This window comes from Triplophysa rosa, linkage group LG15 (genome assembly GCF_024868665.1).
Source record: "Triplophysa rosa linkage group LG15, Trosa_1v2, whole genome shotgun sequence".
Taxonomy (NCBI): Eukaryota; Metazoa; Chordata; class Actinopteri; order Cypriniformes; family Nemacheilidae; genus Triplophysa; species Triplophysa rosa.
In genome coordinates this window covers 15349333-15421421 of record NC_079904.1, presented here as the reverse complement: position 1 = coordinate 15421421, position 72089 = coordinate 15349333, and the positions used below count along the sequence as shown (strand labels likewise).

General features: G+C 38.7%; 4 protein-coding genes and 1 long non-coding RNA gene across 8 annotated transcripts in view; 4 read left to right on the top strand and 1 right to left on the bottom strand.

Moving 5' to 3' along the window:
• The window catches only part of LOC130566227 (uncharacterized), a 48494-nt gene extending 43556 nt beyond the window's left edge, over positions 1-4938 (top strand). The window contains exons 3-4 of one of the 2 annotated variants that reach the window (XR_008964443.1): positions 3096-3220; positions 4699-4938. This is a non-coding gene — a long non-coding RNA (uncharacterized LOC130566227). Of the gene's footprint in view, positions 1-3095; positions 3221-3338; positions 3393-4698 lie in introns of those variants that run through there. The other variant, XR_008964444.1, reaches the window with a different exon arrangement.
• A 6673-nt stretch (positions 4939-11611) lies between these two features.
• aqp4 (aquaporin 4) lies at positions 11612-18875 on the top strand. 2 transcript variants are annotated; one of them, XM_057353530.1, is made up of 5 exons: positions 11612-11818; positions 13613-14033; positions 15013-15177; positions 15806-15886; positions 17693-18875. In XM_057353530.1, the coding sequence occupies exons 1-5, from the start codon at positions 11787-11789 to the stop codon at positions 17960-17962; spliced, it is 969 nt and encodes a 322-aa protein (XP_057209513.1). In that variant the 5' UTR covers positions 11612-11786; the 3' UTR covers positions 17963-18875. The 2 variants fall into 2 exon arrangements, with proteins under 2 accessions (XP_057209513.1, XP_057209512.1); XM_057353529.1 differs by lacking the exon at positions 11612-11818 and adding an exon at positions 12009-12503.
• Positions 18876-29023: 10148 nt separating this feature from the next.
• kctd1 (potassium channel tetramerization domain containing 1) lies at positions 29024-44150 on the top strand. Of its 2 annotated transcripts, none has more exons than XM_057353798.1 (5): positions 29024-31143; positions 37720-37910; positions 40438-40582; positions 41903-42208; positions 42392-43263. In XM_057353798.1, the coding sequence occupies exons 1-5, from the start codon at positions 29593-29595 to the stop codon at positions 42518-42520; spliced, it is 2322 nt and encodes a 773-aa protein (XP_057209781.1). In that variant the 5' UTR covers positions 29024-29592; the 3' UTR covers positions 42521-43263. The 2 variants fall into 2 exon arrangements, with proteins under 2 accessions (XP_057209781.1, XP_057209780.1); XM_057353797.1 differs by having other exon boundaries at positions 29028-31143; positions 43146-44150.
• A 252-nt stretch (positions 44151-44402) lies between these two features.
• Positions 44403-64676, top strand: taf4b (TAF4B RNA polymerase II, TATA box binding protein (TBP)-associated factor). Its single transcript, XM_057353302.1, has 15 exons — positions 44403-45095; positions 45238-45371; positions 46483-46797; positions 46983-47093; positions 47178-47300; positions 47394-47483; positions 48680-48844; positions 56517-56643; positions 56850-56955; positions 57736-57905; positions 61508-61638; positions 62244-62369; positions 62446-62502; positions 63036-63152; positions 64267-64676. The coding sequence occupies exons 1-15, from the start codon at positions 44549-44551 to the stop codon at positions 64399-64401; spliced, it is 2454 nt and encodes an 817-aa protein (XP_057209285.1). The 5' UTR covers positions 44403-44548; the 3' UTR covers positions 64402-64676.
• A 1396-nt stretch (positions 64677-66072) lies between these two features.
• Positions 66073-71590, bottom strand: psma8 (proteasome 20S subunit alpha 8). The gene is made up of 7 exons (XM_057352847.1): positions 71396-71590; positions 70497-70623; positions 69757-69881; positions 68340-68462; positions 68126-68245; positions 67361-67423; positions 66073-66531 (listed from the first exon to the last, which is right to left on the bottom strand). Exons 1-7 carry the CDS (start codon positions 71495-71497, stop codon positions 66436-66438), a joined length of 756 nt encoding a protein of 251 aa, XP_057208830.1. The 5' UTR covers positions 71498-71590; the 3' UTR covers positions 66073-66435.
• Between the last annotated feature and the right edge of the window lie 499 nt (positions 71591-72089).

Sequence of the window (72089 nt, the reverse complement as noted above, 5' to 3'; positions counted from 1 at the left end):
TTTTCGGTCCAATAAGTAAAACTTCTGTATTGTCCGAGTTCAGTAATAAAAAATTGTTACTCATCCAGTTTTTTATATCGACTATGCATTCCATTATTCGATGGAACTGCTGTGTTTCATGAGGCTTCGAGGAAATATAAAGTTGAGTATCATCAGCATAACAGTGAAAGCTTTCACTTACTGTGAAATTTAGCCAAATTTTACTAAACAAACCATATGTTGTGTTATTGAGATATATATACAGTATATATAAAATGAATGTCAAATGCCAAATTATCCAACATATAAGATGAGTGCAGTAAAAAGTCAAAGGTCAATTGTAGCCTGTGGGACCATTTTGAGAACAACCTTGTGAGGTGTGTGATGGCAAATCATAACACTTATCAATGTTGAAACACATGCACTCGTACCACCTTCATTTATTGGATGGGCATAGGTGTAGCCAAAACATCTGCTGTTCTTAAGGATACTAAAATTCGAAATAAAAAAAACATAATAAATAAACACTATTTAGAATTATGTAAAGACGCTTCAACCAAGATTAGAGCCCCAGACTACAGCACGCTAGTCAAGAACACTAACCACTCCCCCACACTCTCAATCAAGCTCACTCACGAACATACAGATTCTAATGCGTCAGTGATTGTCTTAGCCATTGTTATATAAGTGTCTTAGCGCAACACGCGCAAATGACCACTAGGTGTCACCGTGGAGACAGGTGTCGGAATGTTTCGAACCCTCGACACGATACTGCACATTTGATTCAACTGTTTCATTGTTTCACGAAGCCTCGCTCTGCCCATAACTACTTACAGGACACACCGCAGGAACAGGACATGAAGTCTTTGCAGACACGGAACAAAACGAACTGGCACAGGAAAGAAAACACCAGGGCATAATAAAGGGAACCAAATCAAGAGGGGAACAGGTGTGGGGTATGAAATCATTAACAATCAATAATGAGGAAACGAGAGGGGTGGGGACATAGACAAGACCAGAGAGAGCGCATTTTATGTCAGAACCAACAATAACATGTCTCTCTCCACACAAAACATGAGGCTCTGTGACAAGACAAAGCAAAAATACACATTAAAAATCATTTGCAGTGTGGTAAAGAAATATGAGGACAGGATAGTGAGGGGAAATTATAAAAGAAAATTGAACAGACGGATGATGATGCAAGTATATTCTAGTGTGGACAATATTCAAGCATGCGTACTGTGGCTTTTTATGGACGGAGAGTGGCATAAATGAGAGGAGATGAGTATTGTTATGCTTGGAGTTGTCTCTGTTTAAGGACTGAGCTCACTCACAGAGCCCCTGGGAGATTTATACACGCACACACGCAATTTATTTTACATTGACAGATTGGGCTGAAATATGAAATCGTTCTGGACATGGGCTGCACTGTTGGCAGGAGCCCTGTACGTGTGTATGTGTGCGTATCTGAGTGTTGATTTTGGAGAGAAGGAGAGCGGATTGAAGAGGAAAGGATAAAAACAATGAGAGCGAGCCGTTTGGAGAAAGCAGGTGAAAGAAAGAACAAATAATTGAACAAAACCAAACAGCAGACTACAAAAATATACTGAGAACAGAAAAATGATAAAAGGTCATTCAGATTTGCAACTGTTAGGGGGTTTTGGCACAGATTAAAAACTATTGACCCAACACATATTCTTAGATTGAGATCTAAATAAATAAAATAAACATAAATCAGCTAAACAAATGTTTATTTTAGTCATCGGGCAAGCATCACATGCCAGAAGAACCTGTGCTTGTGTGGGAGAAGACATCCTGCCTGCAGATGGTGATATGGATGCGATGCCAAAGGTTACTGATATACTGATAACAAAGCAAGAAAGCAAACTAAGAAAAAAGCGAGAAAGTGAGAGATTTCAAACAAACTAAATCACGGTGGCTGATAATGCCCAAGCACTTGTCATTCTGTCAAAAACATGTCACTTTTATTTTGCTCATGCTCAATTGGTAGAGCATGATGCCATAGCAACATCACGGTCATGGGCTCGATTCACAGTAAACACACTGATGGGATGAATATTCTGTACATTAAATGCATGTTAAGACACAACCCATTCATCACTTGAGGTCACATTCTGTATTATGTAACCCGTGATGCATGCAGGGTAACGTTGACTCCCATTAAGCCTCATACGGGGACCGCTCACTGTTCGCGTAGACACCAGTGAGACCCGTGGCTTCTCATTAGGTCTCTTAATGTCTCCCTATATTTCATTTTGCTCCCTTTCACATTAGACATCTTTCATTTATGTGTAAAATGCAGGCAGGGTGCCCTTGTATCAGCTCCGGCTTACTGTTTCTCCTTCCTTTTATCTCCATCCACCCACTCTTCTTATCCCTTCTCTATAGATGCCTGTCGCTTTTGCTTAAAGTCATTATAGTACAGTCACAATATATCTCTCTCTCTTTCTCTCTCTCGCTCTCTCTCGTTATCTCTGGCCCTCCTACAGACTTCCTCTTCCTTTCCTATTAGTGTCGCTCTGTAACCTAGCAACGGACAGGCTGTTTAATCAACAGACAGATTCAGTGATGATGAAACTCTGAAATAGGACATCTGCCTGAAAAGTATCTTTGACAGCGTATGGATACGGGTGCACTTTCTTTAGTTCTAGTAAAACATTTATACACACGTTATAATGTGAGTGTCAAAAGAGCAGAGGACAGCGTGACGGGCGTGATGGAAAGCAATCTTATAAACTGAACATATTTCCTAGAGGTAAAAAAACAAATGAGACCTGTTTGATTGTGGCACATTCATGTAGATACAAGCTTGTTGCAAAAAAATGTAGTGTTTATCTGCAGTTGTTGTGTGTGTGGTTTTTTCGTCTGTGCTGTTTTGTATAGCTTCAATTTATGTTGTTCTGGAAAATAAACCCCTGCGCATATTTTCCTTGAATGAGATTTACACGTAAATGCCTACTGCCTGTTCTCTGCTTTACCTCTCTCTCTCTCTCTCTCTCTCTCTCTCGCCTACTCGCTCAGTCAAGGAAAGCTCAAGAGTAAATGGTTATCATTTAATTGAGGCTGTTTCTCTTTCTTTTCCCTCCCCTCTCCAGCTCTCTATCGTACTTTGTGTCCTCTGTCTGCCAGACTGCGAGAAATCAGGCTAGACTAGAAGAGCAGCATGACGCCTGCCCTGACACACGCATGAATCCCACATAAACAGAAATGTGCTCTGCAGGTGGGCAAACATTTAACATTTTAAACATTTAAAAATGAACTCTATTTAAATATGTGAGTTAGAACTGTAAATTTGAACCGGGATGTCCATCCCTCCACTGTTTATCTCCGGGTTACAGGGAGTGCTGGGGGCTTCCCAAAGCATGTTGATTTGGAAATGAAATTGAAACGACAAGAAGAATTTACTGTAAGTTCAGAACAGTCACAAAACTGAGAAGTTAAAAAAAATCTTTTTCACAAATGATGATTCTTTTGTAAATCAGTATATAAATCGATTTCCTTTTGACTGTTAAGGCATATTTCTCTGAATTTAATAGTATTATACTGTCAAAAGAATTAACAGCTGTCAGAACAGATTTTTAACTTTTCCATTTGGCTCCACTTAAGACATTCTTAAACACTGTTTCAACTCAGTTTGACATTTCAAATGTGTTCGCACAATCCTGTTGAACCAACCACCACCCTCATGTCATCTTGTTATGTTTGTTGCTTTGTTCTTCTTTTACTTTGACAGATGTATTGGGTGAGAGGAAGGTGTGTGCATTACGGGGTTGCTTTATGTCTATATTTAACACACAGAAGAATAAAACATCTCCTTGCAACCCAGAGGACATACATCTTATTTATGTACCTTTCCACTATCTCTGCAGAATACAAACACAAATGCAAACTCGGAGACACCAAGCCGTCTTCTATAATTTATTGTGGCATTCGTTTATTATTCAGAGTTTGGTCTTGACTCTGAAATGTTTTAGCCCTTATCTCTAAAGGTCCCCGAAACGTTTGAGCAATGTCCACAATGAGAGCTCTGTGTGTATCTGTGTCTGTCAGCGTGTTTGTTTGTGCTCAGAAATGTGTGCGCGTCTCTGTCTGTGTGTGTTTTAACAGGGTTTTCTCTTGGTTTTGTAGTGTACTGCTGCTCTCTGGAGGTTGCTTTGAGCAATTCTTTCTGAGGGCATTATACTAAAAACGCGTTATACGGTGTTGTCGCTAGAGGTCAGTGTAGAGCATCAAAAAAACGTTGAGGGGGTTTACTCTGATTTGTTTGGGGGGAGTCTATCACTTGATATGACATGTTCAGAAGTATTTTTTTCATTGTTTTAAAGTATACTGTACTTTCCTATGTGGCATTTTATTTCCTGAGGAGAGGTTTCCGTCCGTCACTTTCTGCACATGCGTGAAAACACAAGCACACATCCAACACATTTTGTGTCAGCAACCCTCTTCTGAACTGAGTTTCATCACTTGAACCTCAGAGTCTCGATTTTGATAAATCAAATATATCCGTGAGCATCTTATATCCAAGATAGCATAATGTATCAGACCCAGCTCTGGCTGACTCCTGATCACTGACATATTCTGTTTAGTACTGGAAAAACTGGTGCTAAAATATAAATGCAAATTAAATCAGGGCATCATCCAATGATACATGTAAATGATGTATCCTAACCCTGCGATCTGTTCTGATGTCTTATTTAGATATATGTAAAAGGAACACAAAGAGAGTGAGATGATTCAGTGGCTCCGATGAGCGGTGGGTGCCAGTTAGCTGGGATGCAGTTAGAGGACACCCCCTGCGGAGCGACAACCTACAGGCCTAACATTAATGATCCTGCTGATGAAAAGTTGATCTTGACATCAGAGAGGTTAAAAATACACTCGTGACAGAGGTGAAGAGTCCTGCATGCGTTCCTGTGGCTTACAAAGTAGAGCAAGATGCCAGCCAGTGAGTGCATAAACCGATCAAATACCTTTACCTTTTAGTTTTTTTAACAATTAAATACAATTTTGAATTTACCAAGTTCTTACAAAGAGTAAGATAAGAAATAAAAAATAACACAATGTCACACTTGATTTATTGTTGCGTGTATGTAATGAGAATGCGATATGGTGAAATTACAAATTATGTGCCATCTCAGCCATTTAAATACCTAAACAGGCATTTAATTCTGACTAACATAAAATATCATGTGTTGGAGGCCCACATTATTTCCTTATAATTAGTGTACAATTCACCCCACAATTCAGCCCACTGCCATGGGATCAAAGGCAGTTTCCTCCATTTCCCTTAAGGCAAGCAGGATCTGCTGCCAACCTGAGCTGGTGTCTTTGGGATTCAAGCGTGAGATCTCAACAATGGGTTACACTACATTGCTTCATAGAGCACCAGCCAAGTGTCCATTACATTGCTAAGGTCTACAGCAGATCTGACATGATGTTTTAGGAGCGTACTGTAAAAACGCACACCCTGGGCAGATGATTGTTCTGTTGCTACTCTGGGACATTGGGAGCATGTAACCAAAACATATTGTGTAGGACTATACTAGAAATCTATGAAAATAAAATGTGGTCCCACTTTGTATTGGGTGTCTTTAATTACTATGTACCTTATAGTTAACTAAATCTAAAACTATTAAATCATTTCTGTATGAAATCGCATGAAATAAAGGCTTAAATATTATTTGAAAAACTTCAACAAAACAAAAATGAGAAATGTTGCCTTAGCAATAAAGTGAAATAAATTTGAGTTGAGGCACTAAAATTATTACCTGCAAAAATAAACTTAAGTTAAACTTAAACTACAATGAAAATAAATGTAACATAATATAAATAAATAATAAAATGACAAAAAAACAGAACAAAATGGTTAATATGAAAACTAAACATATAAAAATAAAGGTCCGTTCAAAATATTAATAGACCTACAATAAAACTAAAGAAAAGTTAAATAACCGTGTATATGTTATACATACATAAGAAAAATGATTTACTTTATACAGGTATATACAGTGGGGCCTAAAATGCTCTCTACAACCGCAATTGAACCTAAAATTCTATGAATTTACAGACATTCAACAGTGTTTATCTGTAGACATTACCATTAAAAATATTTCCACATTGTTGTACCTTTTGCATGGTGTATTGTATTTATTTTTGCATGATCTGGTGCTCCAAATGACACCATTATTTAACAATGAAATGCCATGCATTCCTGTGTATAATCATGGGTTTTTGCATACATAGAATTTAGAAAACATGTAACACATATCTCCCACTTTCATTATCCCTCTAAAGTCCATTACAAATTCCTTCATAATTGTTCTCCCCACAAAAAGAGCAATCTTGATGCAATGATTGCTCAATAGTGCATAATTCCTTCCTGCTTTGTTTATGCATTTCATATAGATTAGTGGAGTTGCAATTGGGATTACTGGTATTTATGCATCTGCGTTAGTTTTCTTGTTTATCAGACGTAAAAAAATCAGGCATGACTTTTAATGATGTATTAATGCATCTGTTAAAAAGTAAGAGGGCATGCTTTAATAGTTCAGAGAGAGAGAGAGAGAGAGAGAGAGAGAGAGAGATGTGGAACAGTGACAGAACAGTTAGTTAATTGTTCATCATTACTGCAGGACAAACATGGATACTGGCAGAACCTGTATGGAAATTGTGTTTACACTTCGTGCACAAACACACAATGAGGAATTGTTTTTAGTCTCCTACTAATGAGGACATCAAGAGTTGAGATTAGATAACACGTTCACGCTGCCAGTAAAATACATAAATAATATTTTATTATTTACTAAACGGCATCCTAATGAATGTTTGGGAGGCACGTGTTCATTTAATTCTGCCAATCACAAAGAAGATACAGCATACAGTGGCAGAAAAAATTAAGAGACCATTTCAGGGACTGTTTTTCTGATTTTAAAATGTACTATTTAGGTATGTGTTTAGGTAAAATTATCATTTTTGTTTCATTCTGTGAACTACTAGCTACTTTCAAATAAAAATATTGTTTCTATTTGCATTTATTTGCAGAAAATGAAAACTGGAGAAACAGTCAAAATAACAGAAAAGATGCTCTGTACTTTTTCAGACCTCAAAAACTGCAAAGTAAACAAGTTCTATTATTCAACTCTAAGCAATACAACAGTAATATTTGAACATGTATTTGGGAAAGTTCAAAAATATTTTTTTATGTGATAACCTCGATTTTATCTTAGTTTTCATGTGTCTTGTCATGCTGTAAGTCTTTTACATTGCTGTTGGATGATTTTATGTCACTCCTGATGTTTTTTTTATTATTATTTAACAGACACTGGACTGGAATGGCCACAATACTTCTAGAAATGCTGATTAAATGAAAATTTGGAATGGTCTCTAAAGTTTTTCCGTGGCTGTATAAACAGCTGTTTTCCACACTGACAATTCTTCTGGAATCCCCCAACAGTTCAAATCTGACTTTTCTCAAGTAGACCTAGGAAATCTGATTGATTCTGACAGACATTGCAAAGCCCTGCAAAGGAACGGCAACTATTTAAAAAACAAACACCACTGCTTTATAGTCAGACAGTCCATTAAATGAGATCAACATGCTTAAAAGAAACATTCATACTGTGAGGACTGGACTGCTTTTATTATATCATATTTAAGGAGTGATACTGATAATACTGTATATTTTGTCAATACCTGGAGCAGCCCACACATTGTTTTTGATACTTCTGTTGTAATTATGTTAACATGAAATATGCGCAATGTAGACGCTTAGTGCAAATAATACTCACTTCCAACATCCAGCAAACAGAAATAAGTAACAAGTAGTGATGAATCATTTAAATGATAAATAATACAATTAGTCATAAATGAGCAAAGTACATAGCGTACCAGCATTTGTATGACAGCAAGCCTGTCATTTTACACTTGTTATTGTGATTTTAGTAAATGTTATAAATATTTCCTATCTGCAAATATTGTTTCAAAACATGTTGATTGTGATGTGATGAAAACATCAGAATTGCCTTCTAGAGGAAACAATTTAGAAGGTGTGATGACACAGTAAACTAATGATACAGCCAATATGGATTCATTCATTAAAAAGCAGAAAATAACTTTTTTTATTCATTCATATAACATGACTGCATTGATTTCACTGCAAAATTTACATTACAATATTTTATTGTAAAACAGATTTTTAAAAATGCAACACATTAAAGCAAGTCATGGGTTTAAATACTGTATATTTAGTGCCCTGCATATCCTGCATGCAAAACATGAATTATACTTGTAGAATTCCAGAGTCTAAAGCACTGAGGCAGTGTTTAATAATGTTAATTTATTTGACAGCCTTCTAGCTGTTTGACCTTTGACAGTATTTCACATTAAATGAAACTTTGAATATGATTAATAGGCATACAAGTACAATTCATTAGCCGATAAAGATAGAAATTGATCTTACGCTGCAAGAAGTCAAGCAAGCTAGGCAGATGGACAAGCACTCAATGATCCTTAAGAGATGTCTTAAGAGTAACACTTTGTACTGTTACTTATGCAACACGTTGCACATTACACTCATCATGTTTGCACATCCTGTAGCCTACACTTGAACTCCACACGGCTGCCTCAACATTTATGAAGATGACTGATGAAAATATTCTGTTTATGCTGTTTACACTCTGTTTCACGTTCTGTCTACACTTTTAGATTCCCTGTGTTTTTTAAATGTGCTGTGTGTGTGATATTTAGGAGGATCTATTGACAGAAATGCACTTTATTGTCTTCAGAGGTGTATAAAGACCTAACATAATGAAACATTATGTTTTTATAACCTTAGAATGGGCTATTTCTATCTACACAGTAGCCCAAAATGGTCAAACTCTACAGGGCACGTTTCGTAAATATGTTATCTCCTTCGGCAAAGAAGCGAAAACGTCACAGCATCTCTGTCCTGGGTGCTGGAATAGTACTTCGAAAGGGAGATGGAGAAGTGGAGTCGTTGGTTGCAATTCACAATCTCACCGCTAGATGCAGCTAAATTCCTCAAATTGCACTTCAATTCCTGTTTTTATTCAAAATTGCTATTTTTGATTTAGATTTCCACTTTTACACCGTGTCTTCACCGGACGTGACCGGCACGACGCGACATGACACACGGCTTGTTCTAACACTTCGTTCACACCAAATGCGAATTAAGCGTTTTGCGTGAGTAAATTACATACAAAGTCAATGCAAAGACGCGTTCAGACGTGAACTCGCAGCAGGCGGTGCGAATCGGGCGGCGCGATTGCCGCGAACGAACGCGCGTCAATCTCGTCTTCGCGAAGGTTGAAAATATTTGTCAGATCGCGTCACACACGCGAAAATAACGAACTTTTCCCGCGAGTAATAAAGAGCGTGGACGTTTGGTGTGAACCCAGCATTAGGCCCGATTCACATTTCGCGTGTCTAAACCCGCGTGGAAAACGCGAGCTGCACTGCGTTCTCCTTTTTTTCCAAAGCACCTGGACTATGCGCTCTCCTGGCGTCTGCCGTCTGTCTGTCTAAGCAACCATGAGCCACGATAGCCGTTGAGACGAGGAGGTATAAACAAAGGATATATGGATTATATGCACTGAAAATACCCTGCAATAACTCTGCTACTTGATATAGTTATGGTGTGATCATCTGTGTCTCCATCTTCATTGAGCTTGTCTATATTGGCTGGTTGGTTCATGTCACATGACCTGCGGTGCGCTTGCGGCTTTCTGAAAAGTTGAGATTTTTTCTTCTCGATGCCGCGCCGACGCGCCTGAAAAAAAGAGCGCCCCCTATTTGCGCGCGCCTGCCGCGCGTCTACATTTAAAATAACGAATATGCGCTCGGAAAAGGCGCGAAATGTGAATCGGGCCCTCTGCATCCAGTGTGGACAAAATTTAAAATTATAATGGGTTCTAAGGGGCGATTCACATTTCATGTCGAAAACGCTAGCCGCGCCGCTTTCTCTCTTCAAATGACCCGTGGTGCGCGCGCGGCACTCCGAATAGTTTAACTATTTACATCTCGATGCGGCGCCGACGCGCTTAGAAAAATGTGCGAACAGCAACGCGCTGCTATTTTCAAAGAGTCACCAAAAGAGCAGCGCGGCGCCCCTCGCGTTTTCGAACATGAAAAGCGCGTTCTGTCTGATCGTACCCTTAGTTTTCTTTCTTTGTTTATACAGTAGTACTTCATCTTTGAAAGTTACAGTACAAAGTTCCAGGGCTGCAATGATGATGAAAAAATAAAGAATAAAAATAATTTCAACACATCAACAAAAGTATAGTGAGGGTTCTAGTCCTCCCTCTCTCTTGCAATTGGCCACAAGTTCTCATCAACATCACATCTGATGTCTTCTCTGGCCATGCATCATGGAAAATACCGTCTGGAATGTCTACTTCAGTTACAGTATCATCAAAGGATGCTTGTCTCACCTGTTGTTTTGTCGGAAGATTTGTATTATTGATGCAACTGTTGAACGCAGCAGATTTGGTTGCACCCTTAGCCTCTCTCAAAGCGAGACCATGATTTACTACATGCTCAATAATCTCATCAGAGATTACGGCTCTTGGTCTTGGTCTTCCTCTACTTTGTCTTCCATGCACTCTCCCTCTCTGAACCACTCTTCTTTGATCCATATTTCCTAACATCCCCTTTATAAATACAGTAAATCATGGTAATGAGACTAAAGCAGATCACCTGAGTAGGATTTCAGCTAAAATTGTCTATACTTTAAGTAAAATAAGGACTGCAGAAATGCATAGCATTAGTCATCATTCTGTTTTAAAAGTGTTTTTAACCATTTTGAAAGCTGTGCGTTAGCAATTGAAAAATGTGCTGTAAATTCATAGTGTTTTGCAGGTTGTGGACTATGAAAGTGTTTGTGAATTTTGAAAAATGTGATCACTGAATCAGTGTTGGGTGTAACTAGTTACTAAGTAATTAGTTACTGTAATTAAATTACTTTTCCCTTGAAAAAGTAAAGTAAGGGATTACTCTTATTGTTTCTGTAATTTAATTACAGTTACTTCTGATGTAATTAAACTAAATACTTTGTGTAATATGTGTGTGTGCAGAAGAGGAATTTACATCAAAATTCAAAGTCTAACTTTAAAATCCGTGCTTTAATGTATAATTCTCACATTTGTAATTAATAATACTACTTTATGTAGTTTATATTATTTATTTGAATGAATTAAAAGTGCCGTTTCATGTCTATCCTTGAATCACTTAACTCATCAAGGTTGATGTAGGATATAGAAAGTAATTAGTAATAAGTAATTAAATACTTTTTGAAGAGAGTAACTTGTACAGTAATCTAATTACATTATCGAATGTGTAATTAGTAACTAGTAATTAATTACTTTTTCAGAGTAACTTACCCAACACTGCACTGAATGCATTTTGTCTGAAAGCAATGAAAAATGAGTCACAGTTTGGTCTGCACAGACTTCTGTTTTGCAGACAGTGTGAAGAGTTTTGAAAATGTGGCTTCAGTATTGAACAATGCTTGTTAGTTGAAAAAAACTGTAACTGTATATGTGACGAATAAACAAACTACATTTAAATTAATTGAAATGAATTATTATGATAATATAATTATAACTAGGCTCTATATGTGTGATGTAATGAGGGGTGAGTTTTGTTGTATATGGCTTCATAGCTCTGTTGGTCATGCTGTGCATTCCGTTCACTGTGATTTGACCATGAAGAGCCGGTAACAGGACACTCAGAAAGGCTTTAATTGAGCTGGTGGACAGTCTGCAGAAGGCATGCCAGTGTGCGGAGCCCTCGATCGATTCAGGTGCGTTCAAGAAGAAAGGTGGTAGTCTGTCATTAACTTGTTACATGTGTAGCCTACCCATTTATTTTTGTCCTTATTGCTTTTCATTTGTACAATGTGCATATATATTATTAACACCTACAGCATAGATTTAGCATTTTATTTAAATGTTTTTCGTTAAAAAAAATCCTTCATAAATCAGATATGAATATGAATATTTATTTAAAATATCGTATGTTCTTAACCTCTTGAGAGCCACTGAAGTGGGCGCATGTTGATTTCTCTGAGAGCATTCGTGCCTGCTGTATTGTTATGGGTTTGTCCTTGCTGTTGTTAAAAACATTCATAGTTTTGTCTTTCTCATTCTTTCCCGCTAGAAACTTTAATGGAGGAGGGAGCTAAGGATTTGTTTACCAGTCGTGTTTAATTCATCTTAATGGTTTTATTTGAGCATTGGGGAAGCGCATAGAATGTTTGTGAATCAGAAGGAGGAGATGCTGAGGACTTTCAGACATTGTAATGTGTTAAAGAAAGGATGCGCTGTAGTTCACACACACACATACACCGCTGTTAGATCAGCACGCCTACAGTATACTCTCGTGACTGAGTTTGCGGTAGACTTCACCCGCTGAGAGGATGCGTGTTCAGGGATGAGAAAAGCGTTTTCGCACGTCTCGGTTTCGAATAAAAGGTGTGGTTTTCTTCGGTAAGTTTGTCGGCTTTTTTGTCGCGTTGCTTTGGAAACTGATGTTGCTGTTGCTGAGCAAGAGGTTAACTGTTTGTATGGAAAGTTTGATACACCTGACAGAGAAGATGCTGGATATTTAAAATGATCGTATTTTTAAAAAAAAACATCGTCACTTGATTTTACAAAGAATAGTAATGAACGAGAGAATACAGTTAAAAGTGATGACTCTGTATTGTTATTTTTACATGTAAACCATTATTAATTTATTTCTGTGCTGATATTGTTATGACTTCAGCTAATGCCAGTTTATCACAGTTGTGTATAAACGCGTATTGCTAACCACAGTTTGTTTATTTTATAATTTCATTAGTGAATACAATGTCACTAAGTTGTCACTATTTGTGCGTTTTGCTGTTGCATATTGAACACTCGCTGTTTGGTAATTAGACCCACTGTGTTTATGATTCTTTCTGGGAATGTTTCAAGCCTGCATGCGCTCTATGGCTTCATTGGATGAATTTCCACTTGAAAGGAGAGCACAGATTAACTGCGAAGAGACACTAAGCACAGACTGCAGAAAGAGATATAACGTTGCCCTTAAAAAAACACTATAATAATCATTTTAATGAACATTATAGAAGAATTTTCTCCTCTTTGGATGTAGTCTGAAAAATAACGTTCACTCTATAAAAAGGTGCTTCACGTTGACATAGAATAGGCCTAACCATTTTTGACTGAGAACAAAAGTTTCACAAAAGTGGTGGAAAAGGGTTCTTTAGATTGTGAAAAGAAAGAAATGGTTCTTTGGGAAACCAAAAATGATTCCATCAAAATGAAGAATCTTTAGTAGCACTTTTTTTCAAGAGTGTTCACTAAATGTTTCTGTGTCAGGCTGTTCCATAAAGAACAATACACCTCCATGAGACCTTTCTGTTACAAAAGGCTCTTTGTCGTGGAAAAAGGTTCAACAGACTGTTAAAAGATCATCTTTTTTTTTTTTAACTGATGGCTCTTCTTTGGCATCACAGCAAAAAAATGCAGTAATCCTCTCTCTTAAAAACAGTTTTGCTTATGTGTATACAAAGAATCACACAGGTGTTTATCTGCTTACTTTGTGTCCCTTCAAGGAGGTGTGTATCATCTTGCTCATGCTATAATACTGTCATGGCCGCCTTTAAGGGTGTGTGGACTCAGGAATTCTGGCGAGCCGTTTCGGGGGAGTTCCTCGCCATGTTAATATTTGTGCTGCTCAGTCTGGGATCCACCATCAACTGGTCGGCAAAAGAAGAGAAGCCTTCGCCTCCTGATCTTGTCCTCATTTCTCTGTGCTTTGGCTTGTCCATCGCAACCCTCGTCCAGTGTTTTGGCCACATCAGTGGTGCCCATATCAACCCGGCTGTCACGGCAGCAATGGTCGCCACACGGAAGCTGAGTCTGGCAAAGGCTGTGTTTTATCTTTTGGCACAGTGCCTGGGGGCACTGGTGGGGGCAGCGATCCTGTATGGGGTGACCCCGGCATCAGTGAGAGGAGGACTGGGAGTTACATATGTGAGTTTGATTTTAGGCCCGGTTTCACTAGTCCTTAGTTAAATTTGGATATTTAAGTAGTTTTTATAAAAATGCCTTCGAAAAAAAAACATCACTGGTGTGAATCTTGAAACAAAACAATGGCATCTACATGTTTTAAGATGTCATTGCAAGGTGTTTTCAGTTAAGACAGCTCAAACTTGCATTTTAGTCTGGGATTAGCCTTAAACCTGGTCTGTAAAACCAGGCATTAAAGTGTTAACAGTACTTAAAGCTGCAATCCGTAACTTTTGTCTCTCTATCGCCATCTCTGTTTGAAACGTAAAATTGCAGTTTACTTATATTTACGTGTACTGAAAAATAACTGATATTTTCCACAAAATCCAACCTTAGTGTTCAAAATATAAATTATTATAAACTTACTGTTGTGAATCATGGCTTTTAACATTTATTGTTTATTTGCTCAATAACTTTACGACTTTAGGAATTTTAACCCAAAAAAGTTACTAATTGCATTTTTAACTGTTATTTTTCTTAAGGGTACAGTCCACCCAAAAATATACATATTTTTATATATAATATAAATAATCATTTACTTCCCCTCTGTGAAGTGCCAAATAATAAATTCTTTCTTAGGTGGAACACAAAAGTAGAAGTTATGCAGAATGAACTGACAGCCTCAGTCCCCCTTAATCTTTTATGGAAATATTTGAATCTTTCTTCAACTCCCTTCTTGTGTTCCTCAAACAAAAGAAATTTAAAGGGGTTTGAAATGACATGAAGGTGGGAATATTACGACACAATTGTCATTTTTAGGTGAACTGAACCTTTGGATTTCTCTAACCTGCTGAAGATCTCTTACTTCTTAGTAGTGTTTCATGATCTGATCTGGCTGTGTCGCATTAGTGAGATGCATAAAATGTATCTGAGCCCATGACACTCACGTAGAGCACTCTTCACCCATCATTCCATACAAACAACTCACTCTCGCCCCCTGTAGGTCAATCCTGAAATCTCCACTGGCCATGCAATTGTGATTGAACTCATAATCACCTTTGAGCTAGTCTTCACCGTCTTTGCCACGTGTGACACCAAACGCAATGATCTCAAAGGTTCGGCGGCATTGGCGATCGGCCTGTCAGTGTGCATTGGTCATCTGTTCGCTGTGAGTATCCACATTTTATAGCCTTTAGAAGACAGGAAAATTTCTGCAAGTCTTTCTACAAAATCTTTTGCAAGATATTTCTTAGGAGCTCTAAAACAATATGGAGAGAATCTAAAGCCTCATCCAGCGCTGTCAAGCACATTTTTAAGCCGTGCTTGAAGATCTTTATCCTGTACAGATTAATCCCTTGAGGCGTATCTGCTTAGTTTTATGGGCTGCACTTTCCTGTGGAGAATCTGTGCCCTAGCTACAATCCCATGTGATAATATTATCTCCATGCAAAAAGTCCCAGCAGAATTTCCAAAGAGGTGTTTTTTTACGACGTCGATTATGTTGCTAGGGATGTTGGCACGAGAGCAAAATGTCTCCCTCTTGGATTCAGGCCTGACATTATTACAACATATTAAAACACCAAACACTCTCAATTTACTCCTGCCTCATATCCTCTCTTCTGTTTGATCTTCATTCCCTTTGTTTCTTTGCGTTTTAACTGCTGTTCAGTTTGCCTTCTTTGACCAAAGTTTGTCTCTCTTGTGATCTTGTCTCTTTTTTGTCATTTTGTCTCATTTCTTCTTTTCTAACAAACAGTAACTCATGATCAATGTAGAAAGTTGTCTGTGCATTACAGATCCCGTACACCGGAGCCAGTATGAATCCGGCTCGCTCTTTTGGGCCTGCGATCATCATGGGAAAATGGAACGATCACTGGGTGAGATTTACAGTACACAGTGTATCTGGCAAACAATGCACAGACACATAGTGTTCGTGCAGATTTGATGTTTATGTGCACAAAGATTGAAGGTCAGAATGGAGTTTAGAACTAGGTATGATTGATGAGACTATTTAAATGTTTTTGATTTAATGCCAGAACATTTTTGAGAAGGACTGTCTCTGGCACAGCAAGACCTTTCACTGAGTTTATCTCTGACCTATCAGGTAGCTTTATTATGACACCAGATCTATTTATGTACTTTTTCAATTTTGAACATAAACGGATTGCAACTAATATCCCTTTATGTCTGAAAATGGGGACAGAGCATAAAAACACAAAAAACATTTTATTAGAGCATTATAGTTAGGGCTGTGCAATTAATCGAAAATTAATCGTAATCGCCAATTTTGGCCTTCAACAATTACAAAAACAAAATAATCGAGGCAAAACGATTATTGTGCTGCATTCCATTTTGCAAGGATCCTCTCTTTTCTTGTGGTATAAATCCACAGTGCACCCTTTTCCTTTACAGTTGTTCAGCTGTGCTATTTCTTTACATTTATTTTGCAGTTGAATTCACAGTTTAAAAGCCAAGTTTTCGTTTTTCTATGTTGTTTTAAAAGTTAATGAGTAATCGTGTTAAATAATCGGGATCTCAATATTGGCCAACATAATCGTGATCATGATTTTTGTCATAATCGAGCAGCCCTAATTATAGTGCCATTATACTGTAATGGAAACATATGGCAGCACAGCAGTCAGAACCCAGACAGATGTGACATCCAAAATAACGCCGGTACTTGGGACTTCTGACTTAGTTTGGTTCGTATTTGTGCATATGTTTGTTATATTTCACTATGAGTGATGCTTGCTGTCATCACGGTCGCTGTAACATTAGAAAGGTCATAACATCTCCTTCATGGAGTGTTTAATACACCTAGCATGCTACACATGGTGCCCTTTTTAAAGGACTGGTGTGAGTTTCATCAATGGAAGATTCTGGAGATATCACTGTAAGGAGAGATGGGATGCTTGAAAGACTCATAGGCATAAATCAGAGACAAGGCTGAAAAATTCTTGACAGGCAGCTGATAGATGCAGGAATATCATAGCTTGGAAATAATGACTAAACAACTAAAACTGTATGTGTAACCAATATACATCTGCAAATCAGTTTTGTTTGTGGCACTTGGAAAGCAATGAGCAGAACAGTGCATTGGTTTCTGTGTTTCTTTCTTTATTGAATTACTTTTAGACAGCCAGAGACTAAGACGTGCATATTCCACAATTTTTGTTTTGTTCTCAGTACAGTTTTTTGTTTTATTCGCCACTTGTTTGTTATTGTGACTTTCTCGATAAATCTCTTAAATAACACAAAAGCAAAGCAGCTGTTTTTGGTCTCTTTACATACACATCACTTAAAGAATGTCTTAAGTTTTTTTAGTAAGAATAAGATGTTTGGACCACATGCAATGAATGTGGATTCCCCAAGTTTGTGCGTAACTTCGTCCACTTCATCCTGGCATGATTTGAGAATATTCCAAAAAGCATTTTGTATATTTAAATGTAATTTATGTTCATATAGTCAATGTCATGAAGTTACTTATTTGATTGCTGCCACAGAAATAGTGCCAAATTATCAATACTTAATTTTTTGTAATTGTTTAAATCCTAAAACCTTTGTGTTTTGTCAGGTATATATTAAGATTTTAAAAACATTTAAATACATTTTTATTGTGGTTTAGAACAACAGAAAAATGAACAAGATTCATCCTTTATCTTTTACTTCTCTCTCTCTCTCAGGTCTACTGGGTGGGCCCTCTAATAGGGGGCGTACTAGCTGCCACTGTGTATGAATATTTATTTTGTCCTGACACTGACCTGAAGCGCCGCTATGTTGACGTCCTCTCCAAGAGCCCCTTCCAAATCGACCCGTATCGGGTGGTGGACACTGATGCTTTCCCCAACGATCAAGCGCAGCTTATGGTCAAGCAGGCCAAGATCAGAGTGTTGGACATGGAGAGGGAGAAGAAGGAGAGAGAATCAACAGGAGAGGTGTTGTCATCTGTATGACTAGTAAGACGCACTGAGAAGGAGCCACAAAACTATGGAGAGCTCAAGGAGACAGATTTGATCTAGTCACAGTGTGTGTTTGTAGATTTTTCAAATCTGATACAAAAATACACCTGACTAGGAATGAGCTAAAATGACCTTATAGTCAGATTTCACACATATTTTGTAATGACTTGATTGCCAGCCACAGGTTACAGCCATATTGTCAATAGAATCCGCTATGATGTTTTTCCCAATTCTTCTGCATTTCTTCAGCAAATGCATCTTATAATTCAGGATTCTGACATGGGTAACAGTTTTGTTTGGTCTACATGTTATTACCTGCAATATCAGGGCTCATGATTAGATCATCACCATTGTAAAACACAGGCCTATCATTTTTCTTCTCAGTGCACTCTATATGAATTAACCCCTTCACTCCCTTACCTCCCTTATATTGTACATAGTACTTTTAGTTATGAAGGTTAATGTTTAGAATGTTACTTTAGTAATATGTAGTATTGCAACGTTTATATTTTTTATTTTATATTTGATGCTTCCAGATTTTTGCATATCTTACTTTATGTATGATGGACATGTGCACAAAACAAATTCTTGAAGAACACAACTAGTGTTAGAAGAACAACCAGAAGAACACACTAGTTTACTAGTGCAATGTCTTAAAAAAATATATTTTTTATTAATAGGTAATTTTTTTTCAGTTTACAGTCATGCTTCACAAAGTCAGTTTTTACATGTTAACTTCGTGTTAGCCAATTCTGTTGATTACCTAAACGTGTTATTAAAAATAATTGTCGCATAGCCTATAACTAATAATCGAAATCAAGAAATATTTATGTACATTGCATTGTGCCTACCTGTATTTTTTTCTCAGAGCATTTCTTCATTCTTATTAACATTCTTATTAATAACACTGAGTGAAATGTTTAATGTGTATACTCTTTATTACCAGCAGAGGGCAGCATACACTAAATCAGCGTTGCCAATCAGAGATCCCAATAATACTGAGCAGATTTGTTTATCTTTTATTGCCAGATTTTTGCTTTCGTTTTTGGGAGCATAAAGGAGGGACATTCAGCTCCTCTCTTTGGTATATGATCAAACCAATACTCCCGATTAAATACAGTAAGCAGGGCACACATTTTTTAAGTAAAGGATTTTTGTAATAGCCTATAACACGTCCTTTGATTTTTCTTCAAAGAGTTTCCATTCTATGTATGCATGTGTATAGGTGTCTGGGTGTGTAAAATGGGAGGAAGATGGAATGAAATTGCAAGTGTTTATATTTTTATTTATAATTAAGAATGTGGTTAATCCCAAGGGTGCTGACGGCATGGCAGCGTCCCATTCTTCAATGCCTCCCTCAGCTATTTATTAAAATTTAAATCTTAATTGCTCCATTTAAATTAATTGGAGAAAGAAAAAAATCTCAGCAGTTAGTCTGTTGAAATATTTATTTTCCCATGAGACTACAGAGGAGATTCTCTAGCACAACGCACATAGAAAGCTACCCAGACTACTCACTATTCCAGCATCAAACACTTGCGTGTGCATGTGTGAATGTGCATTAATCCAATTTAACAGCCTTAAAAGTTATAAAAGAAACCTTGCAAACAAGTGATATAAATTGCAAAAGCATAGACAGTCAAACAGATGCACACAGAAACAGACACACACACACGCACGTGTGTAAGGCACAAAGGAAGGAAGTTTAATTCAGTGACAGTTGAAACAAGGCCAAGGGCTAAACACAATAAACAATCTGAATATGAATATTCATGCAAGCTCACACTGTGGTTTTGTGTAATAATAAGCAGCCCAATGAATATTCCTGGAGACAAATTCAAGTAATGGACTGTATGTGGAAGGTTGTGTCTATATCTTCAAGTATTGCATTCCGCTCTCAAATGGAGTGTTTAAATGGGACCTGAGGAGTTAAGCTTACTGACCTTTATGTAAATTGGCTTTCTGAGTGACAAAGCTTAAATGAATGAAATCAGGTATGAAATGAACTATTCAGGTTAACTTTAAAGCCTTCTGTCTGTGAAATGTTTAGGGTTATTGCAGGTAAACTGAACGGTATTGTGTAACTGATTCATTCACTATATGTCTCATAGACATATCAGCAAATCAGAATACACACAATGATTGACAGGCCACAAACATTTTTGTTTGGCTTAGGTTTCTCCCATCTTAAACTAGCCTGGTTTGCTTGTGTTAGCTGGTTTCCAAGTCTGATCTGCTGAAAAGTTCCCAAAACGCGCCTGGCAAATACAAGCAAACTAAGCTGTTGCCTGACGTGTTTTTTTCTTCTTTTTTCCAATTTCTTTATTATATTTACATTCATGTATTTGGGGGACTCTTCTATCCAAAGCAGCTCACAGTGCATTCAAGGTACATTTTATAAAATTGCATGTTGGCGTCGAACCTGTCATCTTGGCACTGCTAGCGCCACACATCACTAGTATAGCTACAGTATAGGAACACATTTCAATTATATACATCAGCACGTTCACCGCTTTGAATACTGATTTTCATCATCCGTTTCATAATAAAAGTTTTAACACAAAGCAAAACACTCTCACCTTCATTCTAACTCTATCAGATCAACCTCGGGGATTTATATCCCGGCAAACACGCACTGTTTTTCTCTCATACAGTAGGCTACATCACCCAAACGCACCATGCAGAAATCCGAAGAAATAGCCGTTACTTAGGGAATTCTGAATTTTAAATGGCAAATCAAGCATTTAACACTTTCACCCTCCTAATAATTTATACAATAAACAGGAGCCTAAGTCACTTCCTTAATAATTTAGACATAAGCTAATGTTGATTTATTCAGCAGGGCTAGTGCCAGCAGGAGACCCGCAGGAGCTGAAATGTGTATTAAAGTAGGACAGAGGCAGCCGGCGCCATAATAACATTTGGATAATTTTATTATGGCTCACGGCTCAGTTCATTTCCCCTTCTGCTCGCTGCATGAAATTGTTTGATTCTCACAGTGCCTGGAGTGAACTGAGAAGGTGCCACACAAGCACATAAACATATGCAAACACACTTTTTCGCGCAGTTCGCGCACCTTCTCCCTCATACCTCCATTCCTGTGATGCACACACACACACACACTCGCTCTTTTCACATAAACACACAAATGGGTCTCATGGTTCTGCGTGACATCCTTAGACACACAGAGAACAGGCAGATAAATGATGTGTCTCATTACCAGAGATGTGGAAGAGTGGCAGCGCTTTCAATGAGAATGGACTGAGATTAATACCCTCTATCAGCCTTTATTCTGTCAGGGAGACAGACAGCGAGACTTGGAGAGAGCAAGGGGAAAGAAAGAAAGAAAGAAAGAAAGAAAGAAAGAAAGAAAGAAAGAAAGAAAGAAAGAAAGAAAGAAAGAAAGAAAGAAAGAAAGAAAGAAAGAAAGAAAGAAAATCGGGTGCACGTGCATTTGTTCAACTAAAGCTAAAACGCTGATGGTAAAATCTGTCTGCATTGAGAGACACTGGAACACTGCAGTCAGCCATAATGCTCTGGCCTCAGGGTTGTGTGTATGTGTATGCTGACATAAAATGTCTTATTGTCACTTCTGTCTTTTTACTACCTTTTCCTTCACTTTAATAAGATTTACATCGTGTAGCATCTCATCACAACAAGCACGTGTTTGTCTGTGAGTGTGCATTTATTGATTTAATATGACATTTATTATTCTTTCTGTCGTTGCCAATGAAATGAACCTAATCAACAAGTCGCACCAAAAACGCCCTGGTGCAAACTAAACGCTTTGGTTCACTTACATTTTTTTTACCAGACACAGGTAGGCGTTAGAACAACAAAATGCCATAGGTTTCAATCTGTGCACTGGCCCTCTCCCCTTCTGTGAGCGCGCCTGTGCGCGCGCACGCAACATCCATTTGCAGGAAGCGCCTGCGGCAGCGTTCCATCAAAACTAATCATAACCATTCAAATCTGCCTCCCCGCTGCAAGATGTAGGAAGGAGGACGACTGTTTTACGCAGAAAAACACCAGAGTCTTTTTACAGCCTAGAATAAGATAAATTGCACATCTTTTTTGCTCGTTCGTGCCATCGGTTAATTCACTAGTTGTCCTGAAGTGAGCAGAGATCTGCAGGGGCGTTTGTTTCAGAGTGCGCGCTCTCTCTCTTTCTACGCGGGTCTGGCCCAGAGGGGTTGTGAGACCCCTGGAGCGACTTCCAGTGATTTCAGCTTCAGCTACCTTCAGCTGGGCTCCATTCCTCGGCGTTTGAGCGAGGGCGCGGACAGGAGCCCAAACGTAGAGGTGACACGTCGCTGGATGTCCCATGTTCCAGGTGAGAAGCGCCAGATTGGGTTTTGTGGGGGGTTTTCTACAGAGAGTGAGGTAGTGGAAGTGGGTCTTCAGAGCGCAGCTGCATGTACGCATGTGCCAGAGGATGAGCGCGTTTGGGACAAAAATATGTATCTTCTTAGTTGCTTACCGATGTGTACAATAGCGTCGCGAACAGCACTTGAAATAGTTTGCGCGGTGTCATGTGTTGAATCCCGTAGCGTTGATTCATATTATTAGCTTGATGTAGTAGCCTAATGGCGTCCTTGATTCGGTTTCGCGATGCGCTGTGATAAGACTTGCTATATTTAAACGCATTTGCAATGTCTGCTAATTTTGTGGAATAGTTTTTTTTATTATGCTTTTAGGGACGGCGTTTGAGACCGCTGTGCTGCCGGTGCTTTTGTTTTACAGTACAATAACTTGTGTTTTAACGAATTCGTAACACTTTTTAATGCCTGGTATGTTGTTTTTTTATTATTGGTATTTGTTGACTATTATGTTTGTAAGTCCTCTAAACATCTAGCAAACATTCCATCGTCTTCTGTAATGTGCTACAGCTGCTGCGCAGGAACAAGATGCACGTGCTTACGTTACAACAGCATCAAACGTAAAGATACCCTGCGTTAAGTTTTTCACCGCTGTTTGTTAGAACTGTTTCTAGAAGTTTGTTGCGTTGTCTCACTGCTGTTCACCACAGTGATGGTACAACAACTCGTAGACATGCTCTGGCATTTCAGTTCTCAGATATGCCCCCTATACTTGGGAGAGGGTCTTATCAAATGGATATTCTTGTGCACTAGAGGGGGCTTTATGTTGTTATGCTATGCTTTTACATGCCCAACTCTGTAATGGAATGGTTGTCTATCTATCTATCTATCTATCTATCTATCTATCTATCTATCTATCTATCTATCTATCTATCTATCTATCTATCTATCTATCTATCTATCTATCTATCTATATGCCTCTCTTATAGGGCTGTGCAATTAATCAAAAATAATTGTAATTGTCAATTTTGGCCTTCAACAATTACAAAAACAAAATAATCGACGTAAAAAGATTATTGTGCCGCATTCCATTTTGCAAGGATCCTCTCTTTTCTTGTGGTATAAATCCACAGCGCACCCCCTTCCTTTACAGTTGTTCAGCTGTGCTATTTCTTTACATTAATTTTTCAGTTGAATTCACAGTTTAAAAGCCAAGTTGTTTTATTTTTCTATGTTGTTTTAAAACTTAATGAGTAATCATGTTAAATAACCGGGATCTCAATATTGGCCAAAATAATAGTGATTATGATTTTTGTCATAATCGAGCAGCCCTACTATCTTATTCTTTATTAATAATAAAGATGTACTTCTCCATTATTACTTTACTACTACTTCATTACTACAACATTGTAAAAGTCCATTTGCTGCATTTTTTAATTTATTTAGTTGAGTTCGATTTCATATCACTTATCAAATGTATTGATTACAATTTTTACAGTGTGCTTATAAGCAAGAGAGAGCTGTGCCTGCTGAAAAGTTCCCTCAGTGACATACAAGCTTTGATTCATTGATCCTCCAAATAGGATTTGACATTACATTACAAATAATTATTGTTGTGGCATTAAAGCGAGTGGAAATGGCAGAAATGCTGAATGCAGTGATATTATAGCGAGCTCTGTAAGTGGCCTACAGCAATGCAGGTTGCTGTTCGCCTAAAGAGGAAAAACGAAGGAATAAAGCACAGACTAGAATCTGTATTTGTGTGCATGACACTGCACCGATTCATCTGTTAAATCTGGAAGAAGTCTTGTATAACTTAAGGGGATCATAAAGTACAAATGTAATTGGTCTTGCAAAGAACACAAGCATTCCTGTGCGGAACACAATCACCCAGTAAACGCACATGGACACAATGGATTGCGTGCGGCGTGCCGAAGAACAGATGCTGAATCGCTGCCCACGATCGGGGCAGTTGTCTAGTTTTCTGACTCACTCTTCTAGAATATTCAACATGTTAATGTGAGCTTGGAATCACCTCAAACACAGGTTACTAATCCTCACCCTCTTCACAGGTTCTCCAACACATCCATATTTATACACAGGCACCTATGAATATGTATAAGATTAAAACCAAGAATGCGCAAGATGTTATGTCGAAGGCGCCCGCACCAGAAAAATGTGAGGCCTAATGTACAGACTTAAACACGACCATAGACCAAACAGCCTACTTTTATCACTCCATTTGAATCAAACGCGTGACCTCATAGTTTTTCATGTGAAAAGACTGTCGTGAATGTATCTGCGCAATATTTAAGTAGATGTCACGGTGGACTAACAAACCCAACAGGTGCTTAAATTAAAAGCGACGTGCATCGCATCCAGTACTTCACACAGATGTATTCGAGTGTGTTTACATCTCTCTCCGAGCTGTACATACCCAGACACACTCACACATTCAGTAGTTACTCTATTTTTTTTTGACAGCCCTGGGCTCTGGCAGTAGGTTCAGCTATATCGCACCTTGGTGTTCCTCTCTCTCTCTTTCATTCTCTCCCAAGCCTCGGAGGTAGAGGCGATTTGTGATGCTGCGCTCACACTGTTTTTTAAAAAAGTGCTTCCTCTGAACTTCTCTATCTCTTTAGATTAGTCAGGGAACAAATTACCTGCCTGCACATAAAAAGCCCCTCTCCAATCCTCCACACAGCCATGTAACGAGCCTGATCTCCCTTTTGAAGAGTGGGCATGTTATTTTCCCTCTCGCCCGCAGGCTACCCTGCCATGCAAATGATTATGAAATTAAATTTAAAACTATACATGTATTCAGCCTCTCTCTTATCGCTATCTGCACAAAGCGCATACAAATCAGGCCGGGATCAGGGCCCCGGCTCAGGACTGCACTTTAAAGCTTTGCTAATTGCTAATTGGGTATCTAGGTGTGAAATGGGCTCTGCTAACGAGAATTTAAAACGTGGAAAGGATGGCTTATTTATTTATTTCATGCTCCTGCTCTCACTCACTCACTCACTCACTCACTCACTCACTCACTCACTCACTCACTCACTCACTCACTCACTCACTCACACACTCTCTCTCTTCTTTCCTTTGAGAGATGTCAGAGCTGTTTCTGGTGACGTGCCTTTGGGCACAAATGACAGAATGAGACAAAAGAAGAGAGGTCTCTCATTTCAAAATGGAGGCACGGGGATATATGTGTGTGCTCTGCGGAGTAGAGAAATGAGATACACGTCCGGCGTTAGATTCGATGGTGGTAGCGCAACGATTAGAAGCTTGGGCTTCGAACAAAGCTTGCGGGTTCGGTTTTTAGCTGGGGGTAACCCGGGAACTTGAGTTAGCGAGATCACAATCTTGCTACATTCACATCGTGGCCTTGAGCGAGGGACTTTACCCCAGGTTTCTTCCAGGGAACTGTGTGTGCAGTTTCTATAGTAGCTGTACCTCAGGCGTCTCGGCACTGCAGAATTTAGGTCTGTCTAATTTGACACACCCCTTTCAGGTCTTGGAGTGCTATGCTTATAAGCAGAAGAGTTGAATGTTCCTGTTAGATTAAGGAGATGTTCCCAGCATCCGAATATGCATACATCCTTACTATATAGTATGCGAAAAGCAGTACGTCAAATGAGTATCTAGATAGTTACTTTACTATGTGGTCACAGGAGTTTGACAAAACTTTAGACGATGAAAAAATTAAAGATCCAATGTGTCATTTTTTTGGAGGATCTATTGACAGAAATGTAATATGTGTTCAAAAGTGTGTAAACCCCTTAAATAATTAAGTGTTATGTTTTTATTACCTTAGAATGAGCTATTTCTATCTACATACACCGCGGGTCCCCTTACATGGAGTTTGCCTGTTGTTACTACAGTAGCCCTAAATTGACAAACTTCTCTACAGAGCGCGTTTCGTAAATACGTTATCTCCTTCGGGAAGGAAGCAAAAACAAGACAAAATCTTAGTCCTGTGTCAGCCACCGTAGTGCTTTGAAAGGGAGGGGTGGAGTGAGCCGTTGGTTGCAATTCGTAACCCGACCACTAGATTGTCCGATAAATTTCATACACTGGACCTTTAAAACAGTAAAGAAATGTGAGCCGAGTTGCTCTTTTCAAGCGAAGTTTAATCCTCTGGGTTAAATTGTACGCTGTAAAAACATTTAGTAATTTTGACAACAAATAATGTAAGAATGCTAAAATAAAAACCTGTTCACTGTAACCTACACATACACGGTGAACAACTGTAATAGACGTAATAAGATATTAATTATATTAATATAATAAATGTAAAATATGGTTATTGAATATAAAAAGGATGAATTTACAACTTTTACCATTTAAAATAAAGTAAAAAAATACAGTCAGTTAACAGACCTTCCCAAAATTCAATGTGGACTCTTCACATTTGATCATATTTCATTTAAATAATTATGTTGATTTTTTTCACATATGTTTAACCACTTATGTACATCAGGATGTTTTATGTTGCTGTATGTTCACTGTTGTAAACTGTCAGGTGTTTTACACGCTTACTGTATTTTTACAGAAGTTATCTGGCAACCACAGCTGCCTGTTTTTTGCCACAAAACAATTTTTTTATTTTACAGTATACTTTTTAATAACACATGAGTAAACTATTTTTGTGGTTGTCATTAATACATCATAGGTTAAGGCACATACGGGTCACAAGATGATGCCAGCATGTGATAAATGTAGTATCTACTGTATTTATACTACATTTGCCTACCTAATAAAACTTTTCCAACTATATTTAAAGCTATCCAAAATGTTTAGTCCTGTAGTGCACAATAAACTGTAAACTAAAAAAATATTTTAACAGTGAAAAACTGGCAGCTGTGGTTGCTAGAAAACTTTTGTAAAAATACAGTAAGTGTGTAAAAAAAGTGACAACATAAAACATCCTGATGTACATAACTGGTAAGAAATATAAGAAATGTAATTAATTAAATGATATGGCAAGGTCTGATATTAACATGAAAATGTTGTGGAAAACAAAGAAAGTTGGTGTTACACTGTAGAATAATATTCACAAGGTTCTGACCGTATAAAGTTAATGAGTCAGATGATCACTGTTGATTCGCTGATGGATGAATAGAGCTGTTTTTTAGCCTTCCTCTAGCTTTGAGCCCTACTGAGCTCTAAAATCCGCTTCCTCATGCGTTGCCTTTCTCTGAGGCGCAGAGCCGGAGACAAACATCTGCCTTATTCTCCAGAGCCAAACCTCAGCTCTGTGCTGTTCATACTGAGACAGCGGTAGCCTCGGGGTGCTCACGACACACACACAAACACAGGAGAGAGAAGAGAGAGAGGCGTGAATGTAGAAGCACTTAGAACTGTGTTCTGGATCAAGGTCACTCATATATAATGATCTTATATTAGTGAGTGAGTGTAAGGAATCAAATGACATTTTTTTAAAGGGTGTGTTTAGAAGTGGTTCATGGATTTTTATTCACTGGGCCAAAAGCGATTACATCTTGAGTACGCTAGAATCATTCATACATAAAAATATCAATGCGTAAAGATTATGAAAAAAATTATCCTACATTCGTTCCAAACCCATATGGTGTTACTTAAAGTCATTAAAGAGTTTTCACACAGCTTCTTTATCATCTATACAACTACACTATATTATTGAATATTTCTATCGCTACAGAACAAAAAAGGCCACAAGAGTTGTCCATATGAGGCATGCTGTGTTTTGTGTGAGGAGCAGATTGAAATTTTGGGCTGTTGTTTACTGATATTGTGCCTTTCCAGTGAGCTGGAACTGAATCATTGAATCAGTGAGTTGAACTCAAACAGATTACGTCGGTTTGTAAATGAATCATTCATCCTGATTTATAAACTGGACCAAAATTTTGTTACAAAGTACAGAGTCAAACAAAAAAAGAACAATGAATCCACAAATGGGACTGATACAGTTCTTGACTTTAGCTCACTGGCTAAAAGGGTTTTCACCCCAAATTGAAAATTCGGTCATCATTTACTCACCCCTAAAGGAACAGTTGTTTCAAACTGGTGTACATTTATTTGTTGTGTTGAACACGAAGGAATATAACCAAATAACAAAACAGTTCTTGGCCACCATTCACATTTTGGAAAAATTACAATGGTAGTCAAAAGTGCCCCAGAGCCAGAACGGTTTGCTTTTCTACATTCTTCAAAATATCTTCTTTTGTGTTCGACAGAACAAAGACATTTACAAAGCATTTTTTTCTACTATGGTAGTCAATAATGGCCAATAAATGTTTGGTTACAAGCATTCTTCCAAATATCTTTCTCTGTGTTCATTTATACACTGACCGAATTTTCAATTTTGGGTGAACTCTCCCATAAACACCGAGTGTCATTGTAAAAGGCTGCTTGAAGATTCTTCAAAATTTCTACATTTGTGTTACACAGAAATTAATAACAGGTTTTTTTTTTAATAATCTATGAGTAAATAATGATGGAAATGTCATTATGGGTAAACTACTTTATGTAATAATAATGTAAGCCTCAAAATTTAGGCTTCATTCACACTATAAACACTTTTTTGCTACACAGAATATCTGAAAAGATCAAAATGAAGGACCGGTAAGTAAACTGCATGTAAGTCACAGCACCCAAATCTAAATAGCAGAAGTTAAACACAATCCAGTCATACTAACAACACATTGTTAACAACATCAGCACGTTTTTACATATTACGTCCCTGCTGGCCATAATTGTACACACACGCAGGGTTTACACACGCAGGCATTATCCTTAAAATAAACAGAAATATCAAGTATATTATCACATCTTTTTTTCTCTCCCATCTGTCACATTCTCTCTCTCACAAAAGGCTGCATACACACATACCCATAGAAAGATATAAAAGTATATGCATGGCCTAAGGGATAGACATGATCACAGCTGCTACTGGAAACTCCCAAATCAAGTAAGCCTGCCCAGGCTTCATAGCCCTTTAATAATTAGCAGGTGTTTATCTGTGTGGGCGAGTGTGTATTTGGGCATGTGTAAAGCATAATTTCAAATGTATTGCCTTGCTGCGGTCCAATATAGAGTATAGCTGACTGTGTGCTTTCCCCTCTTGCTTTAGCTCTCTTTCTAAGTGTGTGTGGAAGCATAGCTTAAATTTAGAGGGTTTTAGCTCCACTTTCCTGCACCTTTAAGAGCGCGTGCCTGTTCTCGTTGCTGAAGGTCACTAAAACACACCAAAAGCTCTCAGCGCTGCGGTCCAATATAGCGCATGCGCACTGCCTCGGGACTCATACACTGTCAGACTGCAATATGGCGAGAATGCCTGGCAGCGGGGACCACTGCTGTAATGATAAACCGGACCCGATGTCAGGGGATCGAGAGAGAGTCGAAGGCTCGGGAGATGGAGAAGAGGAAGAGGAGGGAGAAATTCAGGAGATCCAGATTACAGGAGAAGAGGGAGAAGTGTCAGAAGAAGAAGCCGAGTTGGAGTGGGAGGAGTGCGGGGAGCCCGACAGCTGCGCTACCGTGGAAACGGGGGAAGCGGTCCTTATGCGGAATACAGACCAGCACTGCGGGGACGAGCCGGAGTCCGTGGACCCGTTTTTCGCAGCTTTAGACTCTGAAACCGAGGGAGACATGCATCGCTCCAGGCTCAGCGAGAACACGCGCTTGGCAACCCGATACGCAGTGCGAATCTTCAGGGAATACCTGACTGAGAAGGCGCAAAGTACGGACTTTGAGATCATGGATAAGCACGCGCTCTGCAAAGTGCTGCGCTCTTTCTATTCCGAGGCGCGCTCCAAAAGCGGCCAGCTGTACAGCAAGTCTTCTCTCATCAGCATCCGGAGCTCGCTCAACCGGTACCTGAACGAACCCCCCTTCTGCCGCACGCTGGACCTCACAAAGGACCCCGAGCTGCGCAGCGCCAATCTCGCGCTCGCCGCGGTCATACGCAAACTGGAAGAGCAGGGCGCCGGTCCCGTGGTGCAGAAGCAAGCCATTACGCGTTCCGACCTGAGAAAACTCTACACTTCGGCAGTGTTCAGCGCCTGCTCGCCATTCGGGCTTCTCAATAAAGTGTGGTTCGAGACTTGTATGTACTTCTGCACGAGGGGGCGGGAAAATCAGCGCGAGCTAGAGGAGGACTCTTTCGGGGTGGCCATGGATGAGGACGGAAGAAAGTTTGTCTACTTTAAAGCTCTCGGGCCGTATCACAAATCTCGTTCAGCCTCCTGGACTAAAAAAAGATCCGACACGGATGATGACAACCTTCCCCGCATGTACGAGACGGGCACGGAGTTTTGTCCGTACGCGAGCTTCGTGAAGTACCTCTCCAAACGCAATCCTCTTTGTAAGGCTTTTTTCCAGCGACCGCGGGATCACTGCGGCGAGAGCGACACGACTTGGTACGAGAATAAAGCCATCGGCAAAAACCTGCTGGGCACGAGAATGCAGATGCTCTCGCGGGCCGCCAAACTCTCAAAGACCTATACCAACCACTGCATCGGCGCCGTCTCCATAGCAACGCTCAACGGCATTGCGGGCATCGGGTCAAAGTTGGCGCCTCTCCGGGTCTCCCCGGAAACGGTCAACGGAACGTGCCATCCGCATCACTTGCAGCACGTGCTGTCCTGCGCGCAGGACTGCGAGGACGGGTCCGAGCTCAAACCGCAGAAAGTGATCAAACGCCCGCGGCCGCTGGTCTATCCGATCAACGTTTCAGGACCAGGGCCAGGGGCATCGCCAAAAAGACTTTGCGCGCGCCCTGCAGTTGAGCGCGCGGGCACTCCGACTGTCACCGCGCTGGTTACCTCTCTTTGCGAACCCAACGGAGAGATCCCTCATATGCTTCCCTCACAGGTAATAATAACCGTTTCACGTTTTTTTGCAGATCGGTATGAAATTAATTCTTTTGGGCTGGAATGAAAGACAATTGGATCATGCCAAGTATTTATGCAAATAAACTAATAAAAGGAACAACTGTAAGTTGTCATATTTGAGTCAAGTCTGTCATATTGTCATTTTTGGATAAAACATTTGTCATGAAACCTCCTTAGGGGTGCATTCTTTCAATGTTATTTTTAATAATATAATATTGTATGTGTTTTGTTTTGTTTTTGAGACAAAATACTTAGTCTCAAAGGCAAACCTGAATTATGTCACTGGTCCTCTACCACCAAACCAAGTTTCTTTGCTCATTGATATTTTTCTATTTGTTAGATTGTTTCTGTTTATTTCTCTGTTGTTTTAGATCTAGAAAAGATATTTCAGCTGTTACGTTTATAACTAAACATGTATCCATATTTCTCCTTGTGCTCTTGTCTTTAAAAGTCAGTACAATCTTTGCTTGAACACCACAGTAAAAGCAGTGGTCCCTTGGGGATGTGATTAAGATTGATATCTTCATATCTTAGTGTATTATTGTACTGTGTAAGTAGGCTACGTGAAAAAAGGCATTGAATTTTTCTTTAAGGCCTTTACCCTTAGCATGAAGGTGAGTGTGAAAAATAAAGGCATTCTTTGCCTGCGGAGGAATGAGCTAATATTGCACCTGGGCAGAGCTTCAACAAAACCAATGACTCCTAAACACCCTAAACTGAGAAGAGCTGTTTGTAGTGGGTCAAGTGTGTACTTCAGCTGCATTACTCTACATTAATGCCCAGAATCAAACAAACACAGTGCTCCAGGAAAAGCACCACAGATACCCACTCATGCGTGTTTTCTCACAAAATTATTTATCCTCAGGTGTTTACGCCTGTGCATTTTGTACACTTTCAGCTGTGCTCTTACTATAATTGCTCAAGTATTTTGTTCTGTTCTTTTTCTGTGCGTTGTAGTTAAACCCACATCATGCTTGTCAAAGTTTGTGTCTGGGGTAAAAATGCATTAGTGACCCCTACAGGGGGAATAGATTATTGAGAATACTGAAAAAATATTGTCTTCCCTCCTTCCGTAACCATTTATGTAACTATGCATTTTACACCTATCTAATGTTTGAGACATCGAAACAGTAATTTACTGCAAGTTTGTTTACGCTTCTGTTTTTGACTAGTTGGGCAAGTAATTCAGATTTTTACTGATACCAACATTTTAGTGTGCCCCACCCACCAAAATAATTTACATTTTTAGCATTTTATTTTAATGTGCCAGATTTATATTGAATTGTTAACTTAAATATGAAATAAATAATGTAATATTTAAATGCATAATTTAAATAATTTAAATAAAAATTCATTTAAAATATTAATGCCCGGTTTCACAGACAAGGCTTAAAACTAGTCCCAGACTAAAATGAAAGTTTGAGCTTTCTCAACTGAAAAAAATTGCCCTGACATATCTTAAAATATGTCATTGCCATTGTGTTGTCTCAGGATGCACACCAGTAATATTTTTATCAAGGCATTTTAATAAAAGCGACTTAAAGGGGTCATATGACACAGCTAAAACAAATATTATCGTTTGTTTTAGATGTAATGCAATGTGTATACACGATTTAAGGTTAAAAAAGTGTAATAAAAAGCTGTATTTTCCACATACCATGCATGTTTGTATCTCCTCTTTGCCCCGTCTCTCTGAAACACGCTCATCGCTCTGAAAAGCGAGGTGTGCTATGATTGGCCAGTTAACCAGTGCATAGTGATTGGTCGAATACTGCAAGCGTGTAGCTTGACGGAAATGTAACGCCTCTTACCATATTTGGAACATCATGTTCCAAAGAAATTGTACTGACAGGTACACCCACCTTACTTGAGTATACATTTGGGCGGTCTTAGTCAAATCATACCACGAACTGATGTAGATTTGTGGGGGTGTGGTTACACGAGGTGTTTCAGGCAGGTCTGGGTGAGCGTTCGCTTTTATATAGAATGCATCTTTTGTTCCAACGCTTCTAGTTGTATTTTTAAGTCAGTTCAATATACCGTAATTCATTTCAATTGACTCATAAAGCTCATTTTTATGAACTTTATTGAATTTAAGGCAGCTGAACTTGGTGAATTTTTTACAGTGCACTAATCCACAAGATAAAGGAGGTCTTGAATGTCCCAAAAATATCAATAACAAATTTTCAACCAAAGTTACTGCCTTTTGCCTTTCCATGGCAGTATTATTCTAACATAACATTAAAATGACCTTTATGACCTGTTTAAATAAACAAGCAACAATAATGTTCTCACGAAACCAAAAAACTCAAATATGCAAGTTACAGAAACAAATGTAGAGGATTATTACTCGATAACAAGACAGCTTTTGCCCAACAGGGCAAATAAAAGTTCTGTCAACTGGTGAAAATATCTCTCCAACTGACCCGTGCCAGTGATCCATCCTTGTTATTGAGCCCTGATATAATGGACTATGAAGCACACACAGACCTATATCTCACTACATCTCTTTGCATCACAAATTACAAAGTCTTAAAATCTGCTTCATATACAGCAATATTGATTACTTCTCACAATAAAATAGGTTTTATTAGGTATTAGTAAGACCTAAAATCACGTGTATCCGTATTTATGGTGCATGTAACAATCTCACACTGCCACAGTATTGTCACTTTATTACATTGTGCTAATTAACAGCACTGTTCCTATAAAACGCTGAACAGTTTTAATGCTGTTTCAATAAACCGAACTGGCTTTGCTCTTTAAAGTAACTATATCACATGACATTTACATTTTTATTGTGTTTATACACTCTGTGTATGTGCGTGTCTGTGTATACACAATATCTCTAGGTTAGCAAATATTATAATTTCTTCACTCTAAACTAGCCAGAAAAAAACAGCAACTTTCTTTTAAAGATGAGAGAGTGACTTTTTCACCTAAGTCAGTCCCCCCAAAGGCATCAGACGCAATTCAACCAGCATTAGAAAACTGCACTCGCTAAAACATTCAGTTGTGCCAGATATGTTTATCATTAGTGTTTTAATGTGTTAGCCCGAATACATGTTTACTTGCACATGATCTGTGTATTATCAAGGGTTAATGCCTGTTTTTCAGGTCGCTGTATAAGGCAGCCCGCTGAACCCATTCTCCAAGACAGCCGACTCAGATAGCTTTACTCCGCTCTGGGCGAGAAAGGCATTGATATACGTAACGTACACAAGCACGCTTATGTTACAGTTTGTGCTTTTTTCCATCTTTTAAAAAGAAAGTTTGCCTGTGGCTGTTTCATTGTGCCTCGGTAGATAGTGACCACAGCAGAGACCCGAGACAATGGAATGAGAGACTTGATGATGAGGGTGCAGCTACTGTAATAAATGTTGTTTTAATGCTGACAGTGAAGTCATCATTAGTGCTGTTATTGGTAAATGAGATTTCTTACAGTAGTGGTGTAAAAGAGTTATCGAGAGAAAAAGATCTGTGCACTTCAGCTTCTTATATTATGAGGCAAGCTAAATGCTATTGTTTTTTTTTTAAAAGGAGGAGGAGCCACCCAATATGTTCTGCCCTAATTCCCTGTTAGATTGAATTTACGTCAATGCATTGAACAAAGCTGCACATTTCAAGGCACTTCAATGGATCTCTAAGATGCTTATTTGAAGATTCTGGAGATTTTTTAGATGTTAAAATACTTTTTTGCAGCTAAGGGCACAATAATTTGAAGGAATAGTTCACCTTTAAAATGAAAATGTTGTCATCATTAACTCGCCCTGTTGTCATTTTAAACCTGTGTGATGTTGTTTCTTCTGCATAACACAAAAGAAGATATTTTGATGTAGATATAAATTGTTAGTAACCAAAAACAGTTGGTCCCCATTGACTTGTTGTGTGGACACAAAACCAATGCAAGTCAATGGGGACCAACGGTTTTCCGATACCAACATTTTTCCAAATATCTTCTTTTTTGTTCTGTAGAAGAAAGAAAGTCATTCAGGTTTAAAACGACGAGTTTTCATTTTAAAGGTGAACTATTCCTTTAAGATTAATTTGACATGAATTCATAAAAACAATTATTTACCTTCTCAATACACATTTCTGTTGTTGTAGTTGTAAAATGGTCACATTTCTTAAAAACTTTGTCTTGCTTGGTGCAAAAGATCATAGGTTCAAATTCCAGGGAAAACACATACTGATCAAATGTTTAGCTTGAATGCCATATAAGTCGCATGTTTAGTCAGATATGTTGAATATGCTTTACCAAAATGTTCAATGCATGTTTTCAGTCGGTTGTAGCATAGATATAAATAACTAGATGCCGCATTCAAGCGCTCCAGCCACGTAGACGTGTCCGCCATCTTGGAACGGTCCACTGACATCACTCACAGTTGACTAGAATGCCCCAACACTGCGCTGCAGAGCCATGGCTGTGAAAACCACGGTGATTTAAATTCACGAAAAATAGGATAACCTTTCGTTGTTGTGATGTGTTAGTGTAGCAGATATAATGTTTGAGTTTACAATAAATATGTTTTCATAATCATACACAGCCAGCTTGATTTTGAATGTTAACGGACCGGCTCGCACCGTTCCAATATGGCGGACGACCTACGTATAGCGGCTCATAGAAATAGATGCTAATGCGGCATCTAGTTATTTATATCTATGGGTTGTAGCAGTGTACAACATATTTAATCTAGGGCTGTCAAACGATTAATCGCGATTAATCGCATCCAGAATAAAAGTTTGTGTTTACATTATATATATATATATATATATATATATATATATCTGTGTACAGTGCATATTAATTTTGTATTTATAAACACAAAACATACACATACTTGTCTATATATTTAGGAAATATTTAAATGTATTAATTTATGTTGACCAATAATTTAAATTCTAAATTAACATTTATTAATTGCTATATTTTATATTTTTATAAAATAAATGCATTTATGTGTATTTGTTCATAAATACAAAATTAATTAGCACAGTATACCGACATAAATTACGTAAACACAAACTTTTATTCTGGATGTGATTAATCACGATTAATCGTTTGACAGCCCTAATTTAATCTAATTCATTTTGCTGTAATTTTTTTATTTATCATTTTAATATTTTAATGTTAAAAAAAAATAATAATTATATAACCTTGTATGTAGGGCTGTGCCGATAAACGATATCATATCGAATCGCGATAGAATGTATTTCAAAAACGATGATAAGATATTGGCATTTTGACTCGATATGGATTAATATTACAGTCTAACAGAACGCTGAAATAAACGCAACAACAGTCAGTCAGCGTGCAGCTTTTATCATGCGCGTCAAAGTACAAAGTCCATTTCATACTGCACTTGGCAAAGAAAACTCAACATGAGGAAGAAAACATGACTGGAAGCGGAAACAAAGGTGAAACTAACCTCGAGTTGTCATCACGCGGTTTATCAAGTGTCTTATTTTTTTTTCGCAATCGCCGGTTAAACAAAACAAACTTGAGGCGCAATTGCAAGCGAGTTACTTCGAAACTCAAGCACAAACGTTTTTATATCCATCGTTAACATATCTGCTAACATGAGCTGGTGCTTATGAAACAAACCAGCGCTGCCCTGTACAGATTAGAGATGTAATGAAGTGAGTTTGTGTGCACATTAAAATATTGAACCTTGTATGTAAGATGCTTGCATGATTAAAGAAATGTACTACAGTTTATGTGAGATGTCTTTTTGAAAGACTAAGGTTCACTGAATGCATTGAATAAAACCCACTACTCGAGCAAGACATTATTGCAGCGTTATGTATGTGCGCAGGTGCTGAGCCAATAGCGTTCGAATGTACCAGTAACGGAGCCCTTTCATTGGTTGAATGTACTGAATGAACACTCCCTTTACTTAACGAGTCAATTGAGTCAAATGAGATGAATGAACTGGTACAGTTGTTTATGGCCTTATATCCTCTGTGTTGCAACAGTGCATTTCATTTAATTGAATTTTAACTGGTTAAAGGTTAACTTTTGTTAATAAACTGTATTTAAAATAGATTATTTTAAATACAGTTTTTTAATTAAATATATATCGAAATAAATATCGTTATCGATCAATATAGAAAAAAACTATCCAGTTTACTTTATTGCCATATCGCCCAGCCCTACTTGTATGCATGTATACTTTTTATCTATTTTTATAGTTTTTTATTCAGTAACTACATGTTGTTTCCAAAGTCAATAAGTAATTGGGTTAAATTATCGTGATCTCAATACATAATAAATACATAATAATGATTATGATTTTTGTCATAATTGACGGCCCTAACCTTTGTTTCCTTCCATCCAATCACTACATGGGCACCTTTCTTTTTCACGTTTCAATAAATTTCTAAATGAACGAATGAAGTCCATCTAAGATTCATTTTTTATTTTTCTCAGAAATTCACTCCATTTCTCAAATTAAATGGCTTCCACCATTTTATGTTGAGTGTTTTAACCTTCCGTCATGAATAAGAATCTTGAGACTGACTTACCTCAACTACAGTGATATTTCTTCTTCCCCAGGAGAATCGCAGCAACAGTGTGGGCATGTCGACTCGGCCTCTATTGGCACATTCGCCTGCCTCGCCGCTGTGCACAGCTGGCATCCCCACACCTGCACAGCTTACGAAGACCAACGCACCAGTGCATATCGACGTAGGGGGTCACATGTATACCAGCAGCCTGGCCACATTAACCAAATACCCAGAATCCAGGTAAAATGCATGGACACAGACAAATACACCTGAACTACTGGCAGTAGTCCCTGTATTTGTGTTTTTCTTACAAAGAAAGGTGACCAAAGCAATATGTGTCTCTCCCTGTGTATGATGAACGACTGCTATCATCTCCCATTTTTCAGATATCTTACCCCATCTATTGAAACATTTTTTCCTGTTATTTTTTCCGCCACATATAATATATCTGGCAGTCTGCCTGAACTTTTTCAAACAGATGTCATACTTTCAACATGCTTGCGTGATGCGCGCTTGCTCCGTATGCCTGTGTGTGTATATGTGTGTAGCTTGTCTGTGCTCATTAGCTCACTGACCGCTATATTTCTGCAATGCCAAAGAGCATTATTGTCTTGTGGCTGCTGACTGAGTTAAACATCAGAGCACAAGCCAAAAGAAGCCCGGAGCGCTTTGAGCCAGACTAGCATCCTGTCTCACAACTGCTCACATGTCTCGCGCAGTTTTAGCTTCCCACTGCTTCTTACCATGTCATTTAAATGCACAGCATCTCGCATTATCTCACGCAAGCATCGCACGGCTTTGATCACGTCCACACACTCTCAGATCAAATGTAGCGTAACTTAGGAAACTGCTTGGGCCGGTGCTAAAATCTTCCTGTATTTTGGTCAAGTAGCGGTTTCTGAGAAAGGCGTAGGCATATCTAACACTGACAGTTGTGATCTGTTTCACCCTCGGCTACTTTATCGCAAACAACATCAATATGACACACACTCATCAGAGAGCCAGGATACAGGGCCTTGGATGATGGCATTTGTGTCGTCAGGAGCAACGATGGCTACTGCTTCCAGCTATGCCCTGTCTGATACTGATGCAGAATATCGTTTGGGCAGAATCAGTTCTGACCGAATGCACTTTCAGTGCACTTAAAATATTATCAAAAATATTTTAGATTATTTAGACTACTACAAAGGTGAAAACTAGGAGTTTGCAAAAAGCACTAAAAATAAAAAAGGAAAGTGGTAACGTACATTACAGTATGAAGAATGCTAAATATAAATAAATATATTACTAGATAGTTCATCCAAAATAAATCTTCTGTAATCATTAATTCACCCTCATTTAGTTCAAAACCTGTATATGACTCTTTCTTCTGCAGAACACAAAAGAAGATATTTTGAGAAATGTCTCTGTGGTTTTGTGTCCATACATTGGAAGTCAATGGGGGCCAATGTTGTTTGTTTACAAGCATTCCTCAAAATAAATTCTTTTGTGTTCTGTAGAAGAAAGAAAACATCATGCAGGTTTGCAAATTACACGAGGCTAAGTAAATGATGAAAGACTTTTCAATTTTGGGTGAACTATATCTGATTTAATTTATATTTTAATCCTGTGTTCGGCCAAAAGGAATTGGCCAATTATACAGGAAAGGGTCGTATGATTGACATGTATGATAACAAATTATGTTTTGTGATTACAGGAAAAATGGCCACATTAAAGAATAAATATTTTGTGATTTTTAAGGTCCTACTTTGGTTTATGGAGTGTCCAACAACAAGTTTGTGTACATAGAAGGTGTAAAAACACTATTATTTCGTAATAATAGGCAGTTATTATTACCTTACTTCTTGACTGACTCTCAAATGATTCGTTCGGCGTTTTATCTGTCTTATCCCCTCCTTTCTGTCAGCCTACTCTGGTGTAGTCTGCTGTGATTGGTCTACCGCATGCAGTGTCGCAAATGGAATGTAGGCGGGCATTACACGGAGTGACACAAATCTGAAATTAGAACGACAAAAGACTCGTTCGCGTGTCGACTCCTTTTTTCCCAAGCCAATAACTTTGTTTTTCGTTCACTTTCGGCTTTACAACTTGCAGACTGCTTACATTCACACACAGCAATATTACACACTGCATGAAATGTAATTTTAAGGACATTGTAATAGTTACTCCAAATCCAAATGCACTCAAACTTTTCAAAGATTTTATGCCGGAAACGTTGGCAATTCCATAGTTGTTCTCTGATGTGAGCAGATCCAGTTTATGTTGATGAATCATTAATGTCCTGGAGATACCAGAGTGATGGTGTTTATAGTTCACTGCTAAATGTAGCTACAATGGCATATTAATATCACATTCCATGTGAACTGGAATTATGGATTTGACAAATGAAGGGAGTTGAATTTGTGCCATTTTTGATCAAATGTGCGTGTCAAAAATGCGGATTAAACAATTTGTGTATTTTATAAAGGTTGGGAACCAAAAATGTTCCTCTTGCTCAATAAATTGAGCATTTAGTAGAACACAAAGGTCAGGGGTTCGCACAGAACACACACACTGATAAAATGTCACTTTGGATAAGACATGTTGGATAAAGATAATTACCAAATGCATAAATGTAAAATAATATTTCAATAAAAATATGCATAATGCATCTAAATAACTTAATCTGAAACCGCAAACAAAAATATCACCAAAATTGTGGTGTCAGATGGTACATGGTACAGACCATAAAATTGTACAGCTTTTATTTTGTATCTCTCTCTTACAGGATTGGCCGTTTGTTTGATGGCACAGAGCCCATCGTATTGGACAGCCTGAAGCAGCATTATTTTATAGATCGGGACGGACACATGTTCCGCTACATATTAAACTTCCTCAGGACCTCAAAACTGCTGATCCCAGATGACTTTAAAGTAAGACTTTAAAACTGCATACTTACTGGTACCAAAAAGATGTCGTCACGTTTTCGCTTCTTTGCTCAAGGAGATCATGTATTCTACAAAACATCATGTATGTCCATTTAGGGCTACTGTAGAAACAACATGGTGAATTCCATTTAAGGGGACCCGCGGTGTATGTAGATAGAAATAGCTCATTCTAAGGTAATAAAAACATAACGCTTCATTATGTGAGGTCTTTATACAACTCTGAAGACAGTTATGTACTGTATATTATATTCCATTTCTACCAATAGGTCCTTCAAATTAAACACAGCACCTTTAAAAAATATTTTGTGAAATGTTTACTTGGTTTACTTGGCAGAAAACTGTTTAAACTTTTAAAAACTTTGGGGCAGTTTCCCAGACAGCGCTTAAGCCTAGTCTTAGACTAAAATGCATGTTCTAGCAGTCTAAACTAAAAAAACTTTCACTGATATATACGTATATATATGCCATTGTTTTGTGTCAAGATGCACACCAGAATTTGTTTTCTAAGGCACGTTTATAAAAGCTACTTAAATTTCCCAATTTATCTAAGGCTTATTCTTGGATTAATGTAAGCCCTGTCTGGAAACCTCCCCTTTGACTCCTACATAACTGTTATTATGTTCCCATAAAAAACACTGTACGTTTAAGGTCTTAATAATATTGTACAAAGTGTCTTTCGGCCCTTGGTTTATATAAAAAATTGTAAATGCATTTACAGCGATCCATTTATAATGGAACCTTAACAGGCAAGATGGCTGGAGGATTTAAAGGGAATGTGAATTCTCTGTTTTTGTTCAAGCCTTAGTTTTGTTGAACTTTTTTCAGATGTGATTTTAATTTGTGGTGGGATTGTTGTTACGCAATTCCTGTGGGTGGAGTTTGTTCTAATTATACAGCGTTTTTGAATACTTAGGTTGTGATGCTTACAGTAACTTACATGTCTCATCCTCCTTCCTGGAAAAAATCAATTCATCTTCCGTATTATCTATCCTATGTATTATGCATCGATGCCAGTGGTGATATGTGCAGTTTTGGAATCTGGACACCATGAACATAGTCAATAATTCACTTAATTTTTCTTCTGTTTTTCAGTTTTTGTATACAGTAGCTTTAGCAGACTTGGAAAATAAGTAAAAAGATCTTGATGTATTTGTTAATTTATGGTTTCATTTTGGAGCCTGACAGCCTCTTGTGACTGTTGTTGTATGTCAAGTCATGGGTTTGGTACTAAAAGAATGCACATACTCATAGAAATTACAGTTTGAATAAAATTCATAGTCATAATCGTATGATTGGTCTGTGCAGGACTACTCTCTGCTGTACGAGGAGGCCCGGTATTTCCAACTGCAGCCACTGCAGACTGAGCTTGAGCGCTGGCGTTCCGAGCAGGACTCTAAGTACACATCACGCATGTGTGAGTGCGTGGTAGTGCGCGTGGCCCCCGAGCTGGGAGAGAGGATAACGCTCAGCGGCGATAAAGCCCTCATTGAGGACATCTTCCCGGAGATAGGAGACGTCATGTGCAACTCTGTGAATGCGGGCTGGAACCACGATTCCACTCATGTCATCCGATTTCCTCTTAATGGATACTGCCACCTCAACTCCGTACAGGTGCGTAACACCTCCTCACATGCACCAGATGAAAAAATCATTCACTTTTGTCTTGTTGTAGAAACTGTACACATGGGCACAATGGTGCATGATTCAATACAAAAATGAATAAAGAATATGAGCTCAGTTTTTCCTATACTGTGCTCTGTAACCATTTCATTCTGTGTGTGTGTGTGTGTCTAGAGGCTGTCTAATCCTGTTTGGTTATTAAATCTTTTGGCCCCTGGCATTCGCCGTCACACTAATGGAAGCAGGAGATTGAGAAATGTAGAGGCACAAGACTGCAAAAAAAATGGGAAGACAGAAGGTTGAAGGACAAAAGCATTATAGAAGGAAAGAGACACAGACTTGTACCTTAACTTTGACCTGTAAACTGGGGTGAGAAAAAATATGGAAAATGGTGGATGAAAGGGAGTGTAGAGAGTGAAGAGTGAAGGATGCGGTGCTGGAGAGGACCAACAGAAAGAGACGTCCTCAAGCCACAGTAATGCAATGTGATCTTATAGATCTATGAGGCGAATGTCTGCAGGACTGAAGGATCTAAGAGTGTGAACGCAGAAGACAGAAACAGATGCAACAGACAGATATCCTATTTTTCGCATTAAGTGCAAGACGTCTTGTGTTGAAAAATGCAAAATAAAAACAGCCGTTTGTAAGTATAACAGAAATGCTGTGGTATTTATTTGTGTGATGTCACTGGAATGGGAGGTAGTAGTGGACCAACATTTTTTTATATTAAAATTGAAAAGTGATGCTGATTGTCCGATATAACATGTAATTATAGTAAATAGGTGATTTTTTTTGCATGTGATAGCTTGCTGTCATTTAAACTGAACCTATTCTGTGCTGTTTCTGCAGACAGATCATTCTGTGTATCGTTGGTTCATTTGTTATAAAAGCATTAATGATCTGCTGTGTGTGGGAATGTGTTCATCAGGTTCTGGAGCGTCTGCAGCAGAGAGGTTTTGAGATTGCCGCTTCCTGTGGAGGCGGTGTGGACTCAACCCAGTTCAGCGAGTACGTACTGAGGAGAGAGGTCAAACGAAGTCACCGTGGGGTCACAACCTCCGTCATTCGAATCAAACAGGAACCACTGGATTAGTTGTCCAATCTTACAGAAAAAAATAAACTGGGTATTTTTAACTGAATATAAGGGATGTTTTCATTTTTTTGTTTTGTTTGTTATGGTCCTCAAGGACATTTCATGGGTACTGTTCGAAATAAACAGTTTTAAGAAGGAAATGTTTTGTTTAAAATTCAAATGGGATTTTCCCGAAGCTCTCTGGTGATGTCGATCTCCGAATGATTTCCTTTGTGATGGTTTGTTTTAAAACTTCAAGACTGCACCTTTGCCAGATTTGTCTTCAGGATGGCAGCTTGGAGGGGAATAAGTTGATGTTAGACTCTATACTGTATGACATCTTGTAAAGAATTTCATCAGCCATACTTATTTAATAACCTGTTTGATGAATCATTTATGTTGCTAATCTTGAAGTGTTTCTCTCATAAATATCTCATCACACCAGAGAGGAATAGCAGCTCTAGCTCCATGACACCTCTAATTAGAGAAATATATTATATAAACACAACACACACAAACAAATGATAAGCAACAGCAGTGATTTTCTATTTTGGGGAACCTTTATTTAGTTAAACACAGTCCAAATTATTCAAGTATTTCATTATAAAATAGGATATTTCTTCCTTAAAAAAAAAACTTTTTTTTAGTTTGCCATTTTAGCAAAGGGGTTCTCTAATAGCAAAAGTCAGTCAGGTCAGTTTAATTTGTGTAATGGAGAAAAAGGTTATTAAAATGTTAAGGAAAGTTGTTTTTATTAACTATAAATTGACAGGTTTAACTGGATATATACCTAAAACGGGTTCACAATCCACGAGATTAAAGTTTGAGAAGAATGTAATTTGACATTGTTAATAAAAGTTTCTAAAAATGACCTTGGCTCGTTCATTAGCATTCTTTATTATTTTTACGACCCATTAAAAGTTTTAACAAAGAACTGTATACACAGTATGATCAGAATCAATGTGCATTGATTATTTATTTAATTAAATATTATAATTATGTTCCTTTCATTTGCATTTTACGTCTTGATTACTGATGACGTTGTTTATGACGTAAGATAACAGGTGGGGTCAATGTGCTGGTGTCAGGCGAGCATGCAGACAAACAGCACGAGACTTGTGTTTGTTCATCTTTAAGCGCATCCACGCGAATAAGTTTTGTTCATAAAGACGCATGTGTTAATTCAACGCATAGATGGGAAAAACGCGTTTAAGTACTGAACTCGAGTTGCTTTTACAAGTACAGTATACAAATAAATAATGGCAGAAACATCTGTCTCAAATGAGTTAAACAACAATCACACCCGTGAGAAAACAGATGAAGTGTCCGCTGAAGCGTTAAAGGAGCGAGATGACGGGCGCGCGAGCGTCTCTGATGAGTCTTTGCAAACTAAACAAACCGCGTCAGGTAAGGAAAACGAGACGTCAAACCCCGACACATCTAAAAACAGCAACTCGGATTCAGCTTCTCATAACGAAGAACAACCGAAACAAAAAGAAGCACAACAGCCTGTGACTTCAACTAGCCTATCAGTTTCATCCGAACCTGCTCCTAAGATCATAGCTGGCACTGCACACGTCAGATCCACCACCAGGGTTGTGACTGGTACATCCGGTGTGCAGGGATCAGGGGCCACCAGCTTGGCACTGGTTCCTCAACCTGCAAAGGTAGCCGTGAACCAGCCCAGGGTCACCACTCTGACGCCAGGTGTGACATTGTCGAGGATTTCAACCCCGTTGCAAAATCTGACGGTGACACGTGCCCCCGTGCCATTGCAGCTGCCTGCCAACTTCCAAGTCCCGCAGGGTAAGTTTTGGACATGTTTGGCAACTTCGCATCTGTCAGGAATTTTGCTTCAGGAACTATTGTTTCACTTCTTCACCTGCTGTACAGTCTTAACCATCTCATATATTAGCAATGTCATTCTCTCTCTGCCCCACGTGTGTAGGAATGGTGTTAATCCGCAGTGACAGTGGGCAGTTGATGTTGGTATCTCAGCAGGCTTTGGCCCAAGCGCAGGCTCAAGGAATGCTGCCAAAACCACCTAATGCTTCGGCTATAGTTAGACCTTCATCCACCCAGGTGCGTGTGTTATTTTGATCACTGTTTGATGTCTGGAAATGAAATCAAAGGTTCTGTAAAACAAAAATTTATGAAACCTAGCATATTTGAAGATCTTTAAAGAAATGCGTTAAAGGAAAAGTTCATCTCAAAATGGTGTTATTTTTTACTCGCCCACACGACGTTCAACATGTTTTAAGAACTCCTGGCGTCTTCGGAACACAAGTAAAGACATTTAGATGACATCCGAGAGATTTCCAGGCCTCCTCATAAGACATCGTGTTTATAGTTGTTGTCAAGGTCCAGAAAAGAACTAACTACATCGTTAAATTGGTCCATCCGCTCATAGTGGCTCAATTGAATTTTTTTTGAAGCGACGAGAAAACTATGTGTGAAAAACAAACCAAAATATCAACTTTAATCAATATATTCTCCTCAGTCTTGTCAGTGGTCACGTTCACGAGAGCACTTCGACGCATGCGCATTCAGTGGGGGCAGACGCTGCCGTTCTGACTGACAACCCGTAAGCGCACCTCTGTGTTTACAATCAGACGCACGATGTATATAAGCTGATCTTCGCAAAATGTCTGTTGATTTCGATATTGAGGAAGACTTGCACTTTTTTACCCAACCGTACAAACCGAATGCGCATGCGTCGAAGTGCTCTCGTGAACGCGCACTATAGACTGACAAGACCGAGGAGAAGATATTGATTAAAGTCATTATTTTGGTTTGTTTTTCGCAAGTAAAGTATTGTCGTCGCTTAAAAAAAATCAAATTGAGCCACTATGAGCGGATGGAACAATTTAACAATGTCTTTACATTTATAATGTAACTTTGCAATCGAACCCATGACCTTGGTGTTGCTACTGCAATGCTCTACCACTGAGCCACATGAAAGCAATGTCTTTAGTACTTTTCTGGACCTTGACAACAACTATAACCATGATGTCTATGAGGAGGCCTGGAAATCTCTCGGATGTCACCTAAAATATCTTTATTTGTGTTCCGAAGACGCCGGGAGGTCTTAAAACATGTTGAACGTCATGTGGGTGAGTAAAAAATAACACCATTTTGATTTTGAGACGTACTTTTCCTTTAACGTTAGTTGATTTCTCGTATCTCTTCACAGGCAACTGCTACACCCATCATCCGAGTTTCTCTCCCCCCTTCAACCACTACCAACTTCAAACCTAACCCAACAACTGTAACTGTTCAGAAACCAAGGGCCACAGGGACAGCTATATTCACCCCATCCGGTTCGACAGGAACAACCATCACTAAACCAGGCAGTGTTATAGGAACTGCGGTCAAAAAGCTCAACTCCACCGTGGGGACCGTTATCAAAGGCAGTCAAATGACTCCAAACAGCAGCACAGCGGGGACCTTTAACCAGAGGAGTAATTCTGTCAGCGCAGCAACTGTAATTAATTCGCCGGCTGTAAAGGTATTACTCACTTTGGCTACATCAATTATTGATCCGAACAACAAAACAAAAAAATGATTCATACGCTGACTTCAGGGCAGTATCTTGACTGACGTGCATTGTTGGCTGGTCTCAAGTTTCCTTCAGGTCATTAATTCCTATATCTCATTAATCTGCTTAACCATGTCTATATTTCATTTGTCTAGTCTACGGGAAAAGGCGCTCTTGGTCAGGGTAATGCCCCACGTATGGTTTGTCCTAACATACAAACCAGATCCAACACAAACACATCCTCAACCTCAGTCACTGTTACAGCGGTAAGTTAAAAACTAACGAATTGCTATGAAGTTGATTTTGAAACATATTTGAAATGCTACTTTTTGTTTTGTCTTTATTGTTAGGACACCCTGGAGAACGTGAAGAAGTGTAAGAACTTCCTGGTCACCCTTATGAAGCTAGCATCGAGTGGCACTCCCTCGGCCAACATGGCTCAAAACGTCAAAGCGCTTGTCAAGGGCCTGCTGGTGTGATGTCGTTTCCTGCTCTCATGATTAACGTGTCATATATAGTAAAATACTTTAGTTTAATGTGCTGTTTGTTGTCTTCCCTATGTGTAGGACGGGAAGCTAGAGGAGGAAGAGTTTACTGAAAAACTCTACATGGAGCTCAAATCTTCCCCTCAGCCATATCTGGTGCCTTTCCTGAAGGTGATTTCAGCCATGAGCCATTTTAAAAGCTTTTACAAAGTCATTAAAGAAGGCACTGACCTCATTTTTGACCCGTTTTTCAATTTAAATCTATTATCAGACCTTCATAGCTTTATATGAATGAAACTCTCTGCCAAATGGCTTCTTTAAGAGACATACAGTTAGGACCATAAATATTTGGACAGAAGCACATTTTTTGTTATTTTAGCTGTGTATCAAAGTGTATTCGAGTTACTGTTTTATAATGGATATAGTTGTAAAGTGCACACGCTCAGCTTTATTTAGAGTGTATTCACATCCAGATTAGCTGAAGGCTTTAGGAATTATAGCTCTGTAATATGAAGCTCCCCCCATTTTCAAGGGACCAAAAGTAATTGAATCAAAAGCTGTTTTATTCACAGGTATGGGCTTTTCCTTAAACCATTTCTTCATAAATGAAGCATGTTAAAGGAGTTGATTCTACGTGTGGTGTTTGCATTTGGAAGCTGTTGCTGTGAACCCACGTCATGGGGTTCAGGGAGATCTCCATGCAAGTGGAACAGACCATAGTCTGTTCTAAGTGGAACAAAGACTATATGTTGTGAAGTTGTCCACCACTTATATCTCATACGGACGCCCAGGATTTTTTTGTTGCTGAGCTCAGCGGTGTGTGTTTTTTTTCACAGAATGTACCAAATTGTTGGTTTGGCAGCTCTTAATGTTCCTGGCATCTTTCTGATGGATTTGTTGCGTTTTTGAAATCTAACTATGGTCTGTTTCACTTTCATGGAGATCTCCCTGAACCCCATGACGTGGGTTCACAGCAACAGCTTCCAAATGCAAACACCACACGTAGAATCAACTCCTTCAACATGCTTAATTTATGAAGAAATGGTTTAAGGAAAAGCCCATACCTGTGAATAAAACAGCTTTTGATTCAACCGTCCAATTACTTTTGGTCCCTTGAAAAAGGGGGGAGCTACATATTAAAGAGCTATAATTCCTAAAGCCTTGAGCTAATCTGGATGTGAATACACTCTAAATAAAACTGGGCGTGTGCACTTCACGACTATATCCATTATAAAACTTTAACTCTAATACATTTTGATGCACAGCTAAAATAACAAAAAATGTGCTTCTATCCAAATATTAATGGACCTAACTGTATATATACCTGGAGATGCTGAACGTTGAAGCTGATGTGTTCTCTTATTTAGAGAAGCCTGCCAGCTGTGCGTCAACTCACTCCAAACTCACAGCTTTTCATTCAGCAGTGTGAACAAATCAAGCCCTCAGATTCAACCAAGGGTGCAACCCAGAAGCCCGCCTCCACCGTCAGCTCCTCCCTCAAATCCACACAACCAACCAGAACTGCTCAGCTGGTAAGCCCCATTTTCATAAAGCTGTGTAATTTATCATGAAGATGATTTCAGGGGTTTGCCGATATGAAACAATGTGAGAGTAATTTGATAATAACAAGAACAAATGATCTTTCAGTGTTGGTGTTTTACTATGGAAACAGACCTGGAACAGCATAATTTTTTAGTAATCTATAGTCGGGTTTAACATTACATGCATAAGAGTAGTGAAGAGACACTTTTACTTTAGTGACCTTTAGGCAAGGAGGAATTAAATGAGGTACAGCTATTATAACTAATTCGATGTCTGATGAATGTAGTGAAGCGATTGTCCACATTTCCTAATAGTTTTTGTAATGGAAGTATTATTAACTGCATTCAGAAGCAACGCTTAGTATACATTTTTGTCAAGCATTTGACACAACTTACTCAGAACTATTTGAAGGGGGGATTTAACGCTGTTTCATGCATTCTGACTTCTTTACACTGTTAAACGTTGCTTCTCATGCTTAACATGGTCAACTTGTTAAAAACCGAGTTTGACGTATCATGTAGTATTTCTGTGCTTGATACACTCCCCCAGCACTCTAACTTGTTTCGGAAGTTTTTTATAAGTCTGGATCCCTGTTTCGTCACAGGGATCCTATTCCTTTTATTGGCCATTCTCCCGGAAAAGCACTGCAAGGCGAAAGACATAGCCAGCCCACGCGCCAACCAACAAGCGATAGTAAGACCCACCTACCAGTGGCGATCGGTGCCTCCTCTTCAGGGGAAGCAGGAATTCAAAATACGTGTTCAGCGCTTCACGTGAACCTATGTGCATCAAGCATCATGTCAAAATACATGCCCGCTCGCGTTCAGAAGACACTGCGTTAACAATTAACTCTGATTACACATGAGACACATGACGGGCTAAATACACGTTTTGCCAAGCTTCGCATTACTGCTTCCCAGGAAGAGGAGTCACGGATCGCCACGGATCGCCACTGCCGCCTACTATCAAGATTGGCTGTTCTGCGTCAAGCTTGGCTGCTCTGTGGGCCTGCGCTGCAGCTCGTTACTCTTGCGATAGGGCGAGAAGTTTGAGGTGTGTTTGTTCACGGCATTTCAGTGATGGATGTTATATAAACGGTGGATATAACTCTGGATTTGGAGATCGTTTGAAACTGATAGATGGCACGGTCCCAGTGCTAAAAGATGCCGGACATGAACTGCACGTGGTATGTGAAACTAAGTCATATGTCTGTGTTTTGTTGGCAATCGGCGTGTACGTGCGTAATGTACAAAACATGAAGGGATTAATGCAATAATGTGATGTGTGCTCATACTGTAGTTCCGTCCCCCCTGCCAGCCTCCAGCAGCTTATGTTTTTCAGTAAATAATTATACAGCTGTATCTCTCTTTTAGAAATGTGATCAAACTAAACACTCTTCGAAGATACGACGTGTGCAATACTACTGTAAAGGTACTCAAGATTAATATGAGCTTGGCAGAAACTGTGTGTGATACCTGATCTTTGAGCCACTGACACAGCGTACCCCAAAGCATTCAACACACTTTACTCCATGTCCCAGCAGAAGGCAATTATATGCATTTTATATATATTTGTTTAGACCTAGATGAGATTACTATGGCATAATTTTACCTGCCATGTGAATTAAATATTGAAATGCTTAACGTCTAAGAACCCACTGTGATACAGGTGTCACAAACACTGGTGATGATCTGGAAAGGTCTTTTTTAAAGATTTATCCTTTGACCTTTAGTCATGAAGTCCTTAAAGGAGACATCAGATGAAAACCCCACTTTTTCTGTGTTTAAGTGCTATAATTGGGTCGCCGGTGCATCTAGCAACCCAGAAAACGTGAAAAATAAGAACCCAGTAAGTTTGTTTTGGTGTGACTTTCCCTGCAAGCATGTGAGAAATCGAGCAGTTCAGATTTCGCTCCGATTGTGACGTCCAAAGCGGATTTTATTATAATGTTACCGCCCCTTAATCTACACAGTTCCACCCACCGCGCTCCGCCATTGTTGTTTTCACAAGCGACAGCGGTGTACGTGAAGTCATGGCTAAAGTTCGTGGACAACATGCAATATAGTCGCTGCACAGAGTCCAAACCTAGGAAGAGACGGGAGTGGATTTATTTTATTTTTAGTGGAAATCTATCAGAAACCATAAGTAAAAACCTGCTTGTTTGCGCGAATCACTTCAAGCCGGAGTACTTTATCAACCTGGGACAGTACAAGCAGGATTAGCTTCAAAGTTGTTCCTCAAGAGGGATCGAGACCGACTGAACGAGACAAAGCTGCCGATGTAAGTAATATTTCTTAACAGTCTGAATTGACGTACATGTACCATATATATATATTAGGATAACGTTAGCATATGATAGCGAAGGGAGCTTAGTCAGTCACAGGCTAAATAAATAGAACATTCAAAGCCAGTGTTAAACTTACTGTATATAAGTGCAGATGGACACTTGGAGTTTAGCTGTATGAATGTTAATACATTATGTGCGTTAATATGTTTAGCTGCGGCAAGCTGTTTGTTTTGCTAATGAACGGGTGAACACTGGAGTTAGTTTCGTTTTAAACGTCTCAAATCATTCGTGCTTAGGCTGAAAAATCTGTCACAGCAAACTAGCTCTCACGTTGTGTGTGTAACATTATAACTTGTCAACGACAAGCGCTAAAATCCATGTAATTCCGCTGAGATCTGCAGTGGATTCCTTGGATTTTAGGCAAGCATACACGCACAACGTAAGCGCATTAGGATGCGCTGTTTGCTGTGACTGATTTTTTTTGTTTCCAGACGAATGATTTGAGACGTTTAAGATAAAACTAACCACAGAGAAATTCAGGAAATATCATTTAGCTAAACCATTGCCATGGCAGTACTACACGTGTGTTGTGTTGACACGCCGGACATAAGGGGGGTGGGGTTCGCTGTAACTCGTTATCAGTTAAAGAGACATGCACCAAAACGGGTTGCTGTGAGCATAGCTGCTTTTGACGAGGCAAGAAGGGTTTTGTTTACACAGCCATTGAGTGTTTTTAAGCAAAATATGTTCCAGACATTTCATGAAGACCCTAATGAATCATACCATCTTGTCGAGAGTGCTCGTCTGAGGAGACCTTTAAGTGACATCTACTAGATTGTGTGTGACAGTGTGTGAGATTTGTTTTTCAAAATTTCCAAAATTGTGGTCTGCCTGATTTACACATGCTGTGGTGTCAACACTTTAAAAGAATCTTGTTTTTGTTAGGTAGGTGTCAACCCATTTAACAATTGCAATGTTTTAATTTTCTGTAGTAATGTCCTGTATTAAATTGAACCTGTTTTGACCACATTTCTTCAACAAATTTATATAAAACAAGTTACAGAAATATTGTGGTGATATCACATCAGCCTGTAGACCATAAAACGGTTAATATTTTACAGTTTTAGGTTACTATATAGACGGTTTCATTGGACGCGTGCCAGGACTGCATTTAAAGATCGCATATCACAGGCAGTTTCTGCCAATCTTATATTAATCTTGAGTGCCTATACAGCAGTATTGTATAAGTCGTATCTTCAAAGAGTATTTAGTTTGATCAAATTTATAAAATAGAGATACAGCTGTACAATTATTTCAGGAAAAACACGAGCTGCTAGAGGTGGGACTACTGGGGAGAGCAAGCAACACATCATCACATCATCCCTTAGTGTTTTGTACATTATGCATGTACACGCTGATTGCCAACAAAACACAGACATATGATTTAGTTTGACTTACCGCGTGCAGTTCATGTCCGGCAACTTTTAGCACTGGGACCGTGGCATCTATCAGTTTCAAACGATCTCCAAATCCAGCGTTATATGCACCGTTTATAAAACATCCATCACTGAAATGCCGTGAACAAACAGACACACCTAAACTTCACTATTATGGTGTTATTTTAATGACAAATGCGCATTATTACAAGGCGAGAGCGCATTCTTGTCATACGAGCGCATGAATCTCTCCGCTCACACGCCGATTTCCTTTGCTCATGCACAAAACTGGACGCGCTTTCAATTATACGCTGCGGTCTTATGAATTTTCTCTCCTCTCGCTCAGTGAGCATGTGCGCACTCAAAATGCGTGCCGTGCGTCCACGAATCCTTTGGTAATCATGCTCTCGAGAGGTCCTCCTGTGTGTTCCAGGCATTATAGGCTGTCAAAAATAGTCAACCAATCAGGGATAGGCTTCCACGGCGGGCCAATGAAAACGCGACCTCTTACATGGCATCTTATTGGTTGAAAGTGACTCGACGTATTCAACGAAGCAAGATGGATCCACCATGTTCTCAGGTAACAATATTAATATATTTGATGCAACATTATTAATCAAATGTATATTAGAAATGAACGGGGCATTGGGATGCTTTGTAGGCTACATATAAACATCCTAGTCAGTTTAACTACCATGTTATTCAGACAAAACAGGCCAACACCCTCAAGTTCATGTGGTCCTCATGCATGTCGTACACTAAACATAGTATTGTCAAAATAGTACTAAATTGATTACCGAACAATTTAGATTGGTGTCTTAAGTTAGCTTTATTCTAAAATAATATTTACTACAAGTAACGGTACATATCAAAACAATAAAAGCAGTGGAGTATGATCCTCCCAAGATGGCAGCGCAACATGGGGCATGACGTCAGCTTCACACTCTTTAATTATCATGGTGACGATTTTAGATTATTTTAGCATTTTATTTTATAGTAACAGATTTGGAATGCATTTGGAAAATCATATAATATTCTATACCTATTTGGTTATGCATTTAATGCATTTGCAGACAGACACTGTAAGTGTTCTGCATTCAGTGTTCCAGAAGTTCAGGGCATAAAACTGAACTTCTATGCAATATACCAAATGCTCCCTTACGTTTCATTTCTAATATACATTTGATTAGTAATGTTGCATAAAATATATTAAAATTGTTAACAGAGAACGTGGTGGATCCAGAGGCGTATTAAGACCCCCAGAGGTGCCCCCCATACACCCACCTACCCACACGCAAGAATCCACTCATTAAAAGATTTATATATTAAAAGATTTTATAAGAATGAAACTCAGCAATTTACAATATACTATTTCACAAGAATTACACCTTAACATGACACTTTTGTAGAAAAGAACACAAAAAACAACTCTTTTCATCAAGCATTTTTAACAATTAGGCCTACTGTAGTTAAGAGGTCGCATTTTCATTGGACCGCCGTGGAAGCCTATCCCTGATTGGTTGACTACTTTTGACAGCCTATAATGCCTGGAACACACAGGAGGACCTCTCGAGAGCAAGAGTACCAAAGGATTCGTGGACACACGGCACGCATTTTGAGTGGGCGCACGCTCACTGAGCGAGAGGAGAGAAAATTCATAAGAGAGCAGCGTATAATTGAAACCGCGCATCCAGTTTTGTGCATGAGCAAAGGAAATCGGCGTGCGAGTGGAGATATTCACAAGCTCGTATGACAAGAATGCGCTCTCGCCTTGTAAGAATGCGCTCTCGACATTTGTCATTAAAATAACGCCATACACTATCGCAAGAGTAACGAGCTGCCGCGAGGATAAGCTTGATGGTATGCGGGTCTCACTTGTTGGTTGGCTTGTGGACGGGCTCTTTCACCTTCGCCTTGCCGTGCTTTTGGCCAATAAAAGGAATAGCACAGGGATACAGAATTAGAAAAAACGTTCCGAAACAAGTTGGAGTGCTGGGGGAGTGTATCAAGTACAAAAATACTATGTCATTTTTTTAACAAGTTGACCATGTTAAGCATGAGAAGCCAGCACGTTTAACAGTGTAAAGAAGTCAGAATGCAGAAGGCAGACATAGCATGATTCCCGATCTTTAACTTCAGGTCGGTGTTTGTTTATCCGTCTGGCTAGTGTCAAAAAATATAACTATTTATATTTTATTTAGTTTGTTAATTTTCATGTTTATTATTATTTTATTGTATAATAATTGTATTAAATAAAGGATTAGTTGAATTTTGTTGTATGTTAACTTTATTAAATAAACAATTTGTTGAATGGGTCCTGTAGTTTTGTCGCAGTTTAGCTTGGTATCACAGTCTAAATTCGAAATATTGAAGAGACAAGTTTAGCCAAGTAACTATTCTTCTCGGTTTCTTTTGCTTGCTATGAGAAATAATCTACAGGCACTCTATTGTTTGCGAATGTGTACCGGAAGTTAAGGGCAGTCTGAGAACGCGCGCATGCCCAGTAATGTTTGTTTATGTTGTTGCTTTGAAACAGTCTATAACTTTTACTTATATGCATCAATATGAAAAAAAATTGCTAACACTTCATAATAAATTAGTAAATAAATTAACTAACATGAACTATCAATGAGAAATATAGCTTTTTAGCATTTATTAATCTTTGTTAATGTTAGTTAAGGCCAATATGATTGTTTAGGTTTGTTCACTAAGCATGTTAACAGATTCAACTTTTGACTTTAAAATGCATTAGCAAAAACTAACCAAGATTAATAAATGCTGTAGGAGTATTGTTCAATTTTAATTAAATTAATTAATGTTAACACATACAACCTTGGTTTAAAGTGTTACCCAAAATTTTGTTTGTGGACCGTTTTAATGGACTAATGCTGGGTTCACACTAAACCTGAATTAAGCAATTTGCGCGATTAAATTACATACAAGGTCAATGCAAAGACAGCGAATAGACGCGAACTCGTGGCATGCGATGCAAATGACGCGAATTGGGCAGTCTTCCATGCAAGTTGAAAAAACTCAAGCGAGAAATTCACACGAAGAGCTCATTGACACCTACTGTTTGCCGGGTCTGGATGCGTGAAGACGTTCCCCGTCGTGTGATGTTTTACGTGTCACTCACACGAAAATAACTAACTTTTCCCATGAGTAATAAAGAGCATGGAACGTGATTGTTCAGGTTTGGTGTGAACCCAGCATAAGGCTGCAGCACAACTTACTCACTGGTACATTTTACCCCACAATTCCTTAACATATGGTGTCTGGAATTTAGTATGTTGGATCCTAAGTGCACAATCCTGATGTTTTATGTAATAACAGAATTAGACGTGTGTGTGTGTGTGTGTGTGTGTGTGTGTGTGTGTGTGTGTGTGTGTGTTAGAGAGAGAGAGAGAAAGAGAGACTCTAATTTCACACTGTCTCCTTCCCGGCGCACTGGTTCATTTTTATGACAGCCTCCCTCACTTTGTCTTCATTTCCTGGTTAACTCACCACCGCCCACGGTAAACAGGCTAATTCACTTAAAACCACCAGCATCCCACAAGCTCTAGCACAGCCAAATTAGTTTTACACCCGAGACAAAGATGCATGAGTCATACCCCATTTCTTACCAGGAATGTCATGTTATCATATTGAAATAATGTCATGATTTGTTTTTCTGTAATCTAATATCACCATTTTATTGGACGTCTTGATGGATTTCCACAGAAATATGGAAGCTCATTTTGCATACACCTGAATAGACTTCGGAGATTTTGATTACTTGAGAGAATCAGAAAGTGTTCCTTCTAATGCTCGACATAAATGGCTTCAAGGTGGCCCAGACACACCATAGTTCTGTTCTTTAGATATTTCATATGCATCATTTTTGTGTCTGTGCTGTATTATTCAATTGAGCGCTGACTTATCGCTTTAACTTTTTGGCAGTTGGTTCAGCAACCCAAAGGAGTAATCGTCACGCATTCTGTGACATCATCACCACAGGTGGTCCTACCTGCGCAGACCCAGTCTCAACCCAAACAGCTGGTCATTCAAACCAAAACTCATCCAAGAGGTTTAAGCTCCGTTTACATCCTTTCATACTGTAAATATTGACATTGTGTGATTACATGGATGTGTTGTAAGTTTTACTGATTGTGGCTTAATTTGAACGACTAAAAGACTAGGCGAGGTTTATTACTTTCTGCTTCTTTCTCCTTCAAATGTCCCAATTCATTTCCAGCTGATAAAAATATCTGTATTTTCATTCTGTCCCCACAGGTGCTGTCGTGCGGCCTTTCCTTCAGGCGTCTAAAATGCACTTTCCTCAGCCGGCCCTTGCAGCCCAGACGCAAGGCTTCAAGGACAGCACCCAAAGCTCTTTCCGGTAATAGCTCTGACTCGCGGCCATTCTCAGGCGCTCTGTGCGCGTGTATGTAGTTTCTTTTAAGGGTGAGTGTACGTGTAAGGCAGTTTTGTCGCTGTAGATTTGGCTTCCTGATAAACTGCATCAGTTGATTGGTCCGTGACACACACAGGCATTTTCCTAAGAGGTAAGAAAGTCAGTGGCGCCTCAAGCCATGCGGACAAGACATAATTGGCGAGTACAAAAAGAAAATGATACAAAATGTGAAACGGAGTGGTGTACAGCACTTTTAGACACTATTAATAGCTGAAAAACAGCTACTAGTAACCCATAAGAGAAAACGAAAATTCTGTCATCATTTACTCACCCTCTTGTTATTTCAAACCTCCGTTACTATTTTCTTCTACAGAACAGATATTTTGACAAATGTTGGTGTGTCTATACAATAGAAGTGAATGGGTACCAACCTTCTTTAAAATATCTTCTTTTGTGTTCTGCGGAAGAAAGAAAATCATGCAGGTTTGAAATGACAAGAGGGTGAGGAAATGATGACAGAACTTTCATTTTTGAGTGAACTATCCCTTTATTACAAACATTAAGAACAATACAGTAGTGATTGCTTATGAAACAAATAACTTTAGACTGTCAGTAAGACTTTAACCTGAAAATTGTCATTGAAAATGGAACACGAGGTGATATTGGAAGGAACCTCATTTCAGAAGCCACACCACACTTTGGATTAAAGTCATTTGTAGAGGGATTTTATTTTATGCTCGTGTGCATTTGTTGCTCTTCATTTAGAGATGACGAAGACATTAATGATGTGGCGTCCATGGCAGGAGTGAATGTGAGTGAGGAGAACGCTCGTATATTGGCCTCTGGCTCTGAGCTCGTGGGATCAGTGATCCGCTCCTGTCAAGAGGAGCCCTTTTTATTCCCATCAGCCCTCCAGACACGAGTGCTGCACATCGGTAATTTCACTCAGCCCAGTCAAAACCGGCTACTAGAATCTTACTATCTGTATGAAAGTGACGGTTCACCCAAAAATGAAAATACGGTGATCATTTAGTCACCCTCTTGTCATTTCAAACCTTTATGACTTTCTTTCTTCCGCAGAACACAAAAGAAGATATTTTGAAGAAAGTTGGTGACCGAACAGCTCTGGACCCCATTCACTTCTATTGTATGGACACAAAACCAATGCAAGTGAATGGGGACCGGTTAACAACATTCTTCAAAATATCTTCTTTTGCGTTTTCCTACTATGGCAAGAACTGTTTGGTTATAAGCATTCTTCCAAATATCTTTCTCTGTGTTCATCAGAACAAAGAAATGTATACAGATTTGGAACAACTCGACGGTGAGTAAACGATGACAGAATTTTCATTTTTGGGTGAAGTATCCCTTTAAGAATGTATTAAATATCTTAAATTCCTGTTGTGTAGTTGGACTTGGAGTGTGAACTGAAGCTCAGCTTTGAGATGAATTTAGCAAGGATTTGTAAAAAAATGACACGACACGTACAAACTTATTGAGTCAAGGCCCAGGAAATAAAAAACATAATATTGCTGATAAAACTGTTAATATTAGGTTTTTGTATAATAAAATAGAATAAACCATATTTCCTGTGCTGTAGTTTTTTTCCAAATAATTTTGTCAGATAAATACCTTAAAAGCCAGATCACCCAAAAATAAAAATGATCAAAATTTATTCAACCTCATGTCATTTAAAACCGGTATGACTCTTTCTTCTTTGGAACACAAAAGATTATATTTTAAGAATTTGTCCCCGTGGTTTTCTGTCCATACAATGGAAGTCAATGGAGGCCAATGTTTTTTTGGTTACCAACATTCTTCAAAAAATATATTTAGTGTTCTGCAAAAGAAAGTCATACAGGGTAGTAAATGATGTGAGAATTTCTTGCCCTTTAACCAAGTTCAGTTTTCTCCATTTTGTTTCATATAGCTCATATTTTGATGCTTTAATTGAAACTGTCAGGTCATTAGAAGCAAATCTTGTACAAATATGCCCTCCGAACATCACTTCTGGCCACTACTGTATGTTGTGGGGATGTCCACAAATAGCCTTTTCAGTATTCAAATAAAATGCTGGAACAAATTTTGGGGTAACATCTCACCTTAGTATTGCCATGCTCTTCCAGTCAACCTTATTTGGTGTTATTCAATATAGAGAATGTGAAGCTGACGTCATGCCCTATGTTGCATGCTGCCGTGGCGCCGCCATCTTGGGAGGATCATACTACACTGCTATTATTGTTTTGATATGTACCGTTACTTGTTTTGTTTGGTATATGGAGAAATCGAAAGAACCAGGGGCTTTTCCTGAATGACTCTGCGTAATGCTATTGCAGTTTTTAGACACAGCAAGACCGACCTACCACAGTTATATTTCCTAATTAAACAAGAAAACAAAACACTGCATTGAATGCACTAACAGCGATCCTCCCAAGATGGCGCAACTTTCAACACGGCGTGACGTAGCTTCACATTCTCTATACTAACATTCCCCAACACACCGTTTCGCTGACCCAAGCTACAGTCTTTATCACATTGAATAAAGATACGCCAGTGACTTGGATAAGCGAGACGATTGCATATGTCTCCTTCTCTGTTTGTCAAAGTGGGTTCACCTCCCTCAGCTCTGCCTCGACGCTGTACATCCTGTCTGTGTTTTTTGGGGCATATGTTGCAGTGTGTTGTGACAGACACGGAGCGCGGGCTCTGTCTTTGATCAGCGGTATCTCTGACGAACCCGTTCTGCTTAATCAGTATGCTAATGACTGCTGAGGCACGCAAAGTTGCCAGAGTGGCAGGAATCCACTCAACTGCTCTGATCAAAAAAAGCGTCGGAACAAGGGAGAGAAAGGACGATAGAGAGAGAGATAGCCAGGAGGTATGGGGAGTCGTGCAGAGGAGGTGGAAATGAAAGAGACAGGCTTGGCCTCACAGGAACACGGTCCGCATCAGCAGAAAGGGCAAAAATGAGATGGCGTTGGAATGTTTGCAGATGTCTGTCTACTCGACAAGAGTAACAGGCCGTCAGGAACAAAGCACGTCTGACGTTGTGGAAATCTGAACACAATATAAACAGTACAGGAAAACATCTAAATCGCTGAATTCCAGTTGAATGAAAACATTTGCTTCCAAATCCGCCGTGATCTTTTATTCTGTCAGGCGTTTAATGGGTCTATTCAAAAGCTCAATTAGAACAAGATACACAGGATTCTTAAAGAACTAGAGCCACATGGAAAGTGCGGCGACACGGGGATTAAAAAGGGCAAGAGTACACGGACCGTTCCAGAGGGGCCGGCCGATTTGTGGGTGGGCTGGCCAGATGTATAGACAACATAAAAAAAATGTCTGGCATACACAGGCAATGTACTGCAGTGTCCAAAAGTGATGTCTGGAGGGCATATTTGTACAGTTTTTGCTTTTAATGCTCCCCCAGGTTATATTAAACCATCAAAATATGAGGTGTATGGTACAAAATGGAGACACGTCACACACTTAAAAAAATTAAAGGTGCTTCAAGATGCCATAGGAGAACCTTTTTTGTCTAAATGGTTGCATTAAGAACCTTTAACATCCGAAGAATGTTCTTTTTCACAAAAGGTTCTTTGTGACAAAAAGAGATTCTTCAGATTATAAAAAGGTAAGAAAGAGATGGTTCTTTAAAGAACCTTTGACTGAATGTTTCGTTTGTGGAACCAAATATGGTTCTTCTATGGCATCGCTGCAAAATTCTATTAGTTATTCATATTTTGTTGATCCTTTTTTTACTACAGCAGTCGTTCTGATGATTGACTCGATAAGCTTTGCACACATTGTCTTTTTTGCCAAGCCTTACATTTTTCTCAAAGCTGAGCTTCAGGGATGTTCAACGATTTATCGCATCCAGAAAAAAAAAGTTTGCGTTTACATAATATATGTCTGTGCACTGTGAATTTTAATTTTGTATTTATAAAAACATACACATACATGTTTAAGAAAAATATATTATAAAAAAAATCATGTTAACACAATTTAAATGATATATATTAATATATACATGTATGTGTACGTGTTTGTGTTTATAAATACCAAATAAGTATGCACGGTGCACAGACATATATTATTATGTAAACAAACTTATTCTGGATGCGATTAATTGCCGAGCAGCTCTATTAATATATCTAGGATTAAGATGTCAATTTTCCAAAGGTGGACACATTACACTTTTCTGTTACACATTTTCAAGATTGTAGTTATAGGGATTTTTCTAGATAGTTGTCCTAAAATGTATGCACGTCCGAAAAATGAAAATTCTGCTTTGAATTACTCACCCTCAAGTCGTTCGACAAACCTAGGACATCCGTTCATCTTCGCAATGCAAATTAAGATCGTTTTGATGAGGTTCGGGAGCTTTATGACTCCCGCTCATAGACAGCAACGTAACTGACATTCTGTGCTTTGAAATTGTCAGAGAAACGCCAATACCAAGAGAACACAGTGCGGTGGTGTTATATTTGGCTCAATACATGAAAACTGTGTTTGTACATTTGTTTGTGGACAGGTGGTTCTCTGGGTATCACAGAGGTATGTCCTGACGTTCTTGAAATGCTCTCTCTGGCAACACAAAAGAGACTAAGAGACCTGCTGGAGAAGCTCACTGCTGTGGCACAACATCGCCAGATCTCCTATAAGGTACGACCTTACAATAACACATGGATATTTGTACACATTTGCTAGAATAATAGCAGTTGTTTAAATTAAATGTTGACTTTTGGGAATTTCTTTATTAGCATTGTCACAAACTAAATTTTTTGTTCCTGACATTTAAAGCTGCACTATGTAACCTTTGCCTCTATATCTCCATCTCTGTTTCAATCAAAATTCCAGGTTACTTGACATAGCCACAAAATTGTACCTGACAGCTCAACTTATAAATCCTTATGAAAAAATGGTCTCCATCACCATCAAGCTGCTTAAATAGTGTTTTGAGGGGTTAGCCAATAGCCAAGTACTGTTTCTGCATTGTTACTGTGCTAAAAGCTTTCTGAAGTCTATGAAAACGGTTACCGTTGAGATGCGCTGAAATGAACTTGACCTTCAGAATTGTTGTGCATTGTTGGACACTTATGTGTTTCCTGTGGTCCAAGCGACTTCCTGTGCTGTTATTCTGTAATTAAATGTGATCTCATCACTAGTTACATTTCCATCTCAGTAAACCAGGCTTTTTTAGGTATGGTTTGCTTCAGAATTGTGTGTCCTTGTTGAAAGCTATCGCTGTGTGTATTTCCTGTGTTAAGGATGATTGGCGCTACAGTCAGACCAGTGACACGCGCTCTCAGCTAAAGTTTCTGGAGCAGCTGGAAAGACTGGAGAAACAGAGACGAGAGGAAGAAGAGCGAGAAGCGTTGCTCCGCATCGCCCGGGTAACCAACACACAGCCGTTTGTGTTCAGAAGTGACTAAACACTAACATAACCTTTCTCTCTTTTTTTGTTCATAGAGTCGCTCAAACAATGAAGACCCTGATCAACAGCGTCTGAAACAGAGAGCGAAAGAGGTGGGATGTCTGTGTGTTTGTGTAAATTGAAAAAATCACCCGTCCCTCCTCCACAACCTGTTTTTCATTCCTTCTGCTCTCTTGTATAGCAATGAGGACAATCAATGCTCTTCATAAAGTCCCGTTTGTGCCCCACATAGACAGCTACACACACGCACATATACACATACCCTGGAGACAAGGCTCCCTAATTGGGGGCTCATTTTAATTGAGTCTAATATTGGGTCTGGAATTGAAGCCCGGGGCGAAACAGGGAACAGAATGTAATGAAAGCCCTCTGGAAGAGTTGTGTGTCTGTTTACAAGGTAGCGCTCATTTACTCGGGCTCCCTAACACACGGTGTACACCCATGACATGTACATATGTGGGTCTTTTTGTCATAGGGTATGGGTAAAATCAATAGTGCTGATATTAGAGATGTATCACCACCACAGCTGTGAGAATTTCTGGAGTCCCCAGAAATTGATTTTATTTATTATTGCCTGTCAAACACGCTTTCTATTTTTATTTAGAGTTTTACCCCTTTGTTTTAGATGCAGCAGTTGGAGTTGGCACAGATGGAGCACAGAGATGCCAATTTGGCAGCGCTGGCAGCCCTGGGGCCCCGTAAGAGGAAACCTCTGGAGGCACCCGGCCCAGGGACCAACCAGGTACCTGCACGTGTCTATACAACCACCCTTCTGTGTTGAGTTTTCCTGTGTGCTCTTTACAAAATGTGTTCGAGATAATCAATTGCACACATGAATAGCCTGTAGTACAGAGAAAAGTTTAGTCAATTTTGGATTTTCTGTCTATATTTAGCCAAGCTGTGTTTACACTTGTGGCTCGAGTTAAATTCACGTGTCGGTCACGTGACCTCCGGACAAAAATCTTTTTTCTGGGTTTACACACACTTCAGCTTTATCTGTAAAATAGCGTGTGAAATTGTAAATGATTTTTATGAGCTTTTTAAGGAAAATGGGACAGTGTTGAGGAAAAGATCGAACAAAAGACCAGAGGATTGTATGTTAGTTTAGTTTAATTAGTTTTTACATTTGTGAATTCCTTTTCCTTTAGGCAGAGCAGAATGCTAATAAGTGAAAAGATGGTTTTGAGTTTTGTGCGCTTAAATTACACGGGCCTTTGAAAAAAGCCTCCTCTGCCCGAGGAAGTTTTGTATTTGCCTCTTTTTGAGGTTTCGTCTCTGTTTAAATATGCATCTCTATGAAGAACAACTGCATTTGGTAGGGAAAGACCCAGAAAACAATAGAGATTCCGAATTTTAAAGGACTTCAACTCTGCCATCATTTACCCTCTTTCAAATCTGTATAACTTTTTTCTGTAAACACAAAATACAAAATTTCAAAATATTGCTAACCGAACAATGGTGGTACCCATTGACTTGCATTGGTTTTATGTCCATACAATAGAAGTGAATAGGTGGAGCCGCTGTTTGGTTACCAACATTCTTCAAAATATCTACTTTTGTGTTCTGGAGAAGAAAGTACATACAGGTTTGAAATGACAAGACAGTGAGTAAATGACAGAATTGACATATAATGTCATTTCTATTCCAGGATCAGGGTGAGTTTCCCCTTCAAAGTTAAATTTGATATAAATCTATTTCTGATAATTGAATGATTCCTCAAAGGATAACAAATTAGTTTTAGGTTTGTATAAATATAATAAGCAAACACTAACGTTTCATTCATACCACTTTCTTATTGGTTAAACCACATAGATGTGTGTGGCTAAAGAAGGTTTTTGTTTTTATTCGCCCTTCAGTTGTTAGGTCCATACTGGCAGTTTTCGATTCAGAGACCACCAATACGAGTCACTTTGAGAGATCTGATTTTCTGCATGGAGCAAGACCCAACACTCAGACACTCTCTTATGATATATAAAACATATTTACAATAGACACACAGTTACACATTTGAGGTATATGTTCAGGTGAGTTCAGTTATGTCATTACCAAGATAGCAAAAATAATTGATTTGATGTTGAATCCATGTTAAATTGGTTGATTCAACATTAAACCAATTCTTGCTACCTGAATGTGTCAAAGCGATGAAATGTAAATAAAAAAGTATTATTTTTGTTTTTGTAAGTTTTGTCTCCTCATTGTGCTGACTTTCATGTTGAATGTATTTGGTATGTATGATATATAAACGTTAAGATTGTATCCGCTTTGAAAGGACTCACAGGAGATTAAACACTTAACAGCAGCAGCTTTTGTGTCTCTTGTTTCATACCACTGTGTGTTCGTTCATTGCTTCTCAGATTGACTCCGAAATTGCTTTCACTACATAGCTGATACAACCATGTTTGAAATGTTGTAACAGACTGACTGTTGTTGCATTTTCAAAGTCAATCGAGGGTTGTACAGAGGTCTGTACGAGCTCCAGGACAGTTCGTGCCCTTACTTAGGCCAGACCAATCACTACAAAACACTGCCTCAGGGAACACAACTAACCAATCGCACTATACTGCCATAGGCGTTAAAATCAACCAATCACTGCGGGACAATCGCATAGAGACCAGAAATAACCAATACGAGCAGGATAAGCAATTGTAGTCCAAATCTGGATAAAAAAACTGCCTTAGAATTTGAGACTGACTAATCATGAACGTTAGACCTGGCCAATAGAAAGTCAATCAAGAAGTTTTTCTCTGACAAGATCAAGATAAGCGAACGGAGCATCACTTTTTAATATACTCGAAATGATTTAAGTTAAAGGCTATCCAGTGTCACAGTTGCGCAGGGTTTACCTCCACTTCACTATTTCCCTCAAACATCTTTGCATTTTTAAATTGAATGTTCTTTAAAAAGAGCCCCTTTAATGTATGCCTTGCCACAACCTCAGAAACTTAAATACTCCGTGTGCTTGCCCGAGGTAAAGGATTCCGAAATATTCCATTACCACTGAATAATCATGAATGAGATGCTGGGAGCTAAATATTGATACGCCCGCAGCGTTCACAATCCCCAGTGTGTGCGCGTGCTATTCAGCGGTACGCCAATACATGCTCACAATACAAAATCAGAAACTAGCCAAAAATTCTCAAGCACAGCAATGGAACAAAATGTGCTTTTTCGCAACAACAAAAAAGATGCAGCTCATGTACATTAAAACGCACCAGGGTTCACCAATCAGTCTTTTCATCAAGGACGTTTCACGACCCTTCATGCCGACTAATGGATGAACACTTCGTGCACGACGGACTCGATGAGATGCAGCTGAAATCGTTCCAGACTGCAGCTCTTCAATTCAATGAATTATTGATCGCATCATCAGCCGCACGCGCTGTTAACCGGCACACGTCAAAGGCGCAAAGACAGAACGTGCGCATTCTGGTGTTTCCGTTCTTCTGACGGCGCGTCAAAACTAAGGAAGACAAGAGGTAATTTTCCCGATGATGATTATGCATGAGCGCACTCATAAAAACAAAGATGTTTTTAATGTTATCTGAGGCCTGTTTCCCATTCTTACAGAGAGACGGTGAGTTCCCATCCCGAACTTTTATAGCATTACAACTCTCAAAATGCAACGTTTCCATCGCATAAATAAAAACCAATCAATCCGTGTGTACAAATCAAAATGGTTTATTAGGATAGTCAGACCAGAGCACATTCTCACAGAACTCTGTAGTGCAGAGCTGCTTTACAAAAGTGACCAGGACTGAAATGCAGTGAACGCTTGACAAAGCGCAATCCCGTCTTTCTTGGTAACCCCAAACCCTTAGCATACTTTCATTAAATAGATTTTCCCATACAGCAAATATTGTATACATTGTCAACGGATATTAAATCTGTTGTAATTAACATATTCTGGGACCAGCAGAAGACTGAGAGATTGTGCTCTTAGCAGATGAGAGGGGAGTAGAGTCAGTGTGGGCCTTCTGCCCATATAAACAAAATTAAGAGAGGAAGTACGCGGTCACGAAAGTGATTTATGAAGACTTCTTTTGCTTTTTCTTCTCTGCCTCCTCCTCTTTCTCCTTTTCTATTTCAGCCACCAGTGTTTCGATCTCTTTGGACTCCAGAATCTAGAGAAGGAGAGAGAGGGGAGCACCCAATGTGTCATGTGACTGAAAACTAAATGAATAAATATCAAATGATGTCAGCTTGGTTTTCATCACTCTCGTATGCCATAAAAGCATCTGCAATGCTAAATCAATTCAAGCAATCTTGTGTCAGAAGTAAAGAATTACCCAAATTCTGTCATTACTTAATCAATATAAGCAACGTTTTACTTCATAGTTCAAATGCTAAGCTTTTAAAGGAACAGTTCACCCAAAAACAAAATGTCTGTCTTCATGTACTCACCCTCAACTTGTTCCAAATCTGTATAAATATCTTTCTCTGTGTTCGTTAAAGAACATTTAGAAGAATGCTTGTAACCAAACAGTTCTTGGCCACCGTTGACTACCACAGTAGGAAAAATTGCTTCATACATTTTTTGTTATGTTGAACATAAACAATATTTTGAAGAATGTAGGAAAGCAAACAGTACTGGGGCACTTTTGACTGCCATTGTCATTTTTCCTACTACGGTAGTCAATGGTGGCCAAGAACTGTTTGGTTACAAGCATTCTTCCAAATATCTTTCTCTGCGTTAATCAGAACAAAAAAAATATTCCGATTTGGAACAACTCGACGATACAACAAATGATGACAAAATGTTTATTTTTGTGTGAACTATCCCTTTAAGCTAAAAAAATAAATCTAGTCTTGGCACAGGTGTCTATGGCACAGGATGGACATCAAGTACATCATACATTTGTTCTAGCGTGTCAAAATATCCTGACATCATACCTACAGCACGGATTGACATGATGAACTATTCCATTCCTAGTGAGTGAGTAAATGTATTACCTTTAGGGGCTGGTTTCTCCGGATAACAGCCAGCTCGATGTTCTTGCCCCCAGATTGCACAACCTGTGTGGCACAGATCATATACAATACCTCCATCAAACATGTTGCATCCTGTCAGCAAGGGCTGGGTATCGATTCTGATGTCCGATTCACAAGCTCTCGATTCGATTCTCGATTTGAGTCAATGATTACAGATTTAATAAAAATCCTAAAGATATTTCTAAAAAAGATCAGTAAACATCAGATTAGATCGGGGAGTTAAAAAATGAAATGAAGAGCCACAAACCTGTATATTAAACTTTAAACACACTTGGGTATATTGAAACAGAACAGTCGCATACCTTGATCAAACAGGATCAGGTTATTTTACATTTAAGATGCAGTATAACAAACAAAATGTCACAAAATTAGCTGTAAAGAGAGGCTGCAATTATGTGAACCGCTGCCTTTTATGTGAAGGTGATTTTAAATTGGACAACGCACCCACATCCGCCATGTTAATTAAGCAATGAATGAAAAAAATGCTCCCTATTGTAACATCCATCCATTGTAAAAAGAAAAGTGACATCTAGTGGAACGTAGTAGCAATTACATTCATGTTAATAAATGTTCAGTGCTTGCGGGAATATGAAGTATGAGAATCATTATCGAATGGACAGCATTTTAAAAAACGATTAATCGATTTTTCTTTTGCCCAGCCCTACTGTCAGCTGTGATGTGAGAATGTGTTTTGTGTGCATGTAACCAGGGTAACCATGGACTGACCTCTAGTAAGGCTTTGATGGCCAGTTTGATGGCATCGTTATCACTCGCGATGGCTTCATCTATGTAGTTTTTCTCCAGAAACTCCCTCACCGTCTTAGCACTGCGCCCGATCGCATTTGCCTGATGACACAGATGAGATCAATTCACACAAAATGGATGTAGAATACAGGTACAATCAGTCACTGTCTCCGATGGTATTATGCTACTACTTTACCTTCCATGCATGGTATGTTCCAGAGGGGTCTGTCTGATATAGACGTGGGGTTCCGTCATAGTCAAAACCCACAATAAGGGCAGAGATACCAAAGGGACGGCGTCCGTTGCTTTGAGTGTACCGCTATGAAATGAACAAAATACAATTAAAAAAAATATATATATAACAATATTAGTAGGATGCTCTAAATTTGAAACATTGTCCTGAAAGCAAGGAAGAAAAAGAAGATTAATGTACATCAGTATTAGAAGTAAAAATAAATGTATTTCACGGTAAGTGCTGGAACTTTTATTGCTGTATAATACTTTATCATCACAGTATTGAATTGAATTTAAAAAACAGGTTAAAACAATTTTGTTTGTGTTGTCCTCTTAATAATAAGTTTGACAAATAAAAAACGTGAATATTTAAATAGTTGAATAAATATAAATAAAATGTATAAAGCAAACAACTATTTTAATAATAAAGTATCAGAATGTTTTCAATGTCTGCAAATACTGTTTTCTAGGCTGGCAAAATATTTGACCTCTGTCCATGCTTTTATTTTGCTCTTGTCACTGTCCTGTCATACCTGTTTTAGAAATGCTCCAATCAGGATTTTTCCAGCCTACCGACTACGGATTTCTTGTCATCATGATAAACTGACATCAATCCTGATCCTTCAAGCTTTATATAACTGATATGTAAGCTTTTTAATCTCGGTCACTGTTGTTAACCTTGTTTTTTCCAGGTTAAATAATACCACATATAATGTATGCTAGGGCTGTCAAACGATTAATCCAAAATAAAAGTTTGTTTACATAATATATGTCTGTGTACAGTGCATATTCATTTTGTATTTATTTACACATACATGTATACATATTTAGGATATATTTACATGTATTTATTTATATTTACATTATACAGTTGAAATGATCTATAAATATTTATTCATTAAGATCTTTGTTTTTTTATTAAGTATATGCATGTATGTATGCTTTTGTATGTATAAATACAAAAATGTATATGCACAGTACACAGACATATATTATGTAAATACAAACTTTAATTTTGGATGCGATTAATCATTTGACAGCCCTAATGTAAACTATATCAAACTGAACATAATTCCATCTGATAAAGTATATTTAAAAACTGTCCAATATGTGGCTGAGGACAAATATAAACACTTCAACCTAAATTGGTTTGTGAGATCAGCCAAATTTAGTGAATAACGATCAAGTTATAGAGTGTGATTATTGACTGATATCTATCAGCCGATCGATCGGAGCACCCCTACGCTTTAACCATTCATACTTGAATCCAGAGGAATTTTCGTTCAGCTCCTTACATTCAGCGCACACGCAGTGTTGAAAATTTGACATATCTGGCACATGTCTAATCCGTGTTAGTGAAGACGATAGTAATATATTACCTGTTTGAGTGTGGCAATGTAGCGGGTGATGTACTCTACAGTAACTGGGTCCTCGACCGTGAGCCTGTGACTTTGGCACTCAACTCTTGCTCTGTTAATGACAATCCTGGCATCTGCCGTGAGACCTGAACAACACACAAACAAAGATGCTTGTCTTACTGAAAATGATGCCGTTTTCTGCCCTAATGCACTACACTCGTGGAATTCGATAAGTCATGCCTAAACTTTCACTTTCAATAGGTAATATGTTGCAACGGGACAGAGAACTGTACTTGATAAAAGAGTTTACAAGATCTTTAAGAATTATTTTAAATGACAGTATATCATGGTTTAATAATGAAAAAAGTGCAGTCAATAAGAACCCTGCATAGAAAGAAACTCTTCCAATCCTATTTAAAAGAACATTTTAATGTGATACCACAAGAGGTTAGCTGATAAAATGGCATGAAAATAGTTGAGGAAATTCTAGGGTGACTTTACAGAAGTTGCTCAGAAAACAGGTTTGGATTTCTTGTTTTGGACACAACAATTCATTTCACACAGTTACATTTGTGTTGTTATTCCATCATTTTAACGAATTGACTATCATTCTAATATGTTAAAATAAATATCAATACCAAACCTTAAAACAGTAGTGTAAATGGAAAAAAAAAACAGCTGCCTGAACATCAGCTTTTGCAGTATAATATACAAACAGCTTAAACATGTTTAAAGTTTAAGGAAACATGAAAGAAGTTTACCTGCAAAGGCCATGCACACATGCTCATCCAGTGCACAGATCTTCCTGACGGTTCTCTCATCCTGAAGCTTTGCCACTGACTTCTTCTCAACACCCAGGACAACAATATCTTTACCCCTGATTCCAACCTTTAAAATAAAAATATGTTAAATCTTAGAATGCTTTTAAATATTTAGGTGCATGCAACGTTTAAAGACAAGGCAGTTATGCTTCAGTGCGAACTGAAAGAAACTTTTGGTCAGATCAAACTATGGGCTTCCATCGCCCTCTATAGGACAAACAAGTAATCACATCCAGAGAGTTGAAAGCGAAACTTTATGCGTCATCTTATAAAGGTCTAATAAAACATAATATCACAAATAACTATTTAAAATTGGCTATTTTATTTGATTTGTGTATTAAGAGCGAAGGGTATATTACAACTGCCCTGAGATCTGAAACGTAAGTTACCTAGTAACGTTACAGTTGTTTTTTCATTCATTAGTTGGCTAACAGTTAGTAAGACTACTGCATCCCAAGTTCATCCATTCTTGTGTTCATTGTAGCAGTGAACGGTGAAGTGGTGTGTCAAACTTAAGATGAGTGTTAAATGCATTTATTATAATAATAAATATAAGATTAAAGGGTGTGTTTCATTTAAAACCTGCAGTATAGCCCATGCTAATATTAGCTGCAACATGCAAGTCACGATTAGCTGCAGCATCTCCATCAAAACACCGATTCATATAAAGTCTGTTAATAAAAACTGTTTCCAAAGAAGTCATAACCAACAACAATGTTTATCAATGTATCTATCCCTTGTTCGTAATAAACCTTTATTAAGCAGTCATGAGTCTGTTCGTTTGTGTAGCCGTTAGCTACCACGCTAAAGCACTTGTTCACATCGTGTAAATAACTCACAGCTGTGGAGCCCTTCTTTACAGCCTCCTGAGCATATTCCACTTGAAACAGGTGACCATCCGGAGAAAAAACTGTTATAGCTCTGTCATATCTTGCAGCCATTTCTGCACACTTAATACAAACGTACAAATTATAGCAAAGAGTTTAGAGACACCTCCGGTTCACAGACAGAAGAGGTTTCGAAATTAAAGCGCATGCGCGGGAACGGCGCGCAATGAATCGTGGGACTTGTAGGATGTTGTGTTGCGATATAACAGAATTGTTGATCATCGTCCAATGCGTTTTTTTCTCTTTTTATATATTTTTGTCCTTCAGAAACTATGTTTATTTGTTTATTTATTGTTGAAAAACTGTATTTGGTTTCGCATTAATACAAAATATAGCCTAAATATGTTCTGAACTGTTAAAGGTCCAGTGTGCCAATTTTTGTGATGTGATGTGAGGCCAAGTATGGTGTTCCATATTCAGAATTTGTGCTCTGCATTTAACCCATCCAATTGCACACTCACAGCAGTGAGTAACACACAAACACCCAGAGCAGTGAGCAGCCATTGCTGCAGCACCCAGGGAGCGGTGCCTTGCTCAAGGGTCTCACCTCAGCCGTGGTATTGAAGGTGGAGGAGAGTGCTGATCATTCACTCCCCCCACCTACAATCCCTGCTGGTACTGAGGCTCGAACCGGCAACATTTGGGT

Coding starts and splice junctions, on each gene's coding strand:
- aqp4 (XM_057353529.1), top strand. CDS start 12,448: ATGAGAAAAGCGTTTTCGCACGTCTCGGTTTCGAATAAAAGGTGTGGT. Junction 12,504..13,612: donor AAAAGGTGTGGTTTTCTTCG/GTAAGTTTGTCG, acceptor TGTCCCTTCAAG/GAGGTGTGTATCATCTTGCT. Junction 14,034..15,012: donor GAGGACTGGGAGTTACATAT/GTGAGTTTGATT, acceptor CGCCCCCTGTAG/GTCAATCCTGAAATCTCCAC.
- kctd1 (XM_057353797.1), top strand. CDS start 29,593: ATGGCGAGAATGCCTGGCAGCGGGGACCACTGCTGTAATGATAAACCG. Junction 31,144..37,719: donor CTCATATGCTTCCCTCACAG/GTAATAATAACC, acceptor CTTCTTCCCCAG/GAGAATCGCAGCAACAGTGT. Junction 40,583..41,902: donor TGATCCCAGATGACTTTAAA/GTAAGACTTTAA, acceptor TGGTCTGTGCAG/GACTACTCTCTGCTGTACGA.
- taf4b (XM_057353302.1), top strand. CDS start 44,549: ATGGCAGAAACATCTGTCTCAAATGAGTTAAACAACAATCACACCCGT. Junction 46,798..46,982: donor TTAATTCGCCGGCTGTAAAG/GTATTACTCACT, acceptor TCATTTGTCTAG/TCTACGGGAAAAGGCGCTCT. Junction 63,153..64,266: donor CCGGCCCAGGGACCAACCAG/GTACCTGCACGT, acceptor TTCGCCCTTCAG/TTGTTAGGTCCATACTGGCA.
- psma8 (XM_057352847.1), bottom strand. CDS start 71,497: ATGGCTGCAAGATATGACAGAGCTATAACAGTTTTTTCTCCGGATGGT. Junction 68,463..69,756: donor ACATTGCCACACTCAAACAG/GTAATATATTAC, acceptor TTCATTTCATAG/CGGTACACTCAAAGCAACGG. Junction 68,246..68,339: donor GAACATACCATGCATGGAAG/GTAAAGTAGTAG, acceptor CTGTGTCATCAG/GCAAATGCGATCGGGCGCAG.